At 32.0% G+C, this 72,089-nt stretch overlaps 5 protein-coding genes across 5 annotated transcripts; 3 read left to right on the top strand and 2 right to left on the bottom strand.

Moving 5' to 3' along the window:
• Positions 1 to 21,795: 21,795 nt before the first annotated feature.
• On the bottom strand, positions 21,796 to 27,019 carry LOC148199604 (receptor-like protein EIX2). Its single transcript, XM_088111189.1, has 2 exons — positions 23,468 to 27,019; positions 21,796 to 22,017 (listed from the first exon to the last, which is right to left on the bottom strand). Exon 1 carries the CDS (start codon positions 26,906 to 26,908, stop codon positions 23,471 to 23,473), a length of 3,438 nt encoding a protein of 1,145 aa, XP_087967315.1. The 5' UTR covers positions 26,909 to 27,019; the 3' UTR covers positions 21,796 to 22,017; positions 23,468 to 23,470.
• Positions 27,020 to 32,260: 5,241 nt separating this feature from the next.
• LOC148199603 (putative UPF0481 protein At3g02645) lies at positions 32,261 to 38,254 on the top strand. Its single transcript, XM_088112722.1, has 2 exons — positions 32,261 to 32,284; positions 37,659 to 38,254. The coding sequence occupies exons 1-2, from the start codon at positions 32,261 to 32,263 to the stop codon at positions 38,190 to 38,192; spliced, it is 558 nt and encodes a 185-aa protein (XP_087968848.1). The 3' UTR covers positions 38,193 to 38,254.
• Positions 38,255 to 46,836: 8,582 nt separating this feature from the next.
• On the bottom strand, positions 46,837 to 52,832 carry LOC124822750 (receptor-like protein EIX2). The gene is made up of 2 exons (XM_088112429.1): positions 48,897 to 52,832; positions 46,837 to 47,509 (listed from the first exon to the last, which is right to left on the bottom strand). The coding sequence occupies exon 1, from the start codon at positions 52,510 to 52,512 to the stop codon at positions 48,913 to 48,915; it is 3,600 nt and encodes a 1,199-aa protein (XP_087968555.1). The 5' UTR covers positions 52,513 to 52,832; the 3' UTR covers positions 46,837 to 47,509; positions 48,897 to 48,912.
• A 9,597-nt stretch (positions 52,833 to 62,429) lies between these two features.
• LOC148199602 (uncharacterized) lies at positions 62,430 to 63,566 on the top strand. The gene has a single exon (XM_088112721.1). The coding sequence runs from the start codon at positions 62,445 to 62,447 to the stop codon at positions 63,564 to 63,566; it is 1,122 nt and encodes a 373-aa protein (XP_087968847.1). The 5' UTR covers positions 62,430 to 62,444.
• A 5,344-nt stretch (positions 63,567 to 68,910) lies between these two features.
• LOC124837902 (germin-like protein subfamily 2 member 4) lies at positions 68,911 to 69,990 on the top strand. Its single transcript, XM_047313376.2, has 4 exons — positions 68,911 to 68,932; positions 68,993 to 69,110; positions 69,285 to 69,345; positions 69,565 to 69,990. Exons 1-4 carry the CDS (start codon positions 68,911 to 68,913, stop codon positions 69,988 to 69,990), a joined length of 627 nt encoding a protein of 208 aa, XP_047169332.2.
• The last annotated feature ends 2,099 nt before the right edge of the window (positions 69,991 to 72,089 follow it).

Raw genomic sequence — 72,089 nt, 5'->3', positions numbered from 1 at the left:
ACAATTTAACATGATCAATGTAATTATAAATATTATATTTAAATCTAATTTAGATTCTACAATTTTATGAAAATTTAGATTTAGTCTTTATAAAAATTTGATTACACATTTAGTTTTCCATTTTTTTTTAAAATGAAACAGTTTTAATCGAATATTAATACACAATTTAATTGCCAACATAAAAATATTCTTATCTGATAATATCAGTATTCTTTATTTATTTATATAACACATTAAAAATAGTTTTAAATAAAAAGCTTTATCATAATTATCTCGATAAACATATCAATATTTTTTTAATAAGAGTTGCAAGTGTTCATTCCCATAACTTTATAAATCAAAGGTGAGTTGACAAAAAAACATACGAACCAAAATAAATTGAATTTTTTGAAAAACCAAAAAAACTTCTAGTGTAGTAGAATGCATGCGAAACTATGTATAAATAACAACGTATTTTTCTAACTTTTATTCAAATTCAATTAAGAAACAAAGAAGAAAAAAAAGATAAGATGAATTTGGGCTTTTCTAACTTTTATTCAAATTCAATTAAGAAACAAAGAAGAAGAAAAAGATAAGATGAATTTGGGCACGTGGGAGATAATAAAGCATGAGAACAAATGAATAAAATTGAATTTACTTCTTCCACCGACACCAACCCATTATTTTCTGCCACCTGTTTCCAATTTTTTTTTTTACAAATGTCCTAATGACTCTCTCAACCAGCTTGAATAACATGCTCATCTGTTATCAATCCACAATAAAAAAAATTTTTTGTTATTTATTTTATATTTTTGTCAAATATTTATTTAAAATATATTTGTACAGATACTAAAAATATTTAGAAAAAAACATTTTATAAATTTTTAAAATAAAAGTAAAAAAATTAAAATTTATTTTTAAATAAATTTAATCTAATAAAACATAAATTAATTTAATTTTAATTTAATTTAATTTAATAACATAGAAATTTAATTTTAATTTTTTACAAGTAATTAATTTCTATACGAATAGTATGTTATTGTATAAATATTGAAATGTCCATTATAAAAAAATAATAAATAATCATAGATAAAAATACTTTTATGATCTTAGTATAAACAATTATATATATATATATATATATATATATATATATATATATATATATATATATATATATATATATATATATATATATATATATATATATTTATAATGTTTAGGTCCAAACATACCAAGTAAAACTCAGGTTTCGAAAGATATAATGAGAAATTAATATTTCAATTAAATTTAATATATATGTGGATTTATTTCACTTAAATTAATATTTCACTAAATTGGCTAAACAAAATGACATATTTAAATTGTGAATTTGTTGAGATATAAATAAAATAGAGCGAGTTAGAAGTTGGTATGTCAACTTTTTTTATATTTTTATATTATTTTTAAAATTACACGTGTAAGATATTAAATTAACTCATTAAAATGAAAAACGATAATTCAAAGATTATAAATTTTGTTTCATATTATTTAAAAAATGTAAATATATGAAAAAAATACTGTAATTTAAATCATTATATTTACAAATCTAATTTCAATCACTATTATAATTTATTAGTTTAATGTAAAAACAATATTTTTAATTTACTCACTTAGAATCATTATTTTAAAAACTAAATTAATTTTTTTTAAATATATTTCTAATATATATGTATTAACATTTGTTTTGAGAAGTGTAGAAAACTTGTATTGTGAACACGACACACTTGTCAACGAGAGGCCACCGGTTTCTGTACGTTTTGCTCTTTTGTCGACCTCAATTATTTATATTCTAACCCTAAGTTTTTTTTTCCCAATTTAACAAAATATTTTAGTATTTCCAATAAAAAAGTTATTATATAATTTTAATTATTTAATATAGTTTCCACATATATTAATTGTTTAAGATTAAAAAAAAACCGTTTTCAAATTGAAGACAATTATTTATAATAACTTCTCCATTAAATAAGAATATAAGAAAAAAAAATACACTTCTCCATTTTTCTCTCCCTTAAATTACTTTTAATTTTAATATATTACACATGTTCAATCATCTAACTATAAACTATCATATATATATAGTTTCCATAATAGATTGTTAAATTCAAAGTAAATTGCTAGTGAGTGTTTTCTTTCCAATGAGAGTTGTGATACGAAAACCCCTAATGCAGCAGTTAGACATTCTCCAAAACGATCCCGTTCCGTTCCACTTAGTGCCCATGCAACGACTCAAATGCCAAGTGCAGGTCCAGTGGCCCACTCTCAATTGCGTCAGCCATTCTCGTGTGCAGCCAATTTGGCCAAGGCAGCAGCAGTCCAATCAATACATTCCAATTTGCTTCCAAACAGCTTAAGGCAGCAACCCAAATTTTTACTTTCAGCACCCAATTTCAGCGGCTCAATTCCAAATGTGGCAGCAGCCCAACATTCTATTTCATATCTGCATCAAAGAAAAAATCAACACCAAATTAAAGAAAATAAAATAAAATCTAACAATTAAAAAGAAAGATTTTTTTATTAAAGATTTTCTAAAAAAAATATAAATTCTCTAATTATTAATAAGAACTAAAAAATACTCCTAAAAACCTATTTTTAACTAAAATTATGCAAAACTTAAAGAATTTAAAGCAAAACCTAAAACTATCCTAATTCTAGTCAATTAGAAACAAAAATACACTATCCTAGACTCCTAAGCACAGAAAAATATGCAAACTTTGAGAGTTATCAAGGAATGACCATTAAATATGTTGGTTGTTGCATGTAAGGGGTTTAACTTGGGATATAATATGGTGCATGATGGGTAGAAGGTAACATGGTACACTTAAAACCCATGTATGAAAAAGTGACATGGGTACACTTAAAACCATGCTTTTATTGTGTGTATCTTGTTTATTTTTATCAAGCATGATTTACATATATTGAGGGACACTTATCTACACTCTTTTACCAAGAGTGTGGGTAAGAGGGTATTGAGAGTTCTTTTCCATTGTTGGAAGAGAAATGATTGAGTTATGAGAATGAGTGGAGTGAAAGTGATGTTTTGGTGAGTTAGGGTGCATGGGATTGATGAAAATAGTGAAAAAAAAAAGAAGACGTTTGGGGTCATGGGAAGAAGAACATGAAGGAAGAATAATGGAAGTGGAAATGTGGAGGTGAACACATGAAGAAACCATGAGGAGGCAATAGGTCTTGGAAGAAATAAAATGTTGAAGGAGCGGTTGATGCTTGAAAAAGTTGACGTAAGTGTGGAAGGGGAAAAGAAAAAGAAAATGGGAGAGAGATGTTGATGGAGGTTGACGTAAAACAAGAAGAAGAAAAGGGAGAGATGGTGAAGGTGTTACATGGGTTGGTCACGTAATTTTGGGGAAGAAAGAAAAATTAAAACAAAGTGGCAAGTGTTGATTTACGTAGGAAATAGAGAAAGAAAGAGAAGAATAGGTGGCAATGTGGTTGACGTGAATTGAGGAGGAGAATGAGAGAGGATTGGAGTTGAAAAGTCAAAAGAAGAAATATGGGTGTGGTAGTGTTGATATGTAAATGGCAGAGAATGTGAGTGAAAAAGCAAAATAAAAGAGTGTGAAGTATGGTGGGACCGTGAGGGTTGGTAGCATGGGAGAGAAGATTATTGTAAAAAGAAAATGGTAGTGTGAAGATGTGTGGACATTAAAAAGAGAAAAAGTGGTACATAAAAAAGAATGATTTTCTTATGTGTTGTGAAATTAGAAAAAAGAAAAGAGGGGTTGCATTAAAAATGTTCTAATTGACATGAGAGTGCGAAAGTGTGCTAGTAGAAATTTAATTAATTTAATTTGAAAATTTTTGGTTAATTGTTGGTGAATGGTTGGAATCGTTTATACATGTTATAGGTTACTTAGAGTTTAAAAAGGGAGAAGGATGAGTGGTTGACATGAGAGTCTTGTTTGGCATACTTTATGTTGAGTTATACATGTTATTGAGAACATGTATTAGTTTGTGATTTAACATAGTTATTTCGTTAGGTCTACTTTTGTTCGGTATTATACATGTTATTGAGAACATGTATGAGTTCGTGATTGAGCACAGTTGTCTTGTTTGCCCTACTTTTGGTCGAGTTATACATGTGTTAAACCCTCAACAAATGTAATCGAATCGTATCAAGTAATAAACCTGGTAAGACCAAGTATCGTTCTCCCAAAGGACTCACAGCCTAGACAGTTGTGTGGTTTGTTGATTAGCTAAGACTTGTAAAACCGATTGATTAAGATTTAAATGCAAATACTCAAAAATAAATATGTATGCATGGATTGATCAATGGTAAGAAGAAACAACACACGTGAATTGAAATATATGGATGATTATGTTGTTGGGATTTATCAATTTCGTCCTATCCACTCATGTATTTAGGAATTCATCTTTATTTTCATTAATGTTAATGCCACTATCTAAATTACCTTAAACCCGAGGTCTCGGCGAAGAAAGCCTAATCATAATCCCTAGTTTACAATGTCTTGTCTCCCTGACAATTAATCATGCATTATAGTGAACAGAAGCTTAAAGGCAACCAATCATCATACTCCTATGTCTAGGTTTATACTACTGTTGGGAGAGATTCTCCATATCTAGATTTTTCCGTATGTGTCCATATTGACAAAACCAATAATCATGACATCGAATGAGTTAAACAATGCATGCTTTGAGCAAGGAGGAAAAACCCTAACTATTAATGAAAGAAAGCATGTATCTTATAAAAGATCTTGAAGAACAAATTCGATACAAGAGAGTTTCAAAGGATTTACATTGATTCCTCAACAACAAAATAAGTTTAGTTCCCCATATTCATGGTGAAACTAGATGCAATACAATGAAAGAGTGAAAGATAAAACCCTAGAAAGGCGAGAAAGGAGCTGTAGCATCCAAAATCCTCCTCCAAGGGGTGAAAGAGTGTGTTTTAGCTTCGTCCCAACCAAAGATACTAACCGTAGGTCGACTAAAACCTTATATAGAGTTCTAAAAATTATAGAAAAATAGGCCCAAGCCCATAAAAATAACAGAAAACAGGTCCAAGCCCATAAAAATGGCACTCAGCGGCACTTTTGCCGCTCAGCGGTAAGTGATACTGTCTCTCAGCGAAATTTGGCGCTCAGCGGTGATTTCGGCACTTCAAAACTGCCGCTCAGCGGAATTTACCGCTCAGCGCCACTCAGCGCAACTTTTTCTGCACTCTGGTTGATTTTTCTACATTCTGGTTGACTGATTGACTTTTCTGATTGACTGGTTGACTTTTCTGGTTTCTGGTTGACTTTTATGCATTCCAATCATTTTGTACTTTAATTCTTCTTTCAAATCATTCCAATAACCTACAAAATCAAGGGAATCTAGCACAAAACCATTAAATTCACCTTCAAATCTCTTATTCACAAAACTAAAGCAAAAACATGAGTTCAAGCAAGCTTCTAAGTCAAAAAGGGTATTTTTAATATCAAAATTAAGTATAAAAATAATAGTTTTTCAACCGTTATCAACATGTTATTGAGAACATGTATAAGTTCGTGATTTAATACAATTATTTCGTTAGGTATATTTTTGTTTGGTATTATACATGTTATTGAGAACATGTATGAGTTTGTGATTGAGCACGGTTGTCTTGTTGGACGTACTATTGGTCGATTGATACATGTTATTGAGAACATGTATGAATTCGTGTTTGAGCACGATTAGTTAAGTTTTTTGGTGTCATATTCGTAGACTAAGTTAATTTCTTTTAGTTTCTTCGAACGTGAGAGCATTTCATTACAATCATCAATTTAAGTTTCGCAAAAGCGTAGAGATTCGAGTGTCACTTCCTTCTGTGCAAGGAGGTGGATGTCTCGTCCATGACTTTGGCTCGTGCTGAGTATATTGCATCGATGCGCGTAGTATCAGTGTTTTTACTCGTTAGTCCTTGAGGAGTCAGGGGAGACAGGTTTGAAGTCGCGATGAAAGACAACTCGAATCGCCTACTATTGAGATCAAATATTGATAACGAAATGTAAGGAACGATTCCTCCACTAAGGACAATCGACTGTTATTGAGAACATGTTATGACGATGAAAATATTAGGAAACGAAATTAGCTTATTAAAGGCACGTCCTGTCCATCATGTGTCTTTTGAGTCGAGATGTGATGTTTGGCTAGTTGGTTTAGGTGTAAAATTTTTAAGCCATGTTATATTATAAAATATTTCTGGTAGCTCACCCTTCAATGTTGTGGTTGTGGTTTCCACCTGCAATGATCGTACTTGTACAAAAGTAGATGATGTTGCAGAAGATGTTAGATTGGAGTAGCTCGACGATAGTGAAACACGGAATAATTGTTGGGTTTTTCATATTGAATTATTTACACATTTATTTGAATTTTGTATTATTAAAAAAAAAATTAGTCCAAAACATTGTATACAATTTATACATTAAAGTTTTATACGTAGCCTATTATTAGAGGCGTTACACAACTCCTGGCTTGAAGTATTCCGAATAATTTAATTTTTAGGGTGTAAAGGAGATTACCCAAAAAGAAACACTAAAACCCATGGGGAAAACAAGTGAGAGATACATCGACCAAAGTGGCATTAGACTATATGTAGAATGAGCATATTTAGTTGAATTTGCTGCTTAATTAGCCACCCGCTGGATGAGACCACACTACATGTTGTCACCCCCATTCCATAATATCATTCTGGGGACAGTCACTACATTGTTGTTGTTGTGCTGTTCATAGTATCTATAAGTATGGTTGTCGTTGTCAGGAACCTTTGAGGACCTTTCTAGTGCTACAAAATTCTGAAAATTGAATCAGACTGATTCAGAGGCAAAGAATAATGATTACAAGCTTACGATTGTCGGCATATTCTCACTTGCCATGGTTTAGATAAAGTGAATTGGGACATATGATTGAGAAATGTTTGTTGAATGTTCTGTTTTATGCTTGCAGCTACTGAAGTTTCTGTGAACTTTATTTAGTTTGAGAGTGTGACTTTGGTGAAACAGGAAGACTTAAAAATTAAAATTTCTTTTTAGTTTGAATGGAAATCATGCATGTGTGCCATTTTCATTTTTTAATGGATGCAAATAAGCATGATGGCTACACCTGAAATCAACAAAGAGTTGCATTACCTAAACAAAGAAGACCGGTTATTGCGTTGGCTTTTGGTCAAGCAACGTAACACAGAATTTGGGCTTGATGTTGTAGAGGATGAAGGCAGGTTGGAGCTAAGCAAATTTTCCCAAATGAGTAAACTTGATGAAGAGGATGAAGATGAGAATGATGACGATGAGGAGTACCAATTGGAGGAAGAAGAGACAAAGTAAACTAAAAGACAGCTGAGTATTTTGTTAGCTTCCATAAAATCAGTTTGCGTTGTATTTTCAATGTCAAACATGTGCTTCCTTACAGTGCCAAGTAAAAAGGATGAATGGATTTAGTTCAAAGCAAAAGATGATTTGTTTGATTTGAGAAAAACAAGATCAAACCAGATTTTTATCATAATCCCTAATTTTATATTAACGTATTGAAAAATAAGAATAATTCACTTTTACATCACGCTTCATTCATTTCTTTTCAACGTATATCTTTCCATCAACGAAAACGTAACCTTCAGAATAGTGAAATAGCAGGCATCAAAAACCAAATGTTTGTTCTATTTCCAAATAGGATTTTCATCATATGTGTATGCATTCTTTAGATTGGGCAAATGTCCTTCGAACCAAGAAAAAGGATATTACAATATATTGGTATCTACAATGTTCCACTCGAAAAACATTTTCAATGAAGAAAAAAACGAATAAACATAATTAACCAATTCAATTCTGAGGACAGTCACTACACAAGAAAGAGAAGCTGTCACCCATTCCATAATATCATTCTGCTAAAGCAAACTCCAATTTTCCCAACAGTTCAGCATTCTGCAGCAGTTTCTCAAAAGATCAATAGATGCCTGCATCTAAGTTCCTGTTTGGGTTTGCAATGCTCAAATCCTCTGAAGAACCATTATGAAGACACCATAAGCAGCGACATTAGAAATGTACACTTGAAAATGTGCTATAAGGAAGTTATTAACGCCTGACATAGACCCTACTAGATGTAATATTTTTTATCAGTAACTAGATTCCATAAAGATTTTACGTATATAGAGAAATAATTCAGAGATATGATTAAATTTAGAAATGAATAATTAAATAAATAAAATTTTAATTTAAATTGTGATAACTATATTTTTACTTTTTAAAATAAAAAAATCAATTCTTCTATTATTGTGTACATTTGTCATATATGTAATTATGAAAATGAAACTCTTATTTCATTTGATATTATATAAGTAAATTTTGTTAAATAATTATAACCATTAATAAAGTGATACACCTTATAACATTTTTTTTATCCATACATTTTTTATGATTATACCCTTAAAATTGTGATAATAATTTTGACTTATTTTACACATCATTTCACAAGTGATTATGAAATTCGACTCTTATTTTATTTAGGATTGTAAATGCATATATATTTCTTTTAGAAAAGTTAAAATAAGACAAATAAAAAAAATATTGAGTTTTGAAATTGATTTTATTGTCCACAAAGAAAGGTGGAATGAAAATAAGTTACTAAATTTCAGGCTTCACATTGCTCTGTTTGTTTTATTTGTGTTACGCATTGCTTTAGCACAGAATCTATTGGGCATCTAATAATGAACTAGTCATGGTGTGATATTTTGAATTCAAGATTTATGTGAAAAGGATTTAAGAGGGGTTAATTATATATTATAGATATCTAATAATGAAAAACTTAATACATTTTAGATTTATTTTCCATGATAACGTATATGGCAACTTTTTAAGCAAAGAGTTATTTAGGGTCAAAGGCGTTCTTAATCTATTAGGAAAAATGAACTAAATGTACTAACTTCAGTTTTTTCAAACGATAGTTTCTCAATAAGCATTTGTGATTATCTATTAGTTTATAATATCTATTTTAATTGGGTGTAGGGGAGATGCTGGTTTCTCAAGTCAAATTTGCATTTGTATCTGGATTAGCAATAACCATTTTATTCATACCAGGTAGAAATATATCACTTAGATTTTTAAATTACTGTTTGGTGACATGTTCCAAGTTCAACTTAAAAATTTTCTGGGTGTTATTTCATCTTGTCTCCTGGATGTTTTAAATTTCATATTGCTTAAGATGTTTAAGTTTTTGTATACATTACACTATTGGTTATGTTGGAACTAAAATTAGTGTCATTTAAAGTCCTTTTTTTTAAAGTGTTCCATTGATGTCAAGGTGTTGCTTTCAAGGTTTTCTTAAATCAAGAATATTCAGATGATGTGCTATTGTCTTTCGAACAAGAGGTAATTGTCTAGAAGTCTAATTTACATGTTACGTTAGAAAATGAAAAACGAGCTAAATTTTATCCATATGATGAAGTCAACTTATGTATAAAGAATGCTATGGTATCATACGGGAGAGAAAATTTAATTAGACCTTAGTAGACTATCTTCTGTGGATTTTACCTTAACGAATTTTACACAATGAGATAATCTTTATTAGATTTGGAAAACCTGATATACAAGACTTGGCTGATTTTTGAATCACTTAATTCCGAGTTTAAAAAAACTATGAAAACATATATATCACAATCACTGTATACATTACGTATTATTTATTCTAACGTTTTGAAATTAGCTCTTTCAATTTGTATACATGTTTTCCTTATATATGATATTATTAAAAGTTCATTTATAAGAAGATAAAAGAATTTGTATAAATGTTTTAATAAGCGCCACAATATTTGTTACCTTCCTATCTCAAATAGTTTCTCTTAACAAATAAAATGTAAAAAATAAAAGATAAAAGAATTAATGTATATTACATAGTTAAAACACATAGAAATAAACAAATGTAAAATAGACTTTTTATAGCTTCTGTTTATATATATTAAAATTTATCAGGTATAGAAAATAATGCGGTAGTAAAATGATAAATAAGGGAAACTTTTTTACATCGATTACACTAAAAAAAGGTATAAAATATAAATGATAAATAATTTTACACTGGTTATATTCAGAGAGCAGGTATAAAAAATAATTTTTTACACCGATTATACTAAAATTTGGTATGGATTCTGCCCAACATCATTTCTCACTTTCTCTGCGTGTCTTCTCTCACTTTTTCTCCTTTGCTTCACGTCTTCTCTTAGTTCTCTTTGGAGCGTCTTCTTCTCCTTTGCACTGAGGGCAGAGTTCCTATTGTCAAAACCCTCGTGCTCTTGGATCACGACTCCTCTAGAAGGGTTATATCTTCTCTTTTGCTATGTTTAGGCGATTAGGGTTCTGCGACAACACAAGAATGAAGAAGGTGCGTGATCAATATGATACTATGTTGGTGATTGTGAGGGATTAAGAGGATGAAATGTGTTTTGGAAGGGTCTTTCATCGAAACTCAGGTACCAAAGCTCACCTCATAACTCAGTTTTACATTGTGTGGAAGGCCTGGAGCCCGACGGATTCATTGTGGTTAGCTTGTTATCTACACTTAGGGTCCATGTGTACTTGTATAAATCAACAGTGATAATAAAAAAAAATGATGATATTCCAGTTTCCGGTCTTTAATTGTTGCTTTTTTTTCCTTCTATCGATATCTTCAATTGTTGTTTAGTAGGAATTTTAAATGTTGCTTGTGCTTTACACTCGTAATAATATTTGTTGTAATTTGGAAGTTATGTTATTACTTGGAGTGGGATATTTATCTTATTCGTATTTTCTTTGTTTCTGAGTTCACACCGACAAAATCCTGTTCTTTGTAGTATACATAATCTAGAATATTCGTATTACTCTTACATTTGGCCCAAGAAATGTATTTGGATAACAAGGATGAAGTTGTTTTTACACTTGACCTGCTTAGTAGATTGGTGTCCTTTAATACTGTAAGTTTACGAAGTTTAATTGACCATTTGTTTTTCAATTTGGTTCTTTATAAGGACACAACCATTGCATGATAATTGTTGCAAATCCAACAAACTATAATTATGCCAAAAAATTTGCTCACAACAGAGTATCACACACGTATTAGTTCACACATTATATCAGATTTTTTTTAATTGACTTTAACCTGTTCACAACCTTTTCATTTAATTAGGTGCCTCCCTCTATTCAATGTTTTAGCAAATATAGAATAACCATTTACAATACAATAAGCAATATGTAATTCCTAGTTCAGTCAACACTACCAACCATTTAATTTGACTATCAATATTTCTTTACTAGTAAGATGGTCACAGAGATCTTTCTTTATATTTTTTCACACACAAACAAGTAGTTATATCAAAGTTTTGAGGGAAAACTCATTAGTACAAAATGAAGATTCTAACGCGGGTAATACGCTTTGGTTTCCAGAAAACTGAAGCATAAGAAAACACGATGGCATTTTTGTAATTTTAATGAACTTATAGGCCTCGATTCAAGGAGAACCGAGGCATAAAATCGACTATTACCTCGGTTGTTTCATAACCGAGTCATAAAGGTCTATAACTTTCTGTAGAATAAAGTCTCTTATGTCCTATTGCTTCAGTTTTCTTAATGCTAGAATGATATGCACCTAGAAACCAAACGAAGGTTTAGCTATATGAGCGCGCACCTAGAAATCACAGAGAGGTAAAATAGAAATAAACAACAAGCAAAATATTAAAGAAAGAATGCAAGTGGAAAAGGAAAAATGAGACACGACCCTAAGTGAAAGTGCAAGTGACACTTGGAGCCACTTGACACACTTTCACACTAAGATGTGGAGTCTAGACTATTACAATGTTTAATGGAGGACTTGGAATTGCTATGAAATCATTTTCCCAAGCCACTTAAGGTTCAAGTGGAAAAGAAACAATTTAAACACAAAGTTCCCCGATATAGCACAAAATTACAAGTAAAAGTGTTTAGAAAAGTAGCAAAGCCAAGTGTGGTTGTTGTGTCACTATGTGCTGGTCCAAAAGATGACCAAAAGGTGGTGTGGCTGCTGAATTTTGTTGCTGATTGCGCAACGCAAAGTGGCCCTTGGAGTTGCACGCTTGTATCCCTTTTAACACTTCATCCACTTCCTAAGATGCTACGCCCTTGGAGCAAGGAATCTGAGGTACAGAAGAAGCTGCACCAATAGTTCACACAACCATATACTAGCAACAAACAATTAGCACAAAAAACTTGCACTGCACTAGATTTTGGATTGAAAACCAACTTGACAGCATAATGGAAAGCCAATAAAGGTGAATTCTAATGATTGTTAGGCTGGAATAATGGATGGCACGCAAAAGGAACCTAAGAGAGGTCTATAACATATCAAAAAAGCAATAAAAACACAAAAACAGTGAGTGAACCATGTGCAATGAAAGTGTTTGATGAAAATTCAAAACTGTTTGATGAAATGCCATAAAGAGATGTAATTTTGGTGTTTTCTGGTTTTTGACCTTTCAAAGCTGGATTGCAGGGTTTCAATTGCTTTTTCTGATTGGATTATACTTGTGTAAGCGTGTAAATGTATTTGGAAACATAACCCCCAGCTCTTGCCAATCCAAATTGAAAATCTCATTCAGAATAATTGTATTCAGCACCAAAAATGGAAATCTACACCACTAAAATGGCTGAAAAATAGTGGTCGTGGTTCAAATGCTCAGTTTACACCTCAAACAGGTTTATATCATCATATTTGATGTGTGTAAACACTTACATAGCAAATAAAAAGACCATTACAGATAATCACTGGTCCACTTCCCAATTTCAAGCAAAATTTATGGTTTGGAAGGTGATTTTGTATAAATGCTCAAAACTGACCAAATGAAAAGTGCACACAAGTTTCAAATGACCAAATACACTTGCACAAACGTTCAAAATGCACTGGAACAACCAGATTCACTAAATGATAGTAGCAGTCATTAAAACATGCAGAAAAATGCACCAGTGCTGCATCAGATTTGAAAATTAAGTGGAATCAAAGATGGATGGCTCAAAAAAATGCATAAGGAAATCCTAAATGACTAGATCTAGCTATAGAATAGGAGCTAGAAGATTTTAAGTGACCTAAAACACACAGAATCCAAGCACGGTGCCAAACTTGATTTAAAACAATGACAATTTCCAAATCAGATTTTTGAACAACTCAACTACTGATTTTGCAATTCTGTGATTGATTGGAGTTGCTATTACTTGAAACTTATGCAAAATCATCAAACAAACTTGTCTGAAGCGTTAGAAGCAAGAAATGTACACTGAAATAGAATCATGATATTGCACCAGAATTGTAATTTTTGTGCAGACTTTGCAAAACAGAAACACGGTTTTAATGCTTTAGCTTATATCATCCTGGCTAGACATTGTCTCATTGTCGTTGATGGATTGATATATTGCTACACGTACATCAACACAAAAAAAAAGGCTGGAACAAAATCAACACATATCATAGTGCTAACAAAAAACTACAATCAAATTGCACATGATCGTGACAAACTAGAAATGAGGAATAAAGCTGGATTTGAACTCAAATAAAGAAATGCACTGATTAAAATGAAGAAAAAATGCTAAGGAACAAGTGAAGTACAAGCACAACACAGGAAACACGAAAATCAAACAAAACAGAAATGAAAAAAAAAATTCAAAACAGTGGCAGAATGGAATAGTATAACTCGAAAGGGAAGAAAAAAAGAAGGTAAGAGCAACTTAGCTCTTGTAGCAACGCGTGGACGACCTGGCTCTAGATGCTAAATGATGAAAGCAGCTCCAGTGATCATGGCAAAGCTTTTCTCAATGCAGAATGATACAACGAATTGGGAGAAGTTGATGGATGTTCTGATGCATAGTAGGTGCTCGATGAATTGTTTGGTGAACGTTGGGAAGTGTGTATGTAGTTACACTAACTCAAGAAGCCTTCCAAGAGGGAAGGAAGCTAGAGGATGAGTGTGCTAAAATGGCACAAAGCATTGAACTCGAGAGAAGTGGTTGGAAATTCAATTCGGCAGCAATTCACTATATCACTCAAGTTGCTTTACAAAGGATTGAAGCTCTCTTTTATAGATGAAGAGAAGCTCTAAAACGTGCAAGTAAAGCTACATATTTACAAGTTCATGGAGCTAAGAGAGGCGTGCAGGAGAAGCTTTACAACTGGCTGCATGTTTCACGTGGGAAGCATTTACAACATGTTTCAAAGAGGAGAAATTACACGGTTGACTACAAAATGTACTCTTCTTTGCCTTTTTTGTGCTCCCTTGTTTGGCAAGCTTCCTAGGATGTGTAGGCATACTTCCCAGCCTTTATTAGTGTCCTACAAAATCAATGTAAATGGATTTAGTTAAAGAGAATCCATGTAAGACTTAGATAAGGAAAGAAATTTTAGAAATCCTTATTTCACTTCCCTTTCTTTAGTCTTAGTTTAAGTTATTCACTAGTAAAAAAATCCATTTTTAACTCGTGATATATGCCCCGGTTTTGTAAAAATCGAAGCATTAAAGACGCGGTGGCAGTTTGGAAATTAAAATGAAGTTATATGCTTCGGGTATACAAACAACCGAGGCACAAAAAATTTACGACACCGGTTAATGAAGGACCGAGGCACAAAGACCTGCACGTTTTCCACTTACGGCCTCGGGTTAATAAAAGAAACGAGGCGTTCCAATTACGGCCTCGGTTAATAAAAGAACCGAGGCGTAACGTGTTGCACCTTTTCAGTTTTCAGTGTGGCAGAGACCCTTAATGTTTCATTTCCCATTTTTCATTTCACCGTTTCACTTTCCCTCATCCCCTCCCTCCTCTCCTGCAACCCCTCCCTCCTCTCCCTCCTCTCTTGCAACCCCTCCCATTCTCTAGTGCGGCGACAGTGCGGCGACGGTGCGGCGAGGCGAGACGATACGAGATCTGACGAGACGAGGCGGTGACGGTGACGAGACGAGACGGTGCGACGAGGACAGATCTCGCGACGGTGTGGCCAGGCGAGACGGCTCGCGACGGTGCGGCCAGGCGAGAGCTCCGACTGCACGACGAGGCGAGAGAGATCTCGACGGCGCGGCGAGGCGAGAGAGATCTCGAAGGCGCGACGAGGCGAGAGAGATCTCAACGGCACGGCGAGGGAGCTCGCGACGGTGCGGCGAGAGTCCGCGACGGTGCGGCTGGGGCTCGCCACGGCGGCTGCAATGGCGGAACTGCGTTTTATGCTTTTTGATTTTTGGTTTTTGGTTCTGTTTCTTTGCAGGTGGATAATGGATCTCTGATTTTTTGTTTTTGGTTTGGATATTTGATTTTGGTTTGGATCTCCCGTCTGATCTCTCTGTTTCCTGTTCTCCTTCTTAGACATCTGAGTTTATTGTCAAATAATTTTGTCCAAAGACATTGATGAAAAAAATTGCAGAAAAGAGGAGAAAAGAGGAAGAAGTTTAACCATACAAAGAACAAACAAACGTAACAACACTGATGTCGGTTGAGAATAAAAAAATTAAAAAACTTTACTGCCTCGGTTGTCTGTGAACCGAGTTAGAATCTGAAACCTTTTGATTCGGTTCAGAACCGAGTCAAAAAATCCATTCTTTTTACCTCGTTTGAATATACACCGGTTCTAGAACCGGTGTCTATAAGTGAAAATGACCGAGGCGATATGCCCTTATTGCACTAATGATTACTTCTTTAGATGGAAAGTCCTAAAGAAGTTGTCATTACAATGAATATTCATCTTCATCTTCATAAAGTTCAACATTTGGTTCTTAAGTAGACCCACTCTCAATACACAATTTCTCAAGTGGTGATCCACGAAGATTGAAATTATCTTCATAACTAGATGTACTATAAATTTAGATGGTTATGCAATAAATATAGCACACCAAGTCTATAAATTTAAGCAAGACTTGAAGGAATTAAACCAATGAACTGGTTTCTTGACAAATACAGAGAATCAACTTATGCTAATTTTCCAATGTTTAAAGAAATTTTCCCAACCAAATTGTTTCTTAATTAAGTTCAATGAGATCAATCCTAGAAATTTTTCTATTTCTATAGGAATTTCTCCTGAGCAATTATTACTTGAAAGATCAATGATTTATAAAAGTGACAAACCTTTATTCATAAACATTTTCTCTAAACCTTTCCATGTCAACACTGCATTCAAATCATATGTCTTGCTGGTATAAAAAACACCAATCTTAAAAGAATATGAATGATATCCATAATTTATTGAAGTTTTCGTTTGAGCCATTGAAATAAGGTTTTTCATGCATTATTTAGGAAATTTTCTACATAAGTTGTTTAGTGAGAGATCCAAGAGATGAATGTTTCTTAGACAATAAACCTTAAATGGTAAACTCCCAAAGAATTGATTGTTTCTCAAACTTAAAATGTCCAACTCGTTTTTATGTTGTAATCCAATAGAGGATAGATCCTGAAAATTTATTTTCTGACATATCAAACATTACTAGCTTTATGCAATTCCTCAAGGAGAAAGGGGATTCTTTCTACTAAAATTGTTGTTTCTCAACAACAATGTTTGAAGATCAAGAAGCGATTCCATTAAAGTAGAATATTTCCTTAAAAGTTGTTGTGATTTAACCAGAAAGTTTAATTTAGTCAAACAATCTGGAATATGTCCGAATTCTGCTTACAAGAAATTTTCACACAAAAATGAAAAAGGATTTGAGAATTTATTTTTTGATAAATCAAGAATGTGAGAATTTTTTAAAATTAGAGATTTTTTTAATATGAATTAGGAAACACGTTTAAAAATAAACTTAATAAAATTTAGTTAAAAAAATTATATTCACACACTTATAAAAATAAAGGACTATATTTTTATAAGAAAACTAATTTTAATTTTAATTCAAGAGAGATAAAAGATATATTTATCTGTGAACGCAGTAGTATAATCATAATTCATTGATGGAGAATTGTATATTTTATAGTAGATTTACTCCACTAGAATTGTCTCTCAGAGAATTTCTGTTTGCACAAATAAGTATTTCTCTTTGTTTAAATTCTAAAACATGCATAATTTTAAAACTTCATATTTTGTAATTTGTGAATTAAATATATCCAAGTTGCTAATACTCAATTTTGTGTAACCTCTGTTATAAGCACTCATTTAACACTTCACCGATAAGAAGATGTAACGATATTTAATAAAACATAATTGTCTTATAACTCGTCTACCATATTTTATGCAAAATTTGTCACTTAATTAGCATGAGAATATTCCACCCTCGTTCTGACTAATCCAATATAAATATACATTAAATAAATTTTGAAGTGTATATTACCAATGCTAGTGTAATATGTTAAAGACATTAGATCGGATGTACAATCCATCTGATTTCTTTCCTGCTTTCGGCTTCGCGATCACTGCGTGATTCCAGCTTCTCTTGTACACATACTCAAACTTATTGTACACGCTCGTCACACTTGCCACTGCTCTTCAGATTGGCTTCAGCTTATTTCACTTCTGCATAATTTTAATAGTAATAATAAAAAAAAGTTACACCAAAAGTACATCACTTCAAACAACTTTAATATTTTTATTAATTCGATTTAAAGTTTCAAGGGAATCATAAAAGTAATACAATAATCCCTTTCACATGGGTGATTCGGATTCAAACAGTAAAAAAAACTTTTATGCTAAATCGATGCAACAATGTGTTGATTGGTTGTAATTTGAGAAAAATTAAATCATATTCTTCGTTCTCTATACATGTTTCTTGATTTTCACTGAACAAATTTTACAATGCATTTGAACTTTCAAAATTGTCACAGTTACCATTTCAAAATTCAACAGCAAAAATAACTATTGATGCCCTCAATCTCGTCAATTCAAAGCACCAAAACAAATACTATTTGACAAGAAATTTCATCAAATTTTCTCATACCATAAGATTTCAAACCACTGATCATCGTAAATCTACTATAAAACTACAAAACACCAAATTATTGTTGTTTCTTCAAAATAATTTTAACTTTGACTTTTCCTTGCTTTAATGCAAATCTATGTTTTCTCTGCATCTCCAAATTTTTAATTGACTATTTTTATATTTAGTTTTTTATCAACTATATGTATATAGCAAATCCATGTTCAAAATATTTTTAATTGAATATTTTGTTTATATATATATATATATATATATATATATATATATATATATAATTTTTCTATAAAGTAATTTATAGAATTTGAAAATTTGAAAATGATGAAACTTTCCTGAGGCAAATATATGAAATGTAATTAACAAAAAAAATATTTTAGACGAAAGTTTGGATTATATGAAAAGAATGAGTGAATTGCTAATAATATGTATGCCAATTTATTTTTCACTACAAACACAATGCTTAACAAATGCTTAATGACGTTTATAATTTAATGAAACCATTGCCTTGTCCAAGTATAAGAAGCTCAAAGGTGAAGTCGTGCAAGAGGATGTATTTCAAGTACATGAAAATTGAAAAATAAAATGAAAAGAATGTTACTTCTTCATGTTGGGATAAACTCCAATTTTAGAGTTTTATTAATAATTTTGTTGAAATCTTATTTTATTAATTTTTGGGTCTAATAATATTTAATTTGATTTGATAGAGATAAAATAAGAATACGTAGTTATGATTTTCAGTTTATCTAAGTACAATATTATTTTATGATAGTATAAGCAAATTTTATTTTTAAGATAGTGACTCAATTTTAGGAAAATATACGAGTGTGTGTATCGTGAGATTTTCTTAACAGTGCTATTAGAGCTTTATGCTCTGAGTACCGAGAGAAAGAAAAAGAGACAGAGGAGAGATTCAAACACCATGAGAGAAAAAGTGAGTGATTGATTTTTTTTAAAGAGATGACAAAGGTTGCCAATGGTATGAGTATGTCACACTTGACTAGAAAAACCAATTATGATATTTGGTGCCTACAAATGGAGGCGTTATTGAGATCCCAAGACATTTGGGATATGATGGAAGATGGGTACGTTAAACCTAATGAAGACGAACATTAGACGGTGGCACAAATAATCGCGTTAAAGAAATCACGTGGAAGAGATGGGTCAACATTGTATTTTATCTACAATGCAATAGATGAATCAGGATTCGAAAAAATAGCGAAGGCCAAATCAACAAAGGAAGCCTGTGAGATATTGGAGGTTGCGTATAAAGGTGATAAACGCGTTAGACAAGTCCAAATACAAGCTCTTAGAGGAGAGTTTGAATAGTTAAAGATGGAGTCCAAAGAGCATATAACCGAGTACATAACTCGGGTGGAGAAGGTGGCCAACTAACTCAGCAAGAATGGAGAACAAATGCCATCTAGCCGAGTTGTGGGGAAAATTTTGAGATCCCTTACAAAAGATTTTGAAAGTATTATGTGCGCCATCGAAGAATCGAAGGACTTGCCGGTTCTTACAGTGGATGAACTTGTTGGGTCATTAGAAGTCCACGAACAAAGGAGAAGGAGTTGGGATGATCAGGTTGAACCCGACGATCAAGCATTACAGGTTAAGTTTGACTCGAATAAAACTAGAATTACTCAGATCCGAGGTCCTGGCGGCAGAGGGCGAGGAGGCAGAGGACGAGGTGGACGTGGCCGAAGTAATTTTGAGAATGATGATGAAGAAACCGATCAGCAGAATTGGCGTGACCAAGGACAAGGGAAAGGCCGAGGAGATTGGTCAGGAGTTGTGTGTTTTAAGTGTGGCAAGTATGGCCACTATGCAAACGAGTGTAGATTAAGTTAGTGCTACAACTGTGGCAAGGCTGGCCATATTGTAAAGTATTGCAAGATCGAGATACAAGGGAGACTAATCTCGTTACTGAAGATGCTAAATAAGAGTGTGGAATTTTGTTAATGGCAAAGAGCTCAGATGCAGTGAACATGGAGAGCCTAATCCCAACAATGGATGAAGTAATCTCGGTAAAGGATGCAACAATTGTGGAGAACAAAATCTTGGAGAAAGAACTCAAACAAAAAAATGAAGAGATTCAGCGGATAGGGAGGCTTCTAGATGAAGCTAATGAGATTATGAATAAACAAAGGGTTGAGCTTGAGGAGCTGAAGAAGGCAAATGTTGGACCATGCTTGAAATCAAAGATTGATGAGATTTCTACCAACTCGATATGGTATCTAGATACTGGGGCAAGCAATCATATGTCTGGGAATGAGAACTTTTTTTATAAACTCACCAAGGTGTGGTCGTGAAAAGGCATGGAACAATTCGACATATGTAGAAGAATGGACGAGTTGGAGAGATTAGAGATGTTTACTATGTTTCCAAGCTGAAGAGCAATATTTTAAGCACAGGTCAGATAATTGAAAAAGGTAATTCAATTTTTTTGAAGGACCAGGTATTATATTTAAAGGATAAGCATGGTTGTCTAGCAACCCAAGCAAAAGCGAAGAAGAACCGGTTGTATGAACTAGAGCTAAAAATATTGGAGAGAAGATGTTTGAAGCAAAGTATGACTAGCAAGAGCTTGGATAACTCCAACTCAAATCTGATTGAAAGAAGCAAACCCGGTGTGAGATGATGCACATGGAAAGTCGAATGAAGGAAGGAAGAATTTAAGTTTATGGGGGAGTTTGTTGGGATAAACTTAAATTTTAGGGTTTTATTAATAATTTTGTTTAAATCTTATTTTATTAGTTTTTGGGTCTAATAATATTTAATTTGATTTGATAGATATAAAATAGGGATAAGTAGTTATGATTTTCGGTTTATCTTGATACAATATTATTTTATGATAGTTTAAGCAGGTTTTATTTTTAAGATAGTTGATATTTTATTTTCAGATTTTATTTTTATTCCTATAATATTGTAAGTGTCACGACTATTTAAAGCCTTTAGTTATGAACAAACAGTAAGAATCAATTTTACGAAAACATACGAGTGTATTGTGAGATTTTCTTAACACTTCGAAAGTGTATGTTGAAATGTCATGTTTAAAATTTTTATAAGTAATAAGAATAATAATCAGGTTAAAACAAAAAAAACTAATGATAGATAAGGATCTCAGAAGTTTACGAGTGAAAAAACATGATTTTGTGATAGCAAGCGAAACAATTGTTTTTTTTTATAAGAAAGTATTGAACATCAATTATTTTGTTGCTATTTTATTTTGTAGTCATGCAAATTTTTCATCTAAATTTGCAAAAGGTTGTCCAGGGCATAGTTTTATTAAAAAAATTGAAATAAACAGTAAAGGCACTCATCATTAACATTTTGTATCAAAATTTTCCCATCTGAATCAGACAATTACCATTACATTATCTTTGATAAACTCAAGTATACATTAAAAATCCTAGTCATAGAGTATTAGCTTTTTAAAATTTTACTTAATCACACTTGAAAATGATGATAAGGAGTAATGTCAGGAGTAAGTTAGAAATCCTACATTCTATCCTCAACTTCTTTAATATCAACATTCTACTTTTGCTCTTTAAACAGTATTCTTTTAAAAGATGTCATTATCTGTTTGTTTGACACACACTCACATCCTTGGCAATATATTTCTCTACTTTTCTTTCTGTTTTAAACTCTGAACTTATTCTACATTTTTATTTATTTATTTTATTTTGCATATTTAAGATGTATTGAATTTTAAATGATTATTTTTCAATTTAGATTTTTTATCAACTATATGTATATAGCAAATATTTATTCTCTATAAATAAGTTTAAAATGGTGATCATCACGCTGTTACACACACATATATATAAATTTTTTATATAAAGTAATTTATAGAATTTATAAAATTGAAAACAAATCACTTACTAAAATGATGAAACTTTTCTGAGGCAAATATATGAAATGTAATTACCTAAAATATTTTAGACGGAAGTTTGGATTATAAGAAAAAAAAAAGAGTGAATTGCTAATAATATGTATGACAATTTATTTTTCACTACAAACACAATGCTTAATGGCGTTTATAATTTAATGAAACCATTGCCTTGTCCAAACATAACAAGCTCAAAGGTGGAGTCGTCCAAGGGATGGATTTCAAGTGCCTGAGAATTGAAAAATAAAATACAAAGAATGTCAGTTCTTTGAAATGTGTACATTAAAATAATATCTTATTCTTATTCACTAAAACAATATAGTTGGCGTGTTTAAAATTTGAAGTAATAAGAATAATAATCAGGTTAGTTCAGAAAAAAAAAAATGGGTGTTGCTTCCTCCACCACTCGAAGTGTTCCTGCACCTTTTCACTATTTTCTTTTATTCCAAAAATACTCCACACCTCTCTACTATTTTCTTTTATTCCAAAAATACTCTACACATGGCTTAGATAAACGTGTGATATATTACAAAATATAAAATTCAGAGGAAACTTCAATATTAATGTTTCTACCACTTTATTTATAAACTTAAAAGTTAGATGCAAATACAAAATAATAAACATAATAATATAATAATAAATAATATATTATTATTATTATTATTATATACTAACTTTATAATGATGAAATAACTAAATAAATTTCAAATCTTTAACAAATAATTTTTCTTTTATATTTTAAGTATTTAATAATATTTTTATATTATTTATCTGATAAATTAAATACTTTATTCAAGATATTTGAGTCAAATATGTTTTAAATACTTTATTCAAGATACTTTAAAAAAAATATTGAACAGTGAAAATAAGATTGAATCAAACATTTAAGAGAAAGTGTAAATAAAATTTTGTAATATATCACAAGTTTAAATCTGAGCCAGGTGAATGTTCCATTAATGTAAAAAGAGAAAGATAAAAATTGTTGAATATAGTGGGAAGATGTAAGATACTTTTGGAATAAAAGAAAATAATAGAGAGGTATAGAGTATTTTTGGAATAAAAAAATAATTGAAAGGTGCACGAGCACTTGGATGGTGGAGGGAGCAACACCCAAAAATAATAGATAAAATCTCATAAGTTTATGCGGAACAGAAAAATGATTTCATGGTATCAAGGGAAACCGTTGTTTTTTTTTTCATAAGACAGTCAAGTATTGAACATAATGATTTTATTTCTATTTTATTTTGTAGTCATGCAAACTTTTCATCCAAATTTGAAAATGAGAGAGTAAATAAACACTAAATGCACTCAGCATTCAAAATTCATGATTTAGTTAATATGCTACTTTTTTTTTTCTTTATCCAAAAAAAAGAAATATAAATATAGGGAGGCTTGGATTTCTAATCCATATAGAAGAGAAAGTAAAATAAAATAACATTTCTAAAGAAAAGAACTATATATTTACACATGTAATTGCTCTTGCGTAATAAATTGATATCATTAGTTTCAAAAGTAACTCATTGAATTGTAAAAATTGGTTCAATATTTAACATAATAATTATTTGTTAATTTTATTTTAATCAATGAAATGTTATAGAAATAATAAAAAAGGGATATATGCTAATGTGCTTATAATATACAGAGATAGCAAAATTATATAAAATTTATAATATTATTACCTTTTAATCTTTGTTGAGCTTAAGTACTCTAGCAAAGAGTACTATTTTGACATGAACAATGTCTTCTAAGTTGTTTAAGAAGTTGAAATAGGCATGTCTCCAAGATCGCCTGAATAAGATTGAGCCAAATACTATCCAGAAACTTATAACAAATCCAAATGTCATACTTATAAAAAAATCATTATTCAACAGTGAATATTCATTTTCATCAACTTCAATATTTGGTTCTTGTGCGGATCCACCCTCACTACACTTTTCAAGTGGTGGTCCACAAAGATCAAGATTATCTTCATAGCTGGATGTACTAAAACTCTGTAATTGTGTGCTTGTTGGAATTTTTCCCGATAGATGATTATGGGACAAATCCAACATGCTAAGACCATAAATTTGAGCAAGACTTGAAGGAATTAAACCAACAAACTGGTTTCTTGATAAATCAAGACTCTCAAGTGATGTTAAGTTTCCAATGTTTGAAGGAATTTTTCCAATCAAATTGTTTCTTGACAAGTTCAATGAAATCAATCCACATAATCTTTCTATTTCTACGGGAATTTCTTCTGAGAAATGATTGCTTGAGAGATCAATGTTTTTTAGTAGTGTCAAACCTTCATCCGTAAACATTTGTTTTGAACCTTTCCATGTCAACCATGCATTCAAATCATATGACATGAAAGTTGTAGAAAGACCATTTTTCAACCCATATAAATGACTTGCAAAATTTGTTGTTTGAGCCATTGAAGTAAGGTTGTTTATGCATTTAGGAATTTTTCCAGATAAATTGTTTAGTGAGAGATCCAAGAGTTGGATGTTTCTTAAACAACAAATCGAGATTGGTAAACTCCCAAAGAAATGATTTTTTCCCAAACTTAATATTTGCAACTCTTCTTTTGTCCCAATCCAATCAGGGATAAATCCCGATAATTTGTTTTCTGACAAATCAAGCATTACTAACTTTGTGCAATTTCTTATAGATAAAGGGATTCCTTCTACTAAATTGTTGTTTCTCAAAAATAATGCTTGAAGATCAAGAAGCCATCCCACTGAAGGTGGAATTTTTCCAGAAAAGTTATTGTGACTCAAATCTAGATAAACCAGTGAATTCAATTGTTTCCAACAATCTGGAATATCTCCGGATATGTGATTATATGAAATGTCTAAATGAATTTGAACTGAAATTGCATAATCTTCACATAAAAATGAAAGAGGATTTGAGAATTTATTTTTTGATAAATCAAGAATTTGAGAATTCCGTAAAAATAGAGGAATATAACCTTCAAATTGATTTGATCCAAGGTACATGGAAGTAGAAACATACGTTGATGAAACATTTGGAATTGTACCATGTAGAGTGTTGTATGAAACATTCATTGTCATCACTTTTTGTAGAGGTAATTTAGCCCAAAACGATTCAGGAATAATATCCGATATTGTAGCATTTGAAATGTCAATATCGACAAATTTATTTTGTGTATGCAACCACATGGGAAATGTTGGACCTAGCTTGCAAGATCTCAAGTGTATAGATAGCAATTGAAAAGGTGGAACCCAATTTTGAGTAAATGCCAAGCCCAAGGAGTTATCAGATAAATCCAATCTCTGTAACTTAGACATGTGAGCAAAGTGGTTGTCAGTCAGCACACCTTTTAAAGAATTTGAATTCATGTAGAGTTCCTCCAGTTGAGGTGGAAATGAAATATTCTCATGAATCTCTCCATTTATCTTATTATAAGAAAGATCTAATATTTTTAAAGATGTGAATGTCGAGAAGTCAGGTAGTGTGCCATTGATTTGATTCTGGTTTAGATTCAATTTTTGCAATGAATATCTAGCACATCCAGACAAGTGAGAAATTATCATCGGAAGCTCATCACTGAAGCTATTACCAAATATGGTTAATGATTGCAAAGAACATGCATCCCCAAATGATTTTGGAATTCCACCTTCTAATGAATTTGAGCTAATTGAAAAATCCTCCAAATTGGATGGTAACTTGACACCCTCAGGTATTGTTCCACTTAACTGATTTACATGAAGAGACAATGTTTTCAAAGAAGAGAATACTGAAATGTCAGACAAAGTGCCGGTGATGTAATTTGATGACAGATCCAATTCTTGCAATGAGTGTTTAACGCAACCACCAGACAAATTACTAAGAATGGATGGAAGGCCTTCCGTCAACTTGTTTTCATACAAGTATAAAGAATGTAAGGTGCATATATTTGTGAAATATTTTAAATCCCTGGCCTTCAAATAATTATAGGAGAGGTCAAGATGCCTAAGCGAATTCTTTAGCATACCAAAATGACTTGATGTGGAACCCTCCAAGAGGTTATCACTAAGGTAAAGCTCAACAAGGTTGGAAGTGATGTTTGAGACCCACTGAAATACCATTGGTGATGTGAAGGTGTTCTGAGAAAGATGAAGGACAGAGAGGGAAGTAGATGAATTGAACTTGGAAGGTTTGGATGACAGAATGAAATGGTCGGAAAGGCTACAATCAACTAAACTTAGTTCTCTTAGTTCAGGTAGCTCCGCAATCGGTTTCAACCAAGTATGAGAAGTATTAAGATTTGATACAGAGTCCAAGTAAAGATGGGTTAAAGAAATGAGATTTGAGAGCCACTGACCTCCGTCACTAATTTTGAGATTACGGTTGCCTCCTCCAAGATAGAGCTCATGCAATTGGGAGAGATTTCCAAGTTGAGGTGCTATATTTCCTTCAAAACCATTCCTACTGAGATCAATATGCTGCAACTGGGAGAGATTTCCAAGTTGAGGAGGTATATTTCCTTCAAAACCATTCCAACTGAGATCAAGATGCTGCAACTGGGAGAGCTTTCCAAGTTGAGGAGGTATATTTCCTTTGAAATAATTGTCACTGAGATCAAGATGCTGCAATTGGGAGAGATTTCCAAGCTGATAAGGGATTGATCCGTTCAGAGAATTAGAAGCAAGATTTAAGTATTCCAAATGAGAAAGAGAGCCTAATTGACTTGGAATTCTTCCGCCAAAATAACATGAAGAGAGATCAAGGTATTTCAAGTTTTTGAGAGAACCAAGAAACTCTGGGATGTGAGTGTCTGGAAAAGAATTAAAACTGAGGTTCAAATACTGTAATTGTGGCAACTCCATCAACGACTTGTGGATCTCTCCGCTCATATAACTCTCTTCATATATATCTCCATGAAGGTCGAGGCTTATAATATGGGAGGTGAGGTTGCTGCAGCGAATCCCCTCCCATTGACAGCAGTGAGGAGTAGTCCAAGAGGAGAGCATGCCGTATTCATCCACAATGCCACCCTTGAATTGTAGCAGTGCTTCCCTCTCACTTGGAATGCATCTCGTTTCACCATGAACAACCTGCGACACCACACACAGCACAAACATCATCAATCTTAAACCAACTGGATTCTTCATTGAGGTTGTTGTGGAAGTTATCATCACACAGAAAACGTAATGGCTAGAATTCGGTGATTATCAAAACTAGATTAATGTTGATGAGTTAATGCACTCTCCATAACCACATATATATAACAAAAGAGTTATCTCAAATATTCGTTTTGTTTGAATCTCATATCGATTCATAAATCCAATGTGAACCTCAATTATAACCATTCTTACCTTCTTTTCGTAAAACACGTGGTGAAGTTTGAATAACAAGGCATGCTTGTAAAGCAACTGCAATAAAGCACAGACATAGATATATGACCCACACGGATACATATGACACATATCCAAACACGTGAATCATCTAAATTAAAAAATATAGTATACGTGCACTTCATAATTTAAAAAATCAAAGAGAAACATTTACAATAAATTAAATATAAAATATTCATCTTGTGTAATTAGATATATAGATTAAAGAGAATCTTTATTTACTTAACATTAGAATATATTCTACAGATAATTTCCAGCATAAACGGACGAAAGGTAACGTTGAAGACAAACCTTCGTACTTTTAACAACTTCATATGTTGAAAATGTCACACTCATAAAAATGAGATGTTGAAATACAAAGAATGTTAGTTCTCTGAAATATATACATTAAAATAAATAAAAGTCCTTATTGTTATTCATTAAAAAATATAGTTGATATAGTTAAAGTAAGATATTTGAATGTTGTGCTGTGTATTTATATTTTAGGATGACTTTGATTTATATAATATGATTATAGTGTAATGGTTGTTTATTATTATTTTTAATTTATTTTACTCAAAAGTGAAGTGGTGAGATGGTGAAAAGACTTGACCATAAAATTGATAAAGGGAAAGAAAGTGGTGTAATGCTTTAAATTTTTTAAAGTAAGTGGAAATCTCTGTCACTAATGCATAACTTAGTTGGAAGAAAACAAAAGCATTAGTCATATGTATCACTTTTACACGAAAAGAGTTAGAAACAAATCCAATCATCGCAATGTGTAAAACGATAACGTATCCAAAGTTCTACAAATTAAAATGTGGCACATATTACAAATATATTTAACTAAATAATATATGTCATAGCAAAGTTTGAATTATGAGAAAAGTATGAATAAATTGTTAAAATGCATGATAATTTATATTTCATTACAAGGTAAGGTCTATTTAATAAAAGTAAAGTAAAACTTTAAACAACCAAAACATGCATACTAGTTTCCTAATTCCCGGTGAAAATGTTTTGAACGACATAACAAAAATGTCAAGGCAAGTAGGATTAAAAGGAAAAATTGAATAGAAAACACTTCTAAAACATCAAAAGAACTTCGACCGAGACACAAGATATTAAAAATATAGTTAGATTAAAACAGAGAGAAACATTGAGAAAATAGTAATGGATATAAAGATTAAAGCTGATTCAAGAGGAACACAATAACTACCATAGAACATCATGGAAGCAATAAGGATATTTGATATAATGTGAAGTTTTAAAATGATTATTATAAGTTAAGTACTTTTTTTATTGCATCAAGTAATTGCTAGAATATGAAAAAAATATAAATTTCGGGTAAATTTCAAAGCTAATGAATTATGTTAAATCTAATACATGTAACTTATAAATATTAATGAAATGGTAGTCACTATTTAGAGTTGGCGAAAATTGAATATCCTTAACAATCTCACCATTTAGCTTATTTTCATAAATATATGATGTTTTTAAAGATGTGAATTTTGAGAATTCAGTAGCGTGCCATTAATTTGATTCATATATAGAAATAATTCTTCCAATGAAACATTATCATCAGTGAGTAGTAATTGTGTTATATGTAATCCTGTTCAAACATTTTGGCTTGAGTCAGAACTACGATAAAGATAGTAAATGCAATATGAAAGTCAATTAGTTATTCATTAGTCATGTTTATCACCAATACACTTACAAATAAGCAAAATTCCATAACATAGCTATATCAAAGATGTTTATACTTTTTGTTTTCATATTTGACTATAATAACCTGGGCTTCTAAATAACTTGAATGGTTTGGAATAACAAGTGTTTCTTGTTTCAATTTACAAAGTAAAGTAAATAACATTATGCATGCAATGACTTACTTCACAGATTCTTAATTAATATTTTATCTATTTATCTGGTCAGTCCGCTGGAGCATTTCCCTAAAGATGTTGAAATTGCACAATTAACATTTTTCCAATTTACTTTTTCCCAAACTGAAATTTCAGGAATTGTGTTTGGTCTATCAAAACATTCCCATCCTGAATCACACACTTACCATTACATTATCTTTGATATGCTCAGACTATTAACTTTTCAAAATTACACATGAAAATGATAAGGAGTATGTCAGGAGTAAGTTAGAAATCATGCATCCTATCCTCACCCTCTTTAATTTAAACATTCATACTTTTCCTCTTCAAACAATATTATTTTAGGTACTACATAAAAATGATTTTTGAAGTTTTCTATTTTGGACATTTAACGTAAAAAGAAATTTTGACATTAAATTAATGTCGGTATTAAAAATAGACAAACAAAGACCTAGGTCATGTGGAAGTCTACCGTACCTTAAAAACAAGCATCACTAATAACTTTAATTGACGTCGGCTATGGTATTGTTTGACATAAATTGAAGTATGTTATTGTACTAACAAACTTCAATTGCTGTCTTATTTTAAAAATTCTCTTTTATATATTTTCAATTTACCTAAACCTAAAAAATATCATAAATTTAAAATTTTGATAACATTTCATATTACTTCCAAAGTATACAAAATAAAAATATCATTCATGACTACAATTAAGTATGTATTTAAAGAGTAATATAAAATGATTTTAACCAAAATTTTATCAAATTTATACATAAAGTTTAATATACACATTATAACGAATTATGAAAAATATTTTTTTTCAAACTGTTCTATCGAACAATTTGAGATTTAATAGAAACGATTAAAAACTCAATCATTTGTGCTAAATCTTAAATAAAAACTAAGGTTAGCTCAATATTTACCTAAAATTATAATGAATCTTAGAAAAACTAAAATTATTTTAACATACAAAATCTAATAAATCTAAAATTAATCAACTTATTAATATAAACTAAAAATACAATTTAATCAATCACTTAATAATTAATCAAACATCATCAATAAAACTAAATTTGATGGTAAAAGTATTCTACAAATTTAAATCATACAAACGTGTTAACAAAACCAAGAAAAAAAAAACAGTGAGAAAAACTTCTCCTACCAAAGATTCCTAAATCCCTAAAAGAATTTGGCTAAGATATTTAAAATAATGGGAAAAATAATAGCAAAAATAACGTGCAAATCAAGTCATATCCAAACTCTCATTCATGTATAGGAAATATTCATTTAATATTTAGTGTAAATAAAAACCTTGAAAGAAGTTGGAAAACAATGGGAGGAGTTGCTGCTGCTATGAAGGAGTCTTGACTAGCAAGGGAGAAAGGAGAACTCACGCTCTCGCTTGAAGGTATTCAAAACACAATTTCCTGTACAAAAATAATCGGTGAAAACAAAAAAAAATCATACTTAAACTAATAAACAAAGTTCATTTGCATTAAATGAAAGAAAACTTACTTTTAGTAGTGGTAACACTTATCACCGCAACGGCTGAGAGGCTTGAAAAGAGAGAAAAAAAAAATAATGAAAAAACAATTCTCTCACATTGTTTTTTTCTTAATTTTTAAACAACATATGACGTCGGATTCTGTGAAAGACGAACGTCATATCTCATTAGACATGGGATATGTACAACAAAATGGTTTTCGTACTGGACTTTTTAATATTTTAACCATTATATGACGTTCGTCACCACACAATCTGATGTCTATTCTGATATGAAATTGAATCCCAAAGAATTTAACGGCTAAATGATACCAAAAATGTCTCTCACAAGTCGATTTTTTAATGTTTTAAACATGATATCAGTCCTAACGATTCAATGTCGAAAAAGATATACGTCAACCCCTAACTATCTTATATCAAAATCTTTGAAATCATTTTCTTCCAATTGACTTTTTAATTGTATAAAAACTATAAGATGTGGGTGTACCTCTAAACCGACGCCAAAGATGATATGATGGCCGCTCTATAGAATCTAACGTCAAATCCTTCAATAACATAACTTCCAGTTGACTTTTTTTTAAATGTTTGAAGACATATACTTTGCCCCCCTTAAAATAAATTGATATAATGTCGGTCCTTCTGTGTTGGACGTTAAACTCTTCCTTTTATTTAAAAAAACCATCAATTATCTTTTTCTGGATTGAAGTTGAATAGAAGACGTTATAAGCTCATTTACATTGCGAAAGGATCACAAAGTTCATATTTTCAAAGTTTTAAGACATCCAAAATTTAATATAATTTTCCATTATTATATTCTATATATTTTATGTTTGTTCTGAACTTATTCTATATTTCGTATGCAACAAACATTTATTTTATATTGAATATTTAAGATGTCTTTGAATTTAAAATGATTATTTTTCATTTTAGTTTTTTCATCAACTATATGTATATAGTAAATATTTAATATAAATAAGTTTAAAAAGGTGGTCATCACCTATGTGTTATAATATATATATATATATATATATATATATATATATATATATAATTTTTCCATAAAATGATTTATAAAATTGAAAACAAGGAACTCACCAAAATGATTAAACTTTTGGTGGGGTAAATATATGAAATGTAATGAACTAAAAAACATGTCACGAAGTTTGCATTATAAGAAAAGTACGAGTGAATTATTTATGTAATTTACAAGCTCAGTGCTTAATGACTTTTATAATTTAATGAAAAGTAAAACTTCAAGGAATGAGAACATGTACACTAATTTATCAACATATACTAAGGGAGTTTGAAGAAATCATTGCCTTGTCCAAGCATTAAAAAGCTCAAAGGTGAAGTCTTGCAAGATGATGAGTTTCTGAAATTTGAAAAAGAAAATGAAAAGAATGTTATTTATTAAAAATGTGTACATTAAAATAAATAAAATTCTTATTCTTGTTCACTAAAAAAAATATAGTTGATATGTTTAATATTTTGAAGTAATAAGAATAATATTCAGGTTAATTAAAAAAATTTAATGATGGATAAAAATTTCCAAAGTTTACTAGGCGAAAAAACATGATTCATGATAGCAAGGGAAACCTTTGCTTTTTATTTAGTAGTCATGCAAACTTTTCATCTAAATTTGCAAAAAGGTTGTCCCGGGTATCATTTTATTAAATAAAATAATGTAAGAAGTCTTAAAAAGTAAATTTTAAGTCTAATTCAACCTATAAAATTGGTTTGTGTACTATATAAAATATACTGATCGGAGTTAATGGTTATTCATGACAATTATCAGGTATTAATAGGTCAGATTGCCCTTACGTTTTACAAATATACGGTATTAATAATTGATTTGCCTAAAAATATATTGCACTAATGGTTAATCAATGGACTTTATATAAATATACAATTGATGTCCACGTACAATCATCCTTTTCTATCCTAATAAAATATAGACCTATTTATGAAACATATCTGACTTGAGCGTCAGAGTGTCTTCTGCATGTCAACCATCCATAGGAGCGGATTACATTTTCGGAGAGCATTGGACAATAAAAAAAGAGCAGAGGAAAGAAGGACGACCGACCCTCGGACAATTTCAACCGAAACAGTTTGTAAAGTGAAGTTTACATTTATTCATATATTATTGTAAAGCCACCTTATTTCTAATCAATATGGAATCTCCAACATATCTCCTTACATCGAGATATATACATCTTGAGTGTGAGACTAAATATTAATACATGGTTTAACAACGACCTAAGAATAGATGACACAAATACTCAACAAACAACAAATTGTGTTAAGATAAGATTTAGATGACTCTCATACCATTTTAAAAAATGAATTTTAAGTCTAAATTAATTTTACAAAACTGACTTATGATATGTAATTTCTATACCCTTATATATATATATATATATATATATATATATATATATATATATATATATATATTTATTGTAAATTTCATTTATCTCTAATCAATATAAAATTTCTCTAGAAAGTCACGATCTTGATTAGTTAACAAGCTATATTTACACATTTAATTTCTATTGGACGATAAATCCTATATCTTTGACATAATTAGTTTCAAAAAGCAGCTCAATGAATTCTATAAATTATTCAATATTTAACATAATAAGTATTTTTCTTAATTATATTTTAATAAAAATGTTTTAGAAATAGTAAAAAATAGGATATATGATAATGTGCATATAATATACGGAGAGAGAAGATTATATAAAGCCTATGATATTTTCCTGTTAATCTATATCCAGCTTGATTAACCTATCAAAGATTGTATCTAAGCATGAACATTGTCTACTAAGTTATTCAAAAAGTTCAAAAATGCATGACGCCAAGAAGGTTTGAATAAGATTGAGTCAAATATCATGGAGAAGCTTACAAAAAATCCAAATGTGATCCTTAAGAAAAAAAATCATTATCGAATAATGACTATACATGTTCATGAACTTCAACATTTAATTATTGTGTAGATCCACCCTCAATACACTTCTCAAGTGGTGGTCCACAAAAGACTAAGATTATCTTCATAGTTAGATTTCCTAAAACTTTGTAATTGTGTGCTTGTTGGAAACTTTCAGTTAGACACTTATGGAAAAAATCCAACACACTAAGACCATAAATTTGAGCAAGACTTGAAAGAATTGAATCAATAAATTAGTTTCTTGACAAATCAAGAGAATCAAGAAATTGTTTCTTGATAAGTTCAATGAAATGAATCTAAATAATTTTTCTATTTTTACATGAATTTCTTCTGAGAAATTATTAATTGAGAGATCAATGTTTTTTAAAAGTGATAAACCATTATTTATAAATATTTTTTTTTTGAACCTTTCCATGTCAACCATGCACTCAAATAATATCCCCTCATAGTTAGGTAAATACCATTGTTCAACGAATACTCATGAATTCTATTATAATATATTCAAGATGTGATTTGAGCCATTGAAGTGAGGTTATTTATACATTTAGGAATTTTTCTAAATAAGTTGGTCAGTGAGAGATTAAAGAGATGAATGTTTCATAGACAACAAACCTTAAATGGTAAACTCTTAAAGAAATTATTGTTTCTGAAACTTAAAATTTCGAACTCTTCTTTTGTCTCAATCCAATGAGGGATAGATCCGATAATTTATTCTCTGACATATCAAACATTACTAACCCTATGCAATTCCTTAAGGAGAAAGGGATTCCTTCTACTAAATTGTTGTTTCTCAATAAAAAAATACTTGAAGGTCAAGAACAGATCCATTGACGTAAGAATTTTTCCTGAAAAGTTGCTGTGACTCAAATTCAAATAAACTAGTGAGTTCGATTGTCTTCAACAATCTGGAATATATATGAATAACAGATTGTATGAAAGTTCTAAATAAAATAAAGTTTAAATGATACCATCTAAAAAAAACAAAAAGATTTGATAATTTACTCGTTAGTCCTTGAGAAATTAGAGAGATATGTCTAAAGTCGCGATGCAGAACGACTCAAATCACCTTATTTTGTGAAACAGTTTTATGACAAAGTTCAAGGAAACGACAAGGATTTGTGTATAGTTTGGTTGTGATCTCATTACCATGATGTAATATGATGTGATTTCATGCATTCGACTGTGTTACTGTTCTTATACTTTATTGTATGTTTTATGATGAGTATTTTGTTTGCTCATCCTTTCTTGTAGTGGTTGTGGTTTTGACCTGTGATGATTATACTTGTACTGAAGTAGATGAGGTTGCAAATGAAGCTGAAGTGGAATAGAGCGGCGAGAGTTGGGAAAATAATTATTCAAGATTTTTACTGTTTAATTTGTGTCGTTTGGACATTGTTTAATTTGTGGTTATTGCTTACGTGCTATATTTTATAAAGTTTTTTTATTAAATGATGAGAACTATTTTATATGATTTACATTGAACGAGAATTATTATTTTATTACTTGTGGCATCTGACTCTGGGTGTTACATGCTAAGTGCGATTGTACAAAGATTTTGGAAGAAAGAGTTCTGAAGGTTCACATCTACAAACATGGTTTCAAGCCTAATTATTTCATTTAGACTGATCATGGTAAGAGAATGCAAGAAGATTATGTACATAACAATGTAACTTGGAGGGTATAGAGACTTAATTATTTCAAGCCTAATTTTAATTTTCATTTATTTTGATTTCTACAATTCCAACCTCATCATTGTACCCATAGAGAAATGTGTCATGGAGGGTTGTTGATGAGGAAAGAATTTAAAAAAAAAAATTTACTCCACAGCATCTCACAAACTCTCAAAGATGTTTAATGAGGCACGAAGAGAATGTAAAAAGCCTCATTGGATAGGAGATGTAGTATGGGACAATTTGCTATAGAAATGGAACATGCCAACGTCGAGAAAAGTGTGATACAGCTAAAAGAAACCATGGATTAGAAAAGGGAGGGAATTCGCATATTGGGAGACCTATTAGCGTGCATGACCACACTATTCGATTGGTTATATTTCTTTATATAATATGAATTCCTTTTAAACAATTCATATTGTTGTTTACTTTATATATTTGTTTGTTTGCAGTCATAGGAGCTCGGTTGATCATGTTGATGAAATATTTCAACATACACATATTCAACGTTCAACAGGAGAATTTGTAAATAGATATAGACAGACATGTTAGTTTCTACAAGTTGTATTATATTTCACATGTTAATTATTTACTATACAAATGGAAACATGGTTTAATCATTCTCGTAGTCCTTATTTTTGTTGGGTTTTCTCAAATAAGTCTCTTTCTTATTTTTTTCTCAATTGGGTCCCTAAAAGTGAAAAATTGAAGCAATTGGCTCCCTATAGTTAATGGGGTTAACTTTCAGCTGACTTGTCAATTTGTGCTGGAATCATTTAAAGACATGGCATCTGCGTAGAGTCTTAAGTAGAGCTGTCAGCTGAACCCCAACCCCATGGGCTGGCCCTAGCCCCATTTAAAACTAAGCCCATTTTCTTTGGCCCATTTAATGGGGGGCTTTTCTGAAGCCCCAGCCCCCAAAGCCCCTAGGAGGAGGGTTGGGTTTGGGATAGGGTGGGGCTAGCCCTCAATTCGAAATTCCTTCTTTTCACTCAACATCTTTCGTGGATTCTTCTCTTCCATGACTCATCCACGACTCGGTTTCTTCGTTCTGTCCCTTCCGCAAGGCCAAGGGCTCACTTCCTCCATCATTTTCTTGGGCATTAACAACTAAAGAATTGATTCGCTATTCACAGCTATTGCGAACTCCCTTCCGTCCGTCCTTCAACGTTCTTTCACTGTGTTCTTCATTGTTGCAACAGGTTGGTCCTTTACCCTTGTTTTATTTTTCCTCTGAAATTTTGTATACCACTTTCTGATTTTGTATATACATTTGTGCCAATTTTTAATGATTTTGTATATACAACTTGTAAAAGTGCTCTGTCTATGCTAGTTGATGGGTAGAGTGGAAAACATTGTTATTTAATACCATAATGTTTCTGTCTTTTGTCTATGCTCTTATTTGAATTTAAAGGTAGGTAAACGGGTGGAATATATGTTTTTGTCTTCTGTTTTATGCGTTTCAAATATGCTAAATTTCTTTACTTGTCTCAACACTAATTACAAGTCTGTTTATTAGAATGAATGGTGGATTAAACTTTGCATGTCACTAGTTTTTCTCAGCCATTCTTTAGTTGATAATTTTTTAAACGCAAAGTTTTAACCCTTGGCTTCAATTTCATTGACTCTTCATATCTTTATCTAGGAAAAACGTTAAGCAAAAGAAGTTTAACTCTGAACAGAATAAAGCATACACTCCATTTATTTTGGGTTTTATTTTTTCTGTGTGTGAGTAAAAAAATGAAAAATGAGGTGAAAAAAATAAGTGAGAAAATATAACTGTATTTGAAAATGTCTTTGAAAGACAAACATGTACTATTGTAGTTGTCTGGGTGTGTGCTATTTTGTTGTATAAATGTTGTGGGAAGTTGAAACAATATATTGGCCACACTGATTTGTGATGACAAATAAAGATTAGGATAGTATGAAAGATGTGGAGATCAGAGTACAGATGAAGATATATTCTTTATTAATCTTAGAACATGGGTAATGAAACTAGTGGCACACTTTTTCTTTTATAAAAAAGGTAACAGATTCATTTTGAAAGAGGATCCTTTCAGCTTTCTTAAATGAGCAAAAGACGTATCTTAATTTATCTTGTTTTTAAAAAATTCATCCTTTTTTAAAGCCGAAATTTATTGAATATGATAAATCCTACTTTAGGTGCTTGTAAATTGTGATATCTATCAGAGGCAATAAAATATGTTTACATTAAATTAGGTTTGTTTTTATCTGTATCTTTATTACAATTTACCCTATTTAATATCTGCTTGTAAAAATCAACATGGATCCACTAGAAAAGCAAGAATAACTTTTATGTGGTTAGGATAATCATTAGCTTATTGAAATATTTCACACTGGTTAAGTTTGCTTTATAAGGGGTTAATGACACCATGTGGTTAATTTTGTGAAGCAAGTAGTTAATAATATTGTTAATTTATAAGGAGTTTATGAGCAAGTTTCATTTTACATTTGATTCTGATTTTTATGCATTCTTGTTTGTATAGTTTTCCTCTTTGGTATTTTTTCCCTTTTCATGAGTGTATTAGACTAAACCTCTTTGTCTAAGCAAGTTTGAGAAGAAACGATTCTTCAGCTGGTTTCTTTGCTTGGGTTGTTTGCCATGCTGCAAGTTGTTCAAAGCTCGGTTTCAGATCCCCCAGTTGAAAGTAGACCACACAACAGAGTGTGTTTTGAGGAACCTAATAGCATTTGAGCAGTGTCACTATCCTGAAGAACCTTACATCTTCAACTATGTTTCTTTGATTGACTCTTTTATTCACTCCAAAGATGATGCAGAGTTGCTGGTTGAGAAAGAAATTATTGTCCATGAACTGGGAAGTGATCAAGAACTGGCAAATCTGGTTAATGATCTTTGCAAACATGTGACAAATTCAACATGCTACCACCAGATCATGGAAGATGTTAATGAACACTACAACAATGATTGGAAATGGGCAATGGGGACATTGAGGTGGGTTTACTTCAGAGACCCTTGGAGAAGCAGTTCTACTATAGTGGGGGTTGTTGTCCTAATATTCACTGCCTTCAACTTCTACCGTGTTACTGATCTACTCTTTTAGTAAATTGAGAATTATATTGATGGAATCACCTTTTCTGTATTACATCATCGTCCATGATTGCACACTAACTGTTACATTTCCCATTTTCTCGCAAATAAGTGGTCTGTTTATTATCAAACATATGAATTGATAACAAATAGCAATTTCACATCCTTAACTCTAGGAGAGGAGTTAAAATTTTGTAAAAAGGAAAGCCCATGGGCTAGCCCTAACCCATAGGGCTTTGGGGTTTTTTAGCCCTGTGGGCTTTTTTAGTGAAGGGTTTCTTTTGGCCCTGTGGGCTTTTTTGGCCCCAAAGCCAAATCTTATTAAAGGGGCTCACTTGACAGCTCTAGTCTTAAGTGGAAAATGTTTAATTAAAACATAAAAAAAGGGTTTTCTAAAATCTAAAATAAAAACATCATGAAATTAGGGTTAATGAAGGATAAAAACTACCTGTGCAATTTTCTTTCTTCCTTACTCTTTAGTTTGTTTAAATTGTTTTAAGGAATTTTTATATTTACTTGAGAGAATTATTAAAAGAACAATTTGATATAAGAAACCAATTCACCACCTCTTGGTTTGTTGAACGCGTTAACCAGTTCGCTGCGACGCTTTGACAATTGGTATCAGAGCTTGCTTTGATAGTAATTCAAAATGACAGGGCAACATTAAACCTTTGTTGAGGGTGCCTTTATCAATAGACCTCCATTGTTTACGGGAAACTGTCAAAAATGGTCCTTTTTTTCCTATTGTATTTATTAACAATTTGTAGGAATCCAAACCGCAAGAAAAATGGAATGCTGATGATAGAAGAAGATCCCAACATGATGTAAGGGCTCGTAACATAATATCATATTCTTTAATTGTTGATGAATTTTACAGGATCTTTACCTGTAAGATTGCTCAAGAGATGTGAGAGATGTTGAGAGTCACCCATGAAAGAACTGATGATGTCAAAAGATCCAGAAGAAATACTTTAGTCCAAGAGTATGAGATGTTTCGAATGAAGCATGGAGAAACAATTATAGATGTCCGGAAATGCTTCACTCACATAGTGAATCATCTCATTGGGTTAGTGTTGAGACCTCGGCAAGCGCACCAGATCGTTCAAGTAATAAACTGGTAAGTCTGGAAATCGTTTTCCCAAGAGATTTGTTTAAAATCACTGATTGTTAAAGTTTACTAATTTAGCGATTAATAAATGTATTTTTCAACACAAGTAAGATTTGCATACAGATGAAATTAAAGTGGTAAAAACAGTCGATTTAAAGTTCACTGGGGTTGAAATTCAAGTTCATCACTCAGGTAATTTTCTACTAACACAATTCCTCAAAATTAAGCATCGACATCCTAAGCGCATGCAGCCTCTGATCCCTCAGATGACAGTTCAGAATCACTCAAACTAAATTACTAATCCCTTAGCTAATTCAGTTATCAGATTTGCCTTAAACACAATGTCACAGATGACTAAAAATTTCATCCTATGTCTAGGACTTGAAATCCTTTAGTTGTTCTATCCTAGGTCCGCGGTCTCATACATTTCCCAATGATTTAACCGTTCAAATAGCTCAGATTCCCATCATAGGCATGAATAATAAAGATAGAACACATAATTCAAACAAGTTCATGCATTAATAGAGAAAATACATAGAGTTCAGAATTTTACTCTCAACCCCAGTGAAATGGAGTTCTAGCTACACATATACATCACAGAAGCGATAAATGATGGATTGGATGATAGAAAGTGGTGATTTTCCACCTCGGAAGCACCCAAAACGAGCTGGACGTGAGCTGCAGAGTCCCTCCTGGCCTTCTCCCCTCCAAAACTGACTCTCTCTGCCTCTGGATCGCGTTTTTAAAGAGAAGGGCTATAAGTGATTTTTCGCTGGGCGAGCAGCCTCCTCTCGCTGGGCGAGCGTCCATTGATCGCTGGGCGAGCGTCCACGGAGCGTCCTCGCTGGACGAGCGTCCACTTCTCGCTGGGCGAGCGTCCTCTCGTGTGTCCATAGGGCGACGAGCGTTCGTTCGCTGGGCGACGAGCGTCCGTTCAGTGGGCGACGAGCGTCCGCGCAGGCTTGATTATTTGATCCTTCTGAGAGGGCAAGTGACACACTCCAAGTCCTTGATATTAGCCAGTCCTTATTCTACTTCGATATAAACATACAAAAGCATCAAAATACATTTAAACTATCAAAACTATATTTGCATCAACATTTATATACTTTTCATGAGAATTAACACTAAAACTCACTCAAAAGCACGACAATTTAAGCAACAAATATAAGCAAAGTTCACACCTATCAGTTAGGTAAGTCCTTTGATAATGATGAATTAAATATAAATTTTTTTAAATCTTTGGACAAGACTTGGCAACCAAAGGTGACAACCATCAATGAGTCACAAAATCTCAAACTATTTTAATGGCTGCATTGTTTGGTAAGTTGAGAGAACATGAACTGGATCTCGAGAGATTGAATGAGGATGAAGAGAAAGGAAAGAAAAAGAATCTTGCGTTCAAATCTGAGATTGATAAAAACAAACATCTTAATGAAGAAGAAGACTCTAAAGAAGAAAAAGAAGATATGAATCTCTTCATTAAGAAATGTAACAAGTTCATGAAGTCCAAGGGCAAAAGAAGATTTAAAAATGGGAAGAAGGAAAACAAGGAATCTTCGTCAAATTATCGTTGTTATGATTGAGATGAGAAGGGACACGTGAAGGAAGATTGTCCAAATCCAAAGAAGGGTGAAGAAAGAGGCCAAAAGAAATTTTTTAAGAAAAAGAAGGCATATATTGTTTGGGAGGAAGACAATGATTCTACAACAAGCTCAAGCGACTCTGATGAGCAAGATGACATCTCTGAAAGTTAAGTAAGTATCTTTAGCGATTCTGAAAATTCAGATTATAGTGAAAATGAATTACTTGATACTTATAAAGAATTATTATGTGAATAAGAGAAACTAAATAATGCTCATAAAAAATTAAAGAAGAATTTTAAAGAATTAAAATCAAATCATGAAAAAAATTCTTGAAGAAAATAAGGATTTGAAGCTTTCTGACCGAAAGAAAGCTCAGCACTAAGGGCTTCCTCAAGAATTTTTGTCATGGACGAATTAGTAGTTGTGTAATGATCAAACTTAGGCGTTCGGGGGAAGTCCTTTGATCAAAGATCTCCTCCCTTGTTGTTGCCACCAGACGGTTGTCTGTCGTCCTTTCTAATTCCGCCTGCAGAAGCTTCCTGCTGTTGAAGAAATAAGGATTTGAAAAATAAAATTTTATATTATGAAAAAGGTAAATATACCAAAACTGAAGAATGTGCTTCTTGTTTAAATAAAAAGATGTCTCTTGATAAAACAACCAACGCTGAATGTAGTAATAATTCAAAAATTAAAAAGGTTGTAAAATATATTCCTAAAAATAATTATAATTACTGCAATTTTATTTATAGTAATAAAATTAAAAATATTCCTAAATATAATTATAATTATTATGATTATAATTATAAAAATAAAATTAGATATGTTTTTAAATATAATCAAAATTACTATTATGACTATAATTATAAACTTAAAAATAATAGAACCCGTAAAATTTGGGTAGAACATGAAACTAATAATAATAGGAAACCAAATGTTGCTACATGTTTCTATTGTATGAAAAATGGTCATACATCAAATAAATGCAAAATAAAACACTATGGTGTTCCAAATGGAATATATGCATGAATTCCTATTATAAAATAATTTGTCTCTAACCCAAAGGACCTAATAAATAAGTATTTTTAGGTAGCAAAATATTATTTTTCTATTTTGCAGGTTTTATTTCAAAATTAAGGAAGAACTTTTTGGGTTTGCACCAAAACTTGGTAAAGTATGATTTGTGAACTTAAGGAGGAGTTTTTAACTTGAAAAGAAAAGTTTGATAATTTTTTTTAAACTACTTCTCTTTCTTCCTTAAGGTATCAAATTTAGGTTTAGCTTAATTTTGTTTAAGTTACTCAACAAGAACGAGGACTTCTTTACACTTTTTTTATTTATTTGTTATGATTTCTAAATTTATTGTATTTACTATGTTTTGAATTATTTCTCTTATTTCCCTTTTATAAAAATTATGATAACTATTATTTATTTGTGATTGTCTTATTTTTTTGGCTTATATTGAGGAGGAGATTTATATTATGGGAGAGAAATTATTTAATCATACATAGTGCTTTTTAATAATGATAAAAAAGGGGGAGAAATATGTTTAAAGACTTAGTTATATTTATCTCTTGTTTTTTAATCCTCTTTTTTAAGTTATGTATGAGTTACAAATCAGTACAGGTTACAAAAAGCTTTAAATCAAAATATTTTTTATCATCATAAAAAAGGGGGAGATGGTTAGCATAAAGTTGAACAATAGAAATTTTGATTATGTCTCAGTGCTCTTATTGTAGGAAGATCTTCGTCAAGACTTGTTTTTATATTAAAGTTTTTGTAATTTAGTAAATTTATGTTGCCCTAAAATTTATTTTGAATCAGAAAACCTCATTTTAGATTATCAACTTATAATAATCGATTATCAATAATCAATTAAGACTTGCAAGCAAATTTTTTTACGGTTGTTCACTCATTAAATGCATAATCAATTACCATAATTGGATAATTGATCATCACACATTAATTAATTAGTTGACAACGGATTTTTGGACTCTCATTCTTAAATACGAAATACGAAACATACAAAAAGTGTATTTCGAAATTCTTATCTCCAGGTTCCCGTGATAAGTGTTCTAGGATTTGTTGAACCCTTGTGTTGTGGCTTTGAGAACTTGGCATGTTGGCATAGAGCGAGAACTTTCACAAGGAGTGTGATTGAGTGTTGTTGTTGTTGGCATAGAGCGATAACTTTCATAGGGAGTGTGATTGAGTGTTTTTGTTGTTATTGAGTTGAAAGCCTATCATCCTTCGTGAAGCATACGAAGATCTTCATAGGAGAAGATTCAGAGGAGATGTTCATCCTTTGTTGGTCACAGGAGAAGTGAGTTTTCATCTCTTGGGGTAACAAGAGAGGTGTTCTAACCTTAAGCTGTTTTATTTTCTTTGTGACTGTAACAGTTTGTTGGTTTGTGTTAGTGAAACGTTAATTGTCAATTGAGATTAACAACTAGATGTAGGATCTGTTTGATCCGAACTAGGATAAAAATTACCTATGCAATTTTCTCTCTTCCTTACTCTTTAAATTGTTTTAAGGAATTTTTATATTTACTTGAGAGAATTATTGAAAGAACAATTTAATATAAGAAACCAATTCACTCGCTCTTGATTTGTTGAACGCGTTAACCATTCCGTTGCACCGCTCTGACATTGTAAAATACTAGCATAATTTATAAAACATAAGAAATAGTGTAAGATTCAATCTTTATTATATTTCAATTTATATAATTTTTAAGTTTTTCTCCTCTTTTTTTTTTCATTTTGTCTTTATGTATTTTAAATTCATAAAATATATTTATATATTATATTTATATAATTTTCAATCAAATTCACAGCTATAGAAGAAAGAAAGAGATCTTAACGGAATTATCCAATAGTTTGACACCCATATACATACACTGAAGGTACTCCTAATTAATCCTAACCAAAAATAGTTACACCAAATTAATAGAAACCGGTGAAATGAAAAAGAGACAAAATGACAAGCTCCTCCATGAAATATTGATATCATTGAATCTTTCCGGGAAGATAATCTAAAATATAACGTCCAATACGGCCAGTACGGAAAAGACTAAGGATGTGTTCGTTTGGAGTGATTTGGGGGAGATGATTTGGGGGAGATGATTTGAATGGATTTGAGTGGATTTGAGGGTAATTTTTTTGTTGTTTTTTTGAGTGGATTTGTGGGTAATTGAGAGTGGATTTGGAAGTAAAGTTTGTGAGAATTAGTGTAGGATTTGATTGATGTGATAGATTTTAAAAATTAGTTTAATTGATATAAATTAAAGATTACCAAAATGTCCCTAGTTATAAAATGTTATTTATAAATGTTATATTTAATTGTAAAAATGTTTATAAAGAAAAAAAATTATGAATAATTTATAAAATTAATGTTTAAAAATTAAAAAAACTAAATAATCAATTTTTTTTAATAAATTAGAAAATATAATAATCAATTTATTAAAAAAATTAGAAAATATAATAATCAATTTATTAAAAATAAATTAAAAAATATAATATATCTAATTTTATTAATATTAAAATAATTATAAAAAAAACTTGAAAAAAAAAAAAGGAAATCGCATAACCGGTTACGCGAACCGGTTACACGAACGCGTAACCTGTTACGTGAACTCGTAACCGATTACGCGAACGTGTAACCAGTTACGCGAACGCGTAACCTGTTACGCGAACGCGTAACCGGTTACGCGAACATGTAACCGGTTACGCGTTTCCAGCGTTTCTTAACCGAGGGCACACGCGACATTTCGCTCACAATCCGCGCAAATCTCTTCACAACCGCGGGTGACTGAACAGTGCAACCATCCCGCGTTTCATCGCAAATCCGTCCGCGCATTTCACTCCAACCGAACGCATAACGAGCTGAATTCTTCGCTCGCAAATTCGCATGAACAGTAAATTCGGTTCATGCGAACACAGCCTAAGCAACTTCCCAGCAACCTTATCATGAGCATCTTCTTCACATTCAACTGAAATATGGAAAGCTTCCTGCAAGGCACTAAACTGCCCATCAATGAGAGCAAGCATTTCATCTTCGCATTTTATATCGCCTTCAAAAGATGAAATTGTTTCAAAACGTATCCGTCGCACATCCTGCACTATGCAGTCCTGGGAAACCAAAAGTCAAAATGCACGTAAACATTGAGAGATTACAATTACTATTGTTTTAATCATACAGTAGAAAACATATAGTGACTAGTAAAACATAAAACATTGGCCTTTTAGAGTTTATTGAAGGCAGTATAACTTAGGGCTGGGCATAATTAGCCTAACTGTACTAAACTATATCTATAATATAAAAACTAAACTATTTTTTATTAAAAGTTGAACTATATTGTTTTGCGGTTTAATTTAAAAAAAAATTAGACTTTTCTATTAGTAGTTAACTGTTTGAAATGGTAAACTGTACAATAGTAATTAAAGTAAACTGCAATTCTACTTGACATACCAAACATATTTTCTTGTTTTATAACACTCAAAACTTAAATAAAATTTAATTACATAAATTACATTAAAAAAATTAATCAGAAAAACCTTAGTAAAAATCTATCCATGTATAAATTTCAATAGTATAATAATTTTCAGTAAAAATAAAAATAATAATAAACTTTTACGATATATAATTATGAAAAGTAGGATATAGAAATATAAATTAATAGAAATAACTAAGTTACATGTTTTATGAGAAAAAAATAATTCATAACAATTTGTAAATAGTATTAAATGTCTCTTTTCTTTTTTTCATCTTAAAACTATTTCCGCATAAGTTTGAAAAGTTTATTTAAATTCTTAACTTAAATAAAATTTAATTGCATTGATTACATTAAAAAAATTGATAAGAAAAACCTTAGTCAAAATCTATCCATTTATAAATTTCAATACTATAATAATTTTTAGTAAAAATAAAAATAATAATAAAGATATATAATTATGAAAAGTAGCATATACAAATATAAATTAATACAAATAAGTTACATGTTTTATGAGAAAAAAAGAATTCATACCAATTTGTAAATAGTATTAAATGTCTCTTTTTTTTTGTCTTAAAACTATTTCGAACAAGTTTGAAAAGTTTATTTAAATTCTTAGAGTATTTATTTAAAACTAACACTTAAAATTGTTCTTTTAGAAATTTAATTTAGGACATTTGTTTATTTAAAATCACTTTTCAATAAGTTATTTGATAGAAAAATAAATAGTATGTTTTCATTATGTTTAGGTGGAGCCGCAGTTTGTTTTAATCAAGTTGTATTTTTTTATCGTTTTAAAACAGTTACTGAGTTAACTAAACTACTAATAGAAAAGTTCAATTTTTTTAAATTGAACTACAAAACAATACAAGTCAGTTTTTAATAAAAATAGTTCAATTTTTATAGTATAATATAGTATAGATAATCTATAGTTTAGTACAGTTAGGTTAATCATACCCAGCCCTAAGTACAAGTATTGGGGTTGATGGTGGTGAGGTTAGTGATGTTAGTGAGTGATGTTGATGAGGATGGTGAGATTGGTGGGATTGGTGAGGGTGATGTTGATCACAATAAGGATGAATAAGGATCAATTGAATTTTTGTAACTAGATGATAGTGAGGAATAACTCTATAAAGATAGAGATGATGGTTTTGGGATGGAGGATAAACCTCATAGAAATATTGTTGATGTTCTAAAAAGATGGAAAATAATTAGTTTGTGGCTCTATTTGCACCTTTATTTTGTGGTCACTTAGTTTTATGTATTTACTTTGTGCATGTATTTCCTCTTTACATCAGGAGGATGTATTTTGATGTGTTACTTTATGCCTCTGTTAAGCTATTAGCAACTTCCTTTTGAAGTAACCATTAAGTACAATTGTTGGAGTGTCCTCAAAATTTGAATAAGTGGACCAATATAATGCTTGTGGATATACACAAAATTCTTTTTAGCTTTTAACATATTTCAAACACAATGTTTTAATAAGTACTGAAATTATCTCATTAATTCAAAAACATTACATTAACAACTTCAACTTTTTACAACACATTATGGGATTTTCAACAAAATTGATATTACAATTATATTAATTACACATATAACAAACATCATCCTTCAACCATTTTTCTAACATAAAAACAAATTTCTCTAAATTCGATATTTTCATCCTTTCACCGTCCCTTTCTTCCATCTTCACCGTAGTTACATTCATTTCTTTATTTTTCAGACTTTCTTCAATTCCTTATTCATTACACCATTGGAAAAAATTGCAGCCAACCAATTCTTCACACCTACTATGCTCAACAAAACAACAAAAACTCACTTATGATGTTTAATAACCAAAAATAAAAAAAAAAGTCAATTTTGCTTCCATAAATCTTACCTTGAACTTAGAGCAATTCTAAAATGATTTTCCTTTATTCTTAGGTATTTTAGAAGTTCTCAAGACTGCATTGTTCTCATGGTAGCAAATTGGTTTTACACCCAACCTCCTCACTTCACCACCATGACAAAAGACACACTATCATTTTTGTATCTCCAATCATTACATGTGCACGACCAACAATAATGAGAGAAAGACATACCTTAGCCGAACAACTAAGAACAGAGAAGACAATCTATTCTTTCAAAGCCCACACCTTTAAATGTTCTGACAAGAAAAACGGGGTGAATTAAACACGTCAGTTACAATGAACTATGAAACCAAATGATACATAATTCATTCAATATTAAAGCTCATAAAGTCTAAATGTCGTTTCAATAAAATGAACAGAAATAGTCTATTTATTACACATTTTCAAGAAAAACTCAATTAAGATGATTCAAAATATAAAGACCTAATTGAGATTTTTAAAGAACCAACCAAGAATTTAAACCAGATATATTTAGTACATGTAGAATCAACGTATTTTTATTTTGGATATATAAACTTAGTTCTTACATTATATTCTAATACCAAGAATTATATATTCATATCATCTCTCAAATTTAACCAATCTTATAATGTTAAGGAACAAGTTTGCTTTCAATAATTAAGATACTAACATCTACATGCAAGTAATGTTTATCTCTCCAATCCAATGATATAATAGATTAATTGCCAGAAAAAAAAATCAACATGAAGGCATAAACTATACAAGGAAATGAACATAAAAAATCAACGGAAAATAATTTACATACGAAAAAAGCTAAAGATTCCATTCTTAGCTGTAAGCTTTCACATAAACCGATCCCCATGTCAATATCCACTAAAATAAGTTCAGTGACTCCTAAAAACAATCATAATTGGTATTGGAAAAATAGCTATGTATAAGAGTGAAAATTAATTTGATTCTGATTTAAAATAAATATAATTTATCAGACAATTTGCCCATTTCAAAACGTACACATATCAAAGCGCCTTAAGGCTAATCGTTATTATTGAAATGGTAAAAGCGTTGAGATTGAGTTAGAGTGAATAAAAATTAGAGAGTAGCTTAATGAGAGAAAAAAGAAATTGTGGAATAATAATAAAAAAAAAAAAAAGATACTGAGTGTGTTTGATTTATTTTTGTTTATTAGGTTTAAAACCTTAATTGTAAAAAGTATAGTATTTAAAGAGTCAAAGAATGGAATGTAAAGAGAGAAAAAAAACTACCAATAGAAGATTAAAAATAGTAAACCAGAGTAACTTGGAGATGTCATCGTTTGTTTAGAAACTAAAAAAAAACATTACCTTTTTTAAACACTTTTAGAAACGTAAAGGGAAAACAATTTTGAAAAACAGGAATTGAGTTGTTATTTCAGGTCTTAAAGTGAGTAAAAAAAGTACTATTTTAGTTTACATACGATGACCATATAAATAAGATCTATAGCGACACTCACTAAACAACAATCATTTGTTAATTCTATTTTAATCAATGAAAAATTATAAAGGTAGGAGTAATAAATTTGGATGTGTGAAAATATTTAGGTAACGTACATAAAAATTGTATGGAGATAAAAAAACATGCGTAAAGCAAAAACAATTATATAGTGCAGGGTTACAATAATATCACCTGTCAACCTTCCCCTTCAATATTTTGCAGAACATCGGAATATGATTAAGCCAAATGCCATCCAAAAACTTATAATGAATCCAAATGTCATACTGATATAAAATTCACGATTGAAAAAGGAATAATCATCCTTATGAATTTCATTCTTTTTCTCTTTTGGTGGTACTTTATACACACATAATTTGTCAAGAGGTGGTCCGCAAAGATTGAGATTATCTTCATAGCTCGAAACATCGAAACTCTGCAATTGTGTGCCATGAGGAATTTCACCAACTAGATGGTTATGAGATAAATCTAACACACTAAGTCGATCAATGTCAGTAAGACTTGTAGGAATTGAACCAACTATTTGGTTTCTTGAAATGTCCAAAAATTCAAGTGCGGTAAGCTTTCCAATATTTGAAGGAATTTTTCCATTCAAATTGTTTCTTGACAAATTCAATGAAATCAATCCAATTAAGAACTCAAATTCTTTTGGAATTTCTTCTGAGAAGTAATTGCTTGACAGATCAATGCTTTTTAAAAGTAGTAATCCACTGTTCATAAACATTTGGCGTGAACCTTTCCATGTCAAGAATGTATTCAAATCATAACTTTGAGAACCGGCGAAATATATGGTCTCAACTCTATACCAATGCCAAGGACCTCCTTCCGGATATGTCTTTTGAGTCATTGAAGTAAAATTTTTTATGCACTTAGGAATTTGACCAGACAATTTGTTTAGTGAGAGATCTATGAGTTGAATATTTCTTAGGAAACAAATTTGCAATGGTAAGTTTCCTCGGAAATGATTCCTTCTTAAACTTAAATATTGCAAGTTTCCTAATTTTCTCCCAATCCAACCAGGAACAGATCCTGATAAATTGTTTTCTGCAATATCTATCATCACTAGATTTGTGCAATACCTTAAGGAGAAAGGAATGCCATATGTTAAGTTGTTGTTTCTCAAAAACAATGCTTGAAGATCATGGAGGGATCCCATTGAAGTAGGAATCTTTCCTGACAATTGATTTTGACTCAAATCCAAAAAGGCTAATGACTTGAAATGGCTCCAACAATCTGGAATCTGTCCAGACAAGTTATTACTTGAAAGGTCTAACTTGTATAATATTCCAATTGGATCACCCACACATAAAAATGAAAGAGAGCCTGAAAACTTATTCTTGGATAAATCAAGCAATGTGGAACTTCTAAGAAATGGGGGAATAGGGCCTTCAAATTGATTTGATCCAAGAATTAGCGATGAATAAGGATTCTTTGTATGAAAATACGGAATTATACCATGTAGACTATTGCATGAAATATTCATTGAAACCCATTTTCGCAATGCTAATTTAGTCCAAAACCACTTCGGAACCATATCTGATAGTCCAGCATTCGAAATATCCAAATCGCTAAACTCGTTTTGTGTTTGTAACCATTTGGGGAATGTTGGACCAAGGATGCATGATTGCAATCGTACTTTCCTTAATTGAAAAGGTGGGACCCAATTTTGAGTAAATGTCAAGGATAATAAAGAATTTCCAGATAAGTCTAATGAATTTAACTTTGACAAATTGGAAAATTGGTAATCACTTAGCATACCCTTTAAGGAGTTTGATTGAATATACAGTTGTTCCAATTGATGTGGAAATTGAATATCATTAGGAAACTCCCCATTCAACTTGTTTTCATCAAGAGATAGACCTTTTAAAGACGGGAAAATTGAGAGATCAGGTATTGTACCATTGATTTGATTTCTGCCAAGATATAAGTTTTCCAATGAATATCTAGCACACCCAGATAAGTGATTGACTATCAATGGAAATTCTTCACTCAAACTATTGTTAACCATATTCAACAACCGCAAAGCACATGCATTGCCAAATGATTTTGGAATTCCACCTTCTAAAGTATTTGATCGAATTGAGAGAGACTCCAACTGAGATGGCAATTGGTTACCTTCTGGTATCTCTCCACTTAATTGATTATCTGAAAGATCCAATATTTTCAGGTTTGAAAATCTTGAAAGGTCAGGGAACGTGCCATTGATATTATTTCCTCCCAACTTCAAATCTTGTAGCACGTTTTTAGCACATCCAGACAAGTGTTGAAATATCAATGAAAACTCTCCACTCAATCTATTATTAGACAAGTCCAATGAGCGTAAAGTGCATGTATTTCCAAATGATTTTGGAATTTCACCTTCTAAAAAGTTGAATAGGAGTGACAGTGTCTCCAATCGAGATGGTAATATGGCTTCAGGTATCTTCCCAGATAATTGATTACCAGCAAGTTGTAATCTTTTCAAAGTTGTGAACATGGAGAAATCCGGTAAAGAACCGTGAATTTGGCTAAATCTCAGATCCAATTCTTGTAATGAATTTCTCGCACAAGCATTAGACAAATTATGAAGAATTGATGAAAGACTTTGGTTCAAAGTGTTTCCACCCATGCTTAAAGATTTTAAGGTGCATATATTCATGAAAGATTGCAAAACCTCAACCTTGAATCTGTTAGAGTGGAGGTTAAGGTGCTCAAGTGAATTCATTGCCAAACCAAAGTGATTTGGTACAGAACCCTCCAAGAGATTACTAACAAGCTGAAGCTCAACAAGGTTGGGAGTGAAGTTTGCCACCCATTGGAATATCATTGTTGACATGAGGGTGTTCTCGGATAGATCAAGGACCGTGAGGGAAGTAGAAAAATTGAATATAGATGGCCTCAAAGAGAGGAAAAAATTATCAGTAAGGCTACAATCGAATAAACTTAGTTCCCTTAATTTTGGTAGCTTACCAATCATTTGCGGAGAATGATAAAGATTTGATATGGATGATAAGTAAAGATGGGTTAAAGAAATGAGATTAGATAACCACTGACCTCCATTACCAATTTTGAGAGCGCCACCTCCAATATAAAGCTCTTGTAAGTTTGACAGGTTTCCAAGTTGACTTGGTATATTCCCTTCCAAATCATTGCCGCGGAGACCAAGATATTGTAAGTGAGAGAGATTTCCGAGTTGAATTGGTATATTCCCTTCCAAATCATTGCCGCGGAGATCAAGATATTGTAAGTGACAGAGAGTTCCGAGTTGACGAGGGATTGGACCCTCCAAAAAATTACCAGCGAGATTTAAGTATTTCAAATGAGAAAGAGACCCAAATTGGGTTGGAATTTTTCCGTCAAAATCACACGATGAAAGATCGAGGTATCTCAAGTTGCTAAGAGAGCCAAGAAACTCTGGAATATTGCTGTCTCCGAAAGAATTAGAACTGAGGTTCAAATACTGTAATTGTGACAACTCCATCAACGACTTGTGGATCTCTCCGCTGATAAAACGTTTTGACGAAAATTCAATGTAAAAATTGGAAGAAATTTCGTCATGAAATTCTCCGTGCAGATCGAGCATTTGAATATGTCCAGTGAGGTTGGAGCAGCGAATTCCCTGCCATTGGCAACAGTGAGGAGTGGTCCAAGAAGAGAGCATGCCATAGCGATCTACAATGGCAGCCTTGAGTCGGAGGAGTGCTTCCCTCTCTCTCTCTATGCATCTTACTTCCTTTTCACAATAAACAAGCTCCGTCACCAAACACACCATAAACATCATTAATTTAAGACCAACTCGGTTCCTCATCATCACAAAGGAAAGGTAATGGATCAAACACACTCGGTATTGGAAATAGATTGATACTGTGAGTTTAGCTCTGTCTATAACCATATATATATATAACACTTCATGCATCCATAACTCACCAAACAAATAACCATACTTTGACTTGTAAATTTACAAATAAATATTTAATTTTTGTTCAAATTTGTTGTAAAATATATGTTGAATTATCTTCCATATGTTAGAGAAGAGAAACAAAGACGAAAGACTTAGAAAAGAACTTCAGTAATTGCATTCCGTATAACGATAAATGCAGAACTTGTTATGAAGTTTCAGGAAAAAGAAACAGAGAATATTCAACTATCATGTTTAAGTTAAACACTGATTGTGGAATTGTATAAAGTGGCATGGTCCCTTATACGACTTTGTAGGAACAAAACAAAAAAATACATCGAAAATTATTCCAATGCAATAAAAGTCTAAAATTGATATTTCATACCTCTTGTATAAACAAAATAGTAAGCACCTATTATTCATTGCTCTGTATGTCGAGTTGTTGATTATAGTAGAAAATAATTTTAAAAACATATTTGAAATTATTTTAAAATAAATTGATAATGGAAAAATATTTATATTAATTAATGATATGTATAAAATTTAAATTCATATTTGTATTTCATGTCGAATAGTTTCAAATTTCTTTTCATCTTATTTTGTTAGGCATGTTATACATATTCAGTTCTTGATAATAGTACATAAAGTAGATAAAGTAATTTTTTTCAATATCTGCTCAACTAAAATTTTAAAAATTGAAAATGTAAAATCTAAAATAGCAGAAAGTAGTCAGAATTTTGGGAAAGACTTGGAAAAGTATCCTTCAACCCTTATCAGAAATAACCTATGTCTAATACTAAAAGCTATCAGTGCATCGATAGGAAAATGAAACTAAAAAAATCAATAAATTTGAATAATAGAATAAAAACTGTAAAAGAAAAAAAGAAAAACTATCCTAGGTAAGGAAAGCTAGTAAATATTTTACGCACGGTATTGGAATTGAATAGATTGATGTGTGTAGTACGAGGAATTGGTGTATATTGGTCGAATTGGTTTAAATAGGATGGTTAGTTTGTGAAAGATTGTGGTAATATATGAATTGATTGTATGATGAATGAATATGCTAAGTACCAAATTGGTTAATTAGGCTTTCAAAGCTTAATTTGAGATAAATTAACATGTATTTAATACAAGAAAATAGTAAATTAACTATGAAAGACTTAATTGGCTAATCTTATTTTAACATTTTAATTTCTGCCTTATGTTGGACGACTATGTTGGAAATCCATTAAAAATTCAATTATAGTGAACACCAAAGGTTTGAGTCCGGTGTCACTCATGGATTAAATGTGGATTTGTTAGGATTTAATATTTGTTATGATTTAATATCTTGTTAGGATTTAATATCTTGTTTGTTATTATTTCTGTTTGGTATTATTATGTTGATATTATAACTAATTTTGTTATAATCTTAATGTATAAATATTTGTATCTGCATTATGCAGATTTGATATAATACACAAACTATTTTTGCTTCTCTGTTTTTCTTCCTCTGCATTGCAATCTCAATACTGAGTTTGAATGATGATTCTCATTATTTAAGATGGTATCAGAGCTCTTCAATTGAAGAGTTCTGTTGTGCCTCTGATCTTCATTTGGTTCTTGCCCCTTCTTGATTTCTTTGCGTTTTTTTTACCAAACTAACTCATGGTTGTCATTGATCAGAATCTTATCATGAGTGATATGAGTATGTTGAATGTAGTCACAACAAATGCCAGTAACAATGTATCTTGCACATTCTGTGGAAAAGATTACCACACGGCTAAAAATTGTTACAAAAAGAATGGTTATCCATCAGGAAGATCCTCATACAACAAAGGGATAAGAGGAGGTCAAGGCTATTCATCAAATAAAGGAGGCTTTGGCGGAAGATCAAATTCAGGTTCATACAACTCAAAGGTTTGCACTTTTTGCAATATCACTGGACACACTGTTGATGAATGCTTTAAGAAGCATGGTTACCCTCCTGGGAATAAACTGCACAGACCTATTATGGTGAACAATACTGCCACAAGTAACATTGATCACACTCAAGTATCTGACTCGAATGAGTTAAAAATCACTCCTCAACAATATCAACATTTGATAGCCCTGCTACAACAACAAACACAATTGGGATTCTCTACAACTACTTCCCACATAAATCAAATTGGTACAACTTTCTCTCCAAATACTTCTTTTATAGGTAATGTGCTACCAATTTCTCATGCTACAGACCATGTCATGTGGATTATAGATTCAGGAGCCAGTGATCATGTATCTTCTTCCCTGAATCTATACTCATCCTATAAGGCTACTGATCCCATCACAGTAAAACTACCAAACGGACAACAAACCACAGCCTCATATTCTGGAATAGTAAAGATTAATGATTCTTTGTCTATTTCTAATGTCCTATATCTTCCACAATTTAATTTCAATCTTATATCTGTTTCCAAGCTTACTACAGTCCATAATTGTCAACTAATATTTCTTGACAATCAATGTTTTATACAAGACAAACACAACAAGAAGATGATTGGTATAGTTGATGCACAAGATGGATTGTATACACTCAAGACTTCTTTTAGCTCCATCAACACCACAATTTGTAATAAGGAAGCCATTGATATTTGGCATTACAGATTAGGCCACTCATCCCATGATAGGTTACATATAATGCAACAGTTATATCTTGTGATTAATTTTGATCACTCTTTTATATGTACTCCTTGTCATATGGCTAAACAAAGAAAACCTTCTTTTCCTCATAGTACTTCTCATGCTTCTTCTATTTTTTCCTTATTACATGTTGATATTTGGGGTCCTTGTGCTGCTACTTCCATTCATGGTCATAAATATTTTTTAACCATTGTTGATGACTTTTCTAGATATGTATGGGTGTTTCCTTTAATCTCAAAAGCTGAAACTCAGTCACATTTACAATCTTTCATTACCTATGCTGAAAGACAATTTAAAACCAAGGTCCTAACCATTAGATCTGACAATGGCACTGAGTTTATTATGGCCGAATTTTATAAAAATACTGGAATTGTTCACCAAACAACTTGTGTTGAAACCCCCCAGCAAAATGGCTTAGTTGAGAGAAAACACCAGCACTTATTAAATGTTACCCGCTCTCTTCTTTTTCAAGCACACTTACCAAACATTTTTTGGTCTTATGCTCTTATTCATGCCTCTACCCTCATTAATTGCCTTCCCACTCCTTTCCTAAATAATCATTCTCCACACCAACAATTATACAGTTCTCCTTTTGATATCACCACCCTTAAAGTTTTTGGTTGTCTTTGCTTTGTCAACACCTTGTCAAACAATAGACATAAACTTGATCCAAGAGCCTTACCCGCTATTTTTCTTGGCTATAAACCACACAAAGAAGGCTTCATCACCTTCAACCTCAAAACCAGGGCCATTGAGATTTCTAGAAATGTTGTCTTCCATGAAAGTTGTTTTCCTTACCACAATGACTCATACACCACTTCTAATTCCCACCTTCTCACCCACCCACCTTTGCTCTATATTGACCAATGTATGCCCACCCCTCATACAGATCCTTCACATCCTTCTCCACCCAGTTCACCTTCCACACTACCAGGTCCTAAGATTAGAAGATCCACCCGACAGAAAAACAGACCTTCAAGACTATCTGAATTTGAAACTTCTTATGCATCAACTATTACCTCTCATTCTTCAGGTATCAAACATCCTCTTGCTTCTGTCATTTCATATAAAAAACTTGCAGCTCCTTATTATCGATTTATTATGCATATCTCTGCTAACATTGAGCCTAGATCTTATTCTGAGGCATCCAAATATCCTCACTGGGTTAGAGCCATGGATGATGAGCTTGATGCATTGGCTAGAAATAACACTTGGGAAATCACAGATTTACCTGTTGACAAAACTGCTGTAGGCTGCAAATGGGTTTTCAAAATCAAGCACAAGGCTGATGGAAGCATTGAACGATATAAAGCCAGATTGGTAGCCAAGGGTTACACTCAAATTGAAGGTCAAGACTACCTAGATACATTTTCTCCAGTGGTTAAAATCACAACGGTTAGACTGGTTATCGCTCTTGCGACAACACATAATTGGCATCTTAAGCAACTAGATGTTAATAATGCTTTCCTTCATGGTACATTAAATGAAGAAGTTTATATGATACCTCCTCCAGGGCTCCACTGTATCAAACTCAATCAAGTATGCAAGTTACAAAAATCACTTTATGGTCTTAAACAAGCAGGCAGACAATGGTATGCTCGTTTATCTGATTTCCTCTTATCTAATGGCTTTCTCCAATCTGCATCTGATCATTCATTGTTCACCAAATATTTGTTATGATTTAATATCTTGTTAGGATTTAATATTTTGTTTGTTATTATTTCTGTTTGGTATTATTATGTTGATATTATAACTAATTTTGTTATAATTTTAATGTATAAATATTTGTATCTGCATTATGCAGATTTGATATAATACACAAACTATTTTTGCTTCTCTGTTTTTCTTCCTCTGCATTGCAATCTCAATACTGAGTTTGAATGATGATTCTCATGAGGATTTAAATTTAGGAAGCTCTAGTGGCCTGGGCGATAGACACTAGGCTTGAGTCATTGGACGCTGGAAACTAGTTAGGATAGAAATCTCTGCTTTGTTCATATTGGACGAACCTATTTGTCATTACACTGCTGCGAATTGGGTTTTTAAGTGTCTGGCATTCAATGTTAGTACAGAAAGAAAATCAATATAAAAAATTACTTGTGATATTTTTGTAAATGTAATAAAGACGTCTGATCACTCACGTAGTAACCGTCATATACATTTTAGATGTTTTTCTTTAGCACCGACTTCATATGATTTTTAAATCATTAAAAAGTTGAACTGAAAAGACCCACCTTGCACACATATGACGTCAGAAGTGTAAGGGGCCAATTTCTAATGGTATTTAAATCATTATAAAACTTTGCCTGAAAAAAACCTTTCTTTATGACTTCAGAAAGTCAATAGGCTATTGTCATATCACAGTGACGTGAGGTAGTCAGGGAGAGTGACGCTTAATTGTGTTTAAATCGTTAAAAAATACAATGCAAAAGTCATTTTTCAGTACTCATTAGATGTTGGCATCCCTACTTGTTTGACGTGATATGACTTCGACCCCCAAGTTATCTGACGTCATATGTTTTTATGAATTAAAAAAACAGTGTGAGAGAGCATTTCCCTTCCTGTTTTCTTCGTGCTCTCTCTTCTCATCCCTTCAAACTGTTCCAACGATAAGTGTAGCCACCACTAAAGATAATTTTTATTTCATTTAACACAAATACACATTGCTTGGATGCTTTGGATATGATTTTTTTTCATTTTTGACGGATTATTTTTATGCAGGAACACTATTTTGAACAGCACGCCGAGTTCTCTTTTCTCCCTCACCAAAAAGACTCCTCCACTGCAGCAGTGACACCACTCTCCAATATACACCGTTAGTTTTGAGATTTTGATTTTCAATCACTACAAAAAGGAAAATGACACTTGAACAACTATTTTTGACAACATTTAGACACGCGCACACGTGTCAAAATCTGAGTGGTCCATTTTCATTTAATTTTTCCAACTGGACCACTCAGATTTTGACACGTGTGCGCGTGTCTAAATGTTGTCAAAAATGGTTGTTCAAGTATCATTTTCCCTACAAAAAAGAATGCTATTGAGTGTAAGTTTTTATTTCAATTTACAAGGTTTTTTATCCTCTACAAATTAATTTATGAAGGTTTTTTAATAGATAGGTTTGCCACAACCTTTTTGCAAGGTTTACGACGATTTCTTGTATTTGATTTAGGAAAATGACACTTGAACAACCATTTTTGACAACATTTAGACACGCGCACACGTGTCAAAATCTGAGTGGTCCAGTTGGAAAAATTAAATGAAAATGGACCACTCAGATTTTGACACGTGTGCGCGTGTCTAAATGTTGTCAAAAATGGTTGTTCAAGTATCATTTTCCTTTGATTTATATTGTAGAGGCCTTTTGTGGAGGGCTTTAAACTCTTCTATTGTTAAATATTATTTTGTAGAGGTTTAAAATTTCCTTTACTTCCAACTATTTTATTTTAGAGATTTAAAATCTTTATTTTTTCCCTTTTTTTTTTGGGGCTCTTCAATTTGGCGATTATGTTGTAAAGGTTTTAACCTCTCTCATTTGTATTATTTATTTTGTGGGTTTAATACTTCCCTTTGCTTGGTTATTTTTAATCTACTAAATACAATAATTTGTTAGTTATCAGAAACTCCTGTACATGACAATGTATATCATTTGAGGTGCTTATATTTTTATGCCAACAATATCTACTTGTAAACTTTGCTCAAATTTTTTAATTGTGATAAAAGACACAACAAACTTTTATCATAGTGTTCAAATTTATATCATTAAAACATTTCATTCTCAAAATCACCATATTAAAATAAAAATAATTTAAACTGAAACATAATTTCAACTTAATCTAAATAAGTTTCATCCTAAAAAATTCAGACTCATTTACATCACCGTGGGTTGCTAAAATGAAAAAAGAAAAATATTAAAGTAAAATAATCAATACATTAAGTGTGATTTTGTACTGCGAGCTCGACAAGCAATGAAAGACGAGAAATGACTTTGGAATTCTCAAAAACGCCTAGTTTAATGACGTGATCAATTGAGTGCACTAGTTTGATGAACCCTAACGGACGAATGATGACAAAGATAATGAAGATGAACTAACTAAAATGCCTAGTTTGATGAATTCACCAGAACGTCAGGTCGAGTGATTCTCCCTGCACCTCACGGTCTTCCTTCTGCACCTCCAAAACATATTTTAATTTCAATGATACCTTTCACAGAGAAACCGCATTTCGAACTGCGGCAACTTCCTCTGCACCTCCAAAACATATTTTAATTCCAATGATACCCTTCACAGAGAAACCGCAGTTCGATCTGCGGAAAGCACAAACCCACCACCGTAGTTCAAAATGCGTAAAGCACGGAGATCCCACCGCATTTCGATCTGCGGCTGAGACAAACCGCACTTCGAAGTGCGTTAGATTTTTAAGGTTTAGTTTTTTAATTTTTTTATTAGGTTAGTATATATTTATTTTATTAGGTTTTATTTTTATTAGGTTAGTATAATAAATTTAATTTTTTATGTTAGTTGTTAAATAAAATGTTTTGTTTTAATATATTTTGAATTATTTTATTTGTTTGTTAAATTTTGTTGAATTTATTATTTTTCAACATATTATTATTTTCTTAATATATTATTTATTATGTATTTAATTTTATTTAAGTTTTTTAATTTTTTATGAAATTGAAATAATTATTAAATTGTTTATTGAATTAAATAATAATTATTATATGTAATTTAAAATATTATTTTGGATTTAAAGTGCAACAATTAATTAAAACGCACTTCGAAGTGGGGTTAGGAAACAATTAATTAAAATAGGAAACGCACTTCGAAGTGCGGTTAGGAAACAATTAAATAGATAGGAAACACACTTCCAAGTAGGAAAGAAACAATGAATTAAAATAGGAAACGCACTTCGAAGTGCGGTTAGAAAAAAATTAATTAAAACGCACTTCGAAGTGCGGTATTAATTTTTGACTTTTTGTTAACGAAGGGTAAAGAAGTAAAATTGGGGGTGCAGGAAAGCAATGAGGTGTAAGAAGAATCACTCCGTCAGGATCACACATTGATCGAGCTTTGATGAATTCGAAAAACAAAAACGAAAATGTTTGATGAAATCGCGCTTAGGTTTGAGAAATTTGAAGAAAACCAAAATATTTGTTGAAGATCCCAGCGAAAATATATAATAATATCTTTATTTTTTTTGTGATTCCTTCCTATCTCAAATGAATAATTTAAAATGTGAAGAATAAAAAATAATATATATATATATATATATATATATATATATATTTATATAAATTAAATAAATAAAGATATAAAAGTTTCAAAAAAAATTATCTTACTAAAAATAGTGTTTACAGTTATTAATGATAAAATTGTAATAAAAATTCAAAACAAATATTTAAAACAAAATTAAATGAAATGTCACAAATTTTACTTAAGTTATATAAATTCAGAAATATTTTTTTATCTCTAAATATATACGGTATAATCATATAAATATTTTGAGTATGAAGTAATACAGAAGCACGTGAAGAAATCGTCAAAATTCACTCTCAACTAGAAGTTAATTAGTTATAAGTTAGTGGTTTAATAGGTTCGGAGGTCCCTATATTTGCAGGTTCGTTTCAGTTGGGTCCTCCAATTTTTAAAGTGATCAATTGGGTCCCTAATTTGGTAAATGTGATTCAATAATAGGATCTCCGTTAAATGTAGTTAACGTACGCTAACTTTGTTATGAAGTGGAAGCTGAGCATCCAGGTGGCATCCTTCGTGGATTTTTATGATTTTTAGAAATTATTAACTAATGTTAAATATATTAATAAATAAAAATATAATTAGAAATTATTAAACATATCAAGTAATGTTTCGTATTTTGGGTAGCTTCTGTTTGAGAAATTGGGGAAATCTGCGAAGTTAGGGTTCGTTGGAGGTGTGCTGGCATTTGGGGAGCACCGCTTTTGCGTGAGAAATTACTCAGCCATAACCTTTCGTTTTATGAAATTGTAGTGATCTATCGGTGGTTTCGAGTAAAAGCTTGTAATTTTTGGTGGTGAATCACGTGGAGGAGTTTCGCGAAGGTCGTTGGAGGTGTAGCACGTGTCCAGGTTAGTAAATGTTTAGTTCTTTGTATAATTTTGACAATGATGCATGGTCAGTCGTGGTCCCCCATGTTCGAAGTGGTGTGGTAGTGTGTTATTTATGTTGTTATAGAAATTGGTGTTGAAAGTGGTCCCCCATGTTTGAAGTGTCGTAGTAGACTGTAATTGTTGTTGTGCTTTATATTGGTGTTGCAACGTTGCAATGTGGTTCCCCATGTTTGTTCCTTGCGCTTTTTGTTTTGTTTAAGTTATGTTGTAGTTGGTCCTTGTGTTTCCTATTCCTGCTTCTAATTTTATATATTTTTGTTGTTGTTGTCGTCTTATTATTTTATAGGATATATACTGTTATAGTGTATTACATGGAGGATCATTTTGAAGTTGTTTTCCACCATGGAGGTCACTTCATAAACGATGGGCCTCTTAAGTATGAGGGGGAAAGTACAACTCTTTCTTTTGACCCAGACGTGTGGAGTTACTTCACTTTAGTCAATGTAGTAAAAGGACTTGGATATGATGGATTTAAGGAGTTGTGGTATTGTGTAGGGGGGGTTCTGTGTTAGATGATAGGTTAGAGGCTTTGTCTGATGATAGGGGAGCCATGCACATGATGAACTTAGCTAGGCTAAATGGAGAAGTTCATTTATTTGTTGTTCACACAGTGTGTGAACCTGAGATCATACACATGTTAGAAAATGTTCGACATAATATAGGTGAAGAAGAAGTTCAACCTATGATGCATGGTAGTGATCATGGTGAGTGTGAACAAGTTCATGATGAGTGTCAGGAGGTAGGTGATGGTGAGTGTGAAGTTCCTGTTTCAGAAGAAAGAGGTGTGGGAGATGATGTTGTAGAAGGTGAAATTGAAGCTGAATGTGATGTGGGTGAGACCGAAAGAGATGATGTTGTGGAAGTTCAAATTGAAGTTGAATCTGATGTGGGTGAGTGTGAAAGAGATGATGTTGTAGGAGGTGAAATTGAAGTTGAATGTGATGTGGGTGGGTCTGAAAGAGATGATGTTGATGTTCGTAGTTGGAGTTGCAGTGGTGAGGATGCCAATGTTGATTGCAATGTGGATGTTACTAGTATGGATGACCTAGTTGACTGTGATATCCAAGAAGAGGTAGGGCAGGGAGTTGAGAATTGGTTTGGTGAAATTGAAGTTGATGTGGAAGATGATGGACCGTCACAGAAATCACAGACTCGCATTTCCGATAGTGATGTTGAGGATGGTATTAATACTGAGAATGATAGAGGTCTGTCTGATGATAATTGGGAATCAGAAGAATTGGTTAGTGGAGGAGAAAGTGACGAAGAAGATGGTGAGGAAGAAAGTTATGGAAAGTTTGTAACATTTACTATGCCTAAAACAATGGTGGATTACAAGTGGGATTTGGGCACTTATTTTGCTAACAAGCAAGATATTCTGGATGCCATAAAAACATATGCAGTAGAAAATGGGAGAAATCTAACATATGTTAAAAATGATAAGAAGAGAATTAGAGTGAAGTGTATGGGTGCTAAAGGAAAGTGCCCCTGGATGGCATATTGTGGTTATATGAATGCAATCCAAACGTGGCAATTAAGGACTGTTGTTGACAACCACACTTGTAGTAGAGAGCACAAAGTGAAATTACTTAATTCCAAATGGCTGAGTAAAAGGTTGGAGAATACCGTGAGAGAAAATCCCAAAGTGAAGGTAGGGGAAATTCGTGACAAGATAAGTAGAAAGTGGAATGTTGGTGTATCTAGATCCATGGCTTTTAGAGCAAAGTTCATTGCTTCCGAACATGTTGATGGGTGTTTCAAAGAACAATATAAAAGGATCTATGATTACGCGAATGAGCTGTTAGTTCGTAATCCTGGATCCACAGTGAAGGTGGAAGTGGAAGAGAATATCGATGGCCATATTTTCAAGAGGTTGTACGTTTGTCTTAAGGCCTGCAAGGACAGTTTTGTGTTCTGCAGGCCAATTATAGGACTGGATGGTGCTTTTTTAAAAGGTAAATATGGTGGTGAATTGCTAACTGCTATTGCAAGAGATGCAAATGACCAGATGCTACCTCTAGCATATGCCATTGTGGAGGTAGAGAATAAAGAAACATGGAGGAATATGTGGGAAATTACCCCATTGTGTATCCAGTTAATGGTCAGAATATGTGGGAAATTACCCCATATAATGATGTGCTCCCTCCAAAAAAGAGAATAATGCCAGGGAGGCCTAAGAAGAAAAGAAGGTTGCAGGAATGGGAGTTAGTCAGGGACGAAACAAGAATGAGGAAGGGTGGTATGCATAAAAGATGTGGCATTTGTAAGGAGCTGGGTCACAACAGAACTTCTTGCCAGAAATCAACCCAAGATGGTGAACTCAACCCTGACCAAACACAACAAAGCAACCCAACAAATGAAGAAAACATACCATCATCAAATCAGCCTTAAGCAATTCTGATGTTTACTGGCACAATTGCAGCAGTTATTCCTAGTTTTGTAATGATGTAAAAAATTCTGATGTAAAAAATTCTGATCTTGAACCTTTTCTGATTAATACCAGTTTGCTGTAATGACAACTTTGCTTTTATGGAATGTTATCTTTGCTTTTATGGAATGTTATCTTTGCTTTTATGGAACGCTCGTCAACCTGTGGACGACAGCGAGCGGACGTTCGCTCAGAGACGGTCGACCAGTGTGTCCAGAATAGGTGGACGCACGCGCGAACGCTCGCACAGCGAGAGGTGGACGCTCGTCCAGTGCGCACGCATCAAGAGGACCCTCGCCCTGTGGTAGCACGAGAGAACGCTCGCCTAGTGGACAATTGTCCAGAAAAAACGCTCAGTGGACGCGCGTCCAGCGAAGACGCGCAGTGGACGCTCGTCCAGCGAGGACCCGCAGTGGACGCTCGTCCAGCGAGCTAAGAGGGCGCTCGTAATTTAGCTATCAAATGAAACTGCTTATTCAATAGTATCTCAGCAATGTAACAATCAAATTGTGGTCTGATCAGGATAACAATGCTGTAATTTAGCATTTCAACAATGAAACTGCTTATTCTATAAATTGAAACTGCTTATTCTATAAATATGATTTAGCATTATAACAATGTTGTAATTTTGTACACAGTATATGGACTGAATTTATAACAACTCTTCCATTTCATTCATTTCATTAATTTCATTAATTTCATTACAACAGACCAAACCTACAACAAAGTTACAAGAAATCATCCTTTCCTCATCAACATTGAACTAAAACTATCTGTATTACACATAAAACAGACACCAACAACATCACCACCTTCATCAACTTTTGAACAATGAAAACTGATTTTTGTAAATTCAGTATCATTTTCCTAGTACTATCCATGTCTTCACTCTTCACTAGTGTTTCTTTCTTTCCTTCACTGTTGAACAAACTTCCCCTTTCGTCACCACCAATATCATTGCACCATTCGAAGAAGTTGCAACCACTTTCTTCACCACCATTCTGTAAAGACAGCATTCAACTTCATTAGGGAGTACCACCTTCTTCTCACAAACAGTACCAGAACTTAATTAGGTTGAGTTGAATCTAACATACCTTATACTTGGAGCATCCCCAAAATTGCTTGCCCCGATTCTTCGTAGTTTTGGCAGTTCTCACCACACAACTTTGACCACAGTAGCAGATCGGTGAAGGCGTACCATTTTCCTTCCGCCTGGCACTACAACTCGATGAATACCAAGAGTGCTCCTTGGACATTGTCTTCGAACAACCACAAGCACTACACCCAACTGCGTCGCAAAACTACAACTTCGACCTCCTATCACACACTTTTAATTTAGGGATTTCACCTTCAAATAAAACCACGAGCTACCTGACCCCAAAATACAACCACGAGCTACCCTAATTTTTCTAATTTCCCCAATTTCGCAGATTTCCCCAACTTTGAAGACACCAGCTACCTGACCGCAAAATTGGAAATAGTTTGAAGACACCAGGTATGGCTGAGTAATTTCTCACGCAAAAGCGGTGCTCCCCAAATGCCAGCACACCTCCAACGAACCCTAACTTCGCAGATTTCCCCAATTTCTCAGATAGAAGCTACCCAAAATACGAAACATTACTTGATATGTTTAATAATTTCTAATTATATTTTTATTTATTAATATATTTAACATTAGTTAATAATTTCTAAAAATCATAAAAATCCACGAAGGATGCCACTTGGATGCTCAGCTTCCACTTCATAACAAAGTTAACGTACGTTAACTACATTTAACGGAGATCCTATTATTGAATCACATTTACCAAATTAAGGACCCAATTGATCACTTTAAAAATTGGAGGACCTAACTGAAACGAACCCGCAAATATAGGGACCTCCGAACCTATTAAACCTAAGTTAGTCAAAGCAGTATAAAATTCCTGTTATAAAATTTCAAACATAGAATATTGTAGAAACACTCTTGCTCAAAGATTCACATATACTTTAAAAAATGATGAACAAGACAGATCACAACTTCCTCATAACTAGGGCACTCTATATATATCTCAATTGAAGAAAAATAATTTTTACTCACATACCACTTCTATTTTTTTAAAGTATTTTTAGTGTATAAATGATATAGAAAATTATATTAACTAATAAAAGTGAACTACACAGGTAATAAAAAAGGTAAGAAAATCTAATATTAGATTTTTTGCAATTGTCAGTGACATTCAGTTTCATATGATTTTTATTATGTTTATACTATTTTATGTGAACATTATTTTATTTGAATAGTTTTATGTGAGTAAATAAAAAGACTTGGAGAAGACTCGAGTAATCATCACGTCAAACAATAATGTGGGTCCCTTTATACCAATTCTTCGGAACAAATCAAGAAGACTTTGAAAATTGGGTCATTGTTGCATTACAGAAAACGAAATACAACCACATATATTACAAATTTCATATACAATTTAATAAATGAAAGCTAATTATCAATCAAATTTCAAATTTCAAATTTCTATTAAAAATGAGTTTTCCTTTCAACATGACCCTTTTGATATCAATTTTATAAATAACACGCAGAAAATTAATCAGTCACTTAAAATTGTCATCAATTTTATAAATCATATATGCAGAAAATTAGTCATTTAATTCAATTCAAAATATAAATTAATTTGGTTTTATTCCAACTACAATTAAACCTTAATAAATTCCAATTTACCTTAACTCAAGATAATTAACTTTAATTGTCTTAAAAGTTAAACATGAGAATATAATTTTATTGAATTTCTACTCCTTTAAAAAATATATGGGATTCAATATAGAGATGTTATTCCACTATTTATTAACTCCTCAAACAAATTGAAAGTACAATTATAAAGACACCTTCTCTTAATTGTGTTTTATAATTTAGATCATATCACTATGAAACTAAATTAGTAGCGAGTGATCTAATTAATTTGGATTTCATATGTAAGTTCGAAACTCAAGCTTATAATATAATTTAGATTTGGTTAGTAACAATAAATTTGATAGCCTCCAACGGTATGGTGGAAGACTTGGAAAAGTCTTAGTCAACCTATCACATTATAATTTCTGGTTAATACTAACTTCTAATAATAAATAGATAGCCGAATATGCATTCTTATCTATAGCCGTTAATAAATTAATACAATTTCAAATGTTTTTTAGCTTTACCCACTTTTTTCAGGATACTATTCTTGAAATTGTTAACTATTTTAACTTGTTTATAATTATTAATAAAGATAATTTTGTAACTGTTTTTTTATATTTTTTATAATTTCACTTTTGAAATTGTAATAACTATTTTTACTTTTTATAATAAACTAATTTATTTTTTTTGGACAGTTTTCATTTAATTATGAAAATTAAACTCTTATTTTATATAGTATTGTATAAGAATTTTTGTTTAAAAAGATTATAACATTTAATAACGAGATACACCTTATAATTGTTCTTGTATGTATACATTTATTTTATGAATACTCCCTTATAATTTCACTCTTGTAGTGATTATTTTTACTTATTATATTAAATAATAAATACTTATTTTCTTTACACATCATTTCACAATAATAATATGAAATAAAAATCTTCATTTATTTTTGGATTATAAAGGTATATTTATTTAGAAGAATTAAAATAAGATAAATAAATAAAACCAACATCTTTTAAAATTTTAATAAATAGTTTTTATTGATGAATACGGAAAGTATAAATACTTAATTGAAAATCATATTAATATTTATGTTATTTTATTATTATAAAAATTATTAACATGTAGATTTATTATCTCCTATTAAGAGTTATGTTTTTCTTAATTTTGTATATTAATTCATAAATTACTTTTAAGTTATGTAAATATATAATAATCCAATAATACCTGATTTTTTTTGTCGCAAAATTTCTTTTTTTAATAAGCGCCACAGTATTTGTTACCTTCCTATCTCAAATAGTTTCTCTTAGCAAATAAAATGTCAAAAATAAAAGATAAAAGAATTAATGTATATTACATAGTTAAAACACATAGAAATAAAGAAATAAAATTGTGTTTTCAGGTTATAGATATAATATGAAACTTGTTTGAATGAGAATGAATGATATGAGAATTGCATGTTACTTGTGTAAGGTTGAATAGAGTGTGGATTGTATGACAAAAATCTATTTCAGAAATATGATCCAAAGATGTTATGATGTGAATTGTATAAATGAGAAGGAAAGAGTAAGTCCCTAGTAAAAAAATTCTTTTTTAACTCGCGCTATATATAGGCTTCAGTTTAGGTGAAACTGAAGCGTAACATTTTTGTAGTTTAAGCGAACTTATACGCCTCGGTTTAAGGGGATCTGAAACATATAAGGCATATTACCTCGGTTAATACTAGAATTGATGCCTAAAAGTCGACCTGCCCTCTGACAATCTTTGAAATTTGAAGTCTGCGTAGAGTCTATGGCTTCGGTTCATTCAGAACCGATGCGAAACCATGTTTATGCATCGGTTTAGACGGGAACAGAGGCGTATAACCATTTCATATTTTTTTTCTAAGGATTATATGCCTCGGTGGTGAGTAGAACCGAGGCATATATGTGTGTATTGCTTTAGCTGAACCGAGGTAGTATTACTTACCTCTTAACCTCGCTCTGCCTAAAAAAAACATAACCTACAGCAATGTTTCATTTTCTTCTTCCTCGAGAAACAACCGACCCCTTCCCCTTTTCCTCTTCTTTTCCTTTACGAGGCGGCTCCAAAATGTCCCCCTCCACGCAGAGACTCAAGGTGACCAAACTCGAAGCCGAAAACGAGATCCCTTCGCCTTGCTCTTTGTTCGCCAAAACCCTACCGTTGGGAGCCACCACCACCTCGTCGTGCAACGGCTGCGAGCGCGGCTTCCATCTCGCCTGCGAGTGCATCGCCTCTGGAGGGAAGAGCAAGCGGTGGCCGTTGGGAGTGAAGTGAGGTTGTTGATGAGCGACGACCATGGAGGTTGAACGTGGTTGCGGCATGGAGACGAACATGGAGGTTGGCAACGGTGCTAGGTGGTGATGAACGGAGCGTCGTGATGGTGCGTCAATGGAGGTTTCTGGTGAAGAAGGTGAGTGCGGCGACTTGCGATTGGGGTTTTTCTGATGTTAATGATGGTGGTGCGAATTAGGGTTTGATGACGGCGGGGGAGGAGGAGAAGCGGCGGAGGCAGATGCGGAGGGTGCGGTGGAGGCAGATGCGGAGGGTGCGGCGGCGGAGGAGAAGCGGCGAAGGCAGCAACGATTAAGGTGGCGGAGGAGGAAGTGGCGATGATGAGAATGTTGGGACTGAGGCTCTGTAACGGAGACTAACAACGCGGGGACGGGGGTGTTAGGGAACTCGTGTTGATTCGTTCGCTGGCGTCTCTGTGACGGAGAATGTCTCGGTCTGTCGGAGTTTAGCGACGGTGCATTGCATTCTAGGGTTTCGATTTGGGACTTTGGGATCCTGTTCTTGCGTTTGCTTTTGCGATTTGATGAGAAGGTGAGATTTGGGTCTGGGAGTTTTGTTTCATCTTCGTTTGGGTTTCTTTGAGAGCTTCGTTGCATCTGCGTTGGGTTTGACCGTGAGGAAGTCCACCTTCGAGGAAGTCCATCTGCGTTTTGAATTGCTTCGTTGTGTTTAGGAAAATATGCCAAAGTTATGTTTAGGAAAATAGTGCAGTAACCAATGGTGTGTAATTAATTGTGTTCATGTGTGAAGGTGAATGGATTTGCCTGCAAGGCAGAGATGAATGTGACAGAAGCCGATTTCTTCTTTCCTGGTTTAGCCAAACCTGGAGTTATCAACAACACATTGGGATCTTTGGTTACTACAGCCAATGTGGAAAAAATTCCAGGACTTAACACATTGGGAGTGTCTTTCTCTAGAATAGACTATAAAGTTAGGGGACTTAACCCACCTCACACATGCCCTCATGCCATTGAGATTTTGTTTGTGTTGGATGGTCAATTAGACGTGGGGTTTATCACCACAACCAACAAGCTCATCTCAAGGTCCATTAAGAAAGGTGAAATCTCTGTGTTTCCAAAAGGTTTGGTCCATTATCAGAAGAACTGTGGAGATAAGCCTGCTTCAGTGCTTTATGCTTTCAACAGGAAACTTCCTGGAACATTTTCTGTAGCTTAAAAACCACTATACTGCCTTGGTTCAGGTCCTAATCGAGGCAGTAGAATCTGAGATATTGACTCGATTCAGCAGGAACCGAGGCGAAATCCTACCGCTTTTTGACTCGGTTCACAACCGAGGGAAAAAGGGGTAGACGTTTTGTCTCGCCTGTATATGCCTTGGTTGAGGAACCGCTGCCTATGGACGAAAATAACCGCTGTCATTTCCCTTGACTGCACTAGTGAGTTCTAAGTGATGGTGATGATTTCTTGCTCTTTAGCTTGAAATTGTGGTTAGATAGTATAGTTAATTTGTGAATTATATGAATATGGACAATTTTAAGGCAAATTATCACCTTATCTTATGGTATGCATTGAATTAGAGTCTTGAGAGTAAGTCATTCTAATTGTATTAAACTTACAAACTCACTAATGTAGTTTAAGAGATGAGAGTTGAAGGAAGTTCCTATAGTGATATTGGTGAGAGTATCACGAAGGATTTGGTATTTTTAGGTCAGGTAGTGTCATAATTGTTGCTATAATTCAATATGAAGTTACATGACAAGTGCATGACTGACGCATATTCACCACAATACATGTTATTCCAAAAGTTGAGTCAAGATACTGTTAATGTCTTCACAAATTGCTTATTCTTGATTGAATTGCATATTATAAAGTGTGACAAAAATTGTTAAGGCTTTATTTAGTTATGATCTTTATAATAGAAGTATATAATAGAACTTTATAAAAATAAATAAGCTTATATAATTGAACACATATCCTCTCTGTCAGACTTATCGACTTGTAAACGGTAGCTAAACATGTTGTCTAGTGAAAACTAGGAATTCGATTTTATTCAACCGTGTATCAAATTATTTCTAAGACGCACATTTAATTATTTTTACTTATTTTTAATATTTTTTATTTGTTATTTATTTTTATCATGTAGAATACTATTTTGATATTTTTTATATAATTATTTTTATTTCCTAACTTATTATCATAGGTATAATTATAATTGAATAAAACAAATCACTTATTATAATATAAAAATTTAATGTCACAGTCAAGAATTTTGTTTATTATCTGCTTTAAAAGTTAAAATATTTATTCTAGATTTCATTTATTATTAGCAAATCCATTCCATACGTGGAAGTTTTGTAAAGTGCATTGGCCTCTTATATGACTTTATTCCATCAAAGAGAAAAAAAAAAAAGAGTTGGAAAGGAGTTGTAGAAGACTGGAAGCAGCATCACTTAAATCAATAAATGTGGAATTTGTATAGTGGGAATGAGATGCTACCTTATACCACTTTCCCCCCCACAAAACACAACACTCTCAAAATTTGGTCATAAACTACCAAAGTTCTATTCAAAGTCTCCTCTTAGACTTAAATTTTATTTTTAAATTTACAGTAAATTGAATGTGAAGTAAAACAATTTCTTTTAATTATGTCATAAACAATACTTTCCAATTTATGTATATGAAATTTTTGTATATGATTAGAAATATATTTATTAAGCATTTGAAACTCAACATTTTTTCACGGTAATATATATGTAAACTTTATTCAAAAGACCTATATTTCAATTCAGGTGTAGGTGACTTTTCATTACCCTATAAAGAAGTTCCCCACTCTAGAACTATATAGAATTACTCCTCCAAAATTTCCAATCTACTCTCAAGAAAATGATGAATGAAGCACAAGAGAAATCAGTACTTTTTTTTTTGTTTCTTTTTTAACATTCTCTGGGTGTAAAATTTATATCCCAAAGTTATATTAACTCTATCAAATTTAATTCTATCATGTTTAAAAGCTAATACATTTATCTATAAATTCATGTTTATCTAGATAGTATGATGTAAGTAAATAAAAGAAAAAGTTGGGCAATCCCATTCTAGATGTGGAAATACTGATATGATCAAATTCCAGGAAAGAAACAAAAAGACTTTGAATAAACATCATCACGTCAAACAATACTTGTGGAAATTTTATAGTGGGATGATACATTATACACTTTTTCTCCAAACAAAACACTTTGAAATTTTGGTCATCATATCATCATTACATGACTAAAGTTCATGTTTCCTGCATTTTTTATAGGGTTAAATATGTTTTTA

Source organism: Vigna umbellata, chromosome 4, assembly GCF_029865625.1.
Source record: "Vigna umbellata cultivar VRB3 chromosome 4, Vumbellata_1.0, whole genome shotgun sequence".
Taxonomy (NCBI): domain Eukaryota; kingdom Viridiplantae; phylum Streptophyta; class Magnoliopsida; order Fabales; family Fabaceae; genus Vigna; species Vigna umbellata.
The sequence above is the reverse complement of the archived record's forward strand: the minus strand, read 5'-3'. Positions and strand labels throughout refer to the sequence as shown.

What these genes read in the sequence shown, in the direction of transcription:
- LOC148199604 (XM_088111189.1), bottom strand. Translation starts at nt 26,908, where the DNA reads ATGATAACTTCCACAACAACCTCAATGAAGAATCCAGTTGGTTTAAGA.
- LOC148199603 (XM_088112722.1), top strand. Translation starts at nt 32,261, where the DNA reads ATGGTTATTCATGACAATTATCAG. An exon ending in TTATTCATGACAATTATCAG is followed by an intron (nt 32,285 to 37,658) that starts GTATTAATAGGT and finishes TGAGTGTATTAG; the next exon opens with ACTAAACCTCTTTGTCTAAG.
- LOC124822750 (XM_088112429.1), bottom strand. Translation starts at nt 52,512, where the DNA reads ATGATGAGGAACCGAGTTGGTCTTAAATTAATGATGTTTATGGTGTGT.
- LOC148199602 (XM_088112721.1), top strand. Translation starts at nt 62,445, where the DNA reads ATGGATGACCTAGTTGACTGTGATATCCAAGAAGAGGTAGGGCAGGGA.
- LOC124837902 (XM_047313376.2), top strand. Translation starts at nt 68,911, where the DNA reads ATGGAGGTTTCTGGTGAAGAAG. An exon ending in GGAGGTTTCTGGTGAAGAAG is followed by an intron (nt 68,933 to 68,992) that starts GTGAGTGCGGCG and finishes GGTGCGAATTAG; the next exon opens with GGTTTGATGACGGCGGGGGA. An exon ending in TTTTGCGATTTGATGAGAAG is followed by an intron (nt 69,346 to 69,564) that starts GTGAGATTTGGG and finishes TCATGTGTGAAG; the next exon opens with GTGAATGGATTTGCCTGCAA.